Genomic DNA, 72,089 nt, shown 5'->3' on the forward strand with positions numbered 1-72,089 from the left:
CCAGTGAGAAAACAAGTCTTCATCCATTGGAACTGAGGTGGGAGGCAGAAAGCAAGGAATCAGAATCACAGGGTCTGGAGGAGAACAGGAGATTGTGGGATCTTACTGTTTGCATTTATCCAACTCCAAGGAGGGACGACCAGCCTTTTCTCCCTCCCTTCTGGGAAGGATTATGACATTTGAGAGCCCCAAACACTGAAAAGATTATTGTCCTCCTTATCTCACTGTCTGTCTATCTTTGTATCTATCTGTTCTCTGTCCATCATTATCTGTCTACCTACCTACCTATCTTCGGTCTATCTGCAGAATTGTGATTGTCAGGCTGTTCCCCAATAGGCTTGGTATTTTCCTTCCATGCACATGGCAGTACCACCAGTCTTCACCTCCTTAAAGTCATATAAGCCACGAGATTGGCTTGGGCCAATGGAATGTGAGCAGACGTTTTCTGGCAGGAGACTAACTTCAACGGCCAATGAACAATTGCCCATGCTGTCTCCCCTCTGCCACTGAGGCCAGGGCTGTTTGTGACCGTCCTGCTTCCCTGAGCGAAGGCTGAGTAGTACAGAAACACCCCCCCTCCGTCTCGGGATCCACTGTCCCTCCTGGCCGGCCCACAGTGAATGTGTAATACAAATTAAAAATATACCTTTATTGCTTTCAGCCCTGGAGATTTTGACATCATTTTTTTTACTGAAGATGCAAAAATATAAAATCGTAAGAAAGGAGTCTGCAGGATTCCTTTCCCAAGTGACTACTTTGATAGCTTGGCACTTCCATGAAATAATCAAGTTCTTTCAAGAATTTCTCTCCTTCTTTTGATGCTTATGCTACTACAGTGGTATGTTAAGTATGCAACGTACCTGTCTGTTGAGCAATCAAATCCTTCTCACCTTAGAAATTCTTGGGGCGCCTGGGTGGCACAGTCGGTTAAGCGTCCGACTTCAGCCAGGTCACGATCTCGTGGTCCGTGAGTTCGAGCCCCGCGTCAGGCTCTGCGTTGATGGCTCGGAGCCTGGAGCCTGTTTCCGATTCTGTGTCTCCCTCTCTCTCTGCCCCTCCCCCGTTCATGCTCTGTCTCTCTCTGTCCCAAAAATAAATAAACGTTGAAAAAAAAAAACAAAAACAAAAACTACGTACCAAGTAGAGAATTGTTAAAAAAAAAAAAAAAGAAAGAAATTCTATCCTCTGGTAAGCACAGCAGACCTCACTGATATTGTTTTGTTGTCATTAGTTTATTCATTTTTTTGAGAGAGAGAGAGAGAGAGAGCACAGGGGAGGGGCAGAGAGAGAGAGAGAGAGGGAGAGAGAGAATCCCAGGCAGGCTCCACACTGTCAGTGCAGAGCTTGATGCAGGGCTCGAACTCATGAGCCATGAGATCACGACCTGAGGCGAAAGCAAGAGTTGGACATTTAACCGACTGAGCCACTCCGGCTCACCCTCCCTGACTTTTAAACACTACACTGAGATCCCTCCACTGTCATTTGCCAATCACGTGTCCTTGGAAAGTTTACTCACACTCTCTAAATCTCAGCCTCTGTAGCTATAAAATTAATTGTAATTCCTATATCTCTGATTTATCGTGCCATGAGAGGAAAAGTATACAACTAGTGTACTAGTTCCCTTCTATACAATGGGAATGACAATACCTACTTCCCCACCTGGTAAGTAAATTGGCCAACATAGAGAGCTCTTCACGGGTCTATGCACTAAATTCGCAGCCATTGATATAACCATTGTGATCAGCATTACATTAAGAAATTGCATAGGACCTTGTATGTAGTCAAGAAATCTTAGCTGCTTCCCTTGCCCTTGGTGAAAGGGCGCTTCGTGTTTAGGAGTGGGGTCATTCAGGATAGCATTATCCATAGCTAATCGGGAGGGGGGCCAACATCCTAAAAAAAGAACTAAAAAAAAAAAAAGCATCTCTGCTTTAGACCCATTTATGATGAGACATGTCTGGATCCTTAGGATGCCAGGTTTTTTCCATTCTGCAAACACATGGCTTCCATTAGTTGACCGATACTGACACATTGGAGTCTTCCAAAGTCCTCTGGGCCTCTGATGAGTGAAAGGTTTGCATGCCCAACAAGAAAAAGGCAGCCTCTGCAGGCGTGGAAATGCTGCCAGGGGCGGGGCAGCCGAGGTGTTGAGTTTAGGTAGGAGACCAAATCTGGCTCTGTTTTTAATGACCATCCTGTCCGCACCTGAAAATAAACTAGCCACACCTGGTGAGATTCCTAACACTCTGGAGCCCCGATACTGATGTCAGTGTGCATATAGGGCCTCCATTAATCAGAGTGATGCTGTGGGGTGCGTGCTCACCCCGGGGCTGTAGGATAGTGAATGATCTGCAGCGTGAACACGCCGTCTCTTCTGAGCTTTCTCATCCAAAGCAAACCCAAGCTCCTGTGTCATGCTCCTTTTAGTTGGTGTTCTAAGGACAACATGGCTTGGTTGGCTTCTTTGGAACAGTCCTGCATTCTAATTAGCTTGCAGTGGGAGTCTGTGTAATGGGAACTCAGCGCCCGCCTGGCCACATCATCTGTTTCCCCGCCTTCAAAGCTGCAGGGTCCATTTCTGTACTGCACGATAGTGACAGTAGGGACCTCATTTCATGTTCTGTGTCTCGGCAACAAGTGCTACTTAACAGGGGGGAAAGTCGGGGGCATTGTTGATCTGAGAAATTTAGGGCAATTCTCCGCTCTAAATTTCATCCCAAGGAGTGGCTTCCATGGAAATAAGTCTTTGTATCCTTGATCACAGAGGGGACCTTGATTACACTTAGGATAATCTCATTAGCTCTCAAAATGTTTGCATGACTATGAAGCTAGGATGAGCAGATAAGAGTGTAATAGAAGAATAATGAAGGCACATTTGCCTAAAATTTGCAAGCTGACCATGTGTTTTCAAATGTACCAAATCACTTGATTCTTTCTACAACCCTGTGAGCTACATGAGTAGTTCCTCTTAGCCCATTTTACAGGTGAGGAGAGTGAGGCAGAAGGAGGTCAGCCCACCTCGATCTGCATCCCAGCTCCCACCCACTAACTCTTAAACCCAGGGCAAGTTTCTCCATCTTTCTGTGTGTCCTCAGAAAATGGGGGAGAACATCAGTCATAACTTCACGGTTGCTGTTACTTTTAATGAGTTAATGTAGAAGTGTAAAAATGCTTAAAGATGATTTGTGACACACCAAGTGTTTGATGTGTGTTGGCTATTGTGAATACGAGGAAGGGGAAAAAGTTGAAAATTTGGGACCCAAGATACTTAGGGATGAAAATATCCACGGGAAGGAGACTTGAGCTGAGGTGAAATCCATATCATACTTGCACTGAGAAAGCAAACAAGCAAAACGGCATGCCCTTATCTTATAGCTGTTCCATTCCTGTGCCGTCTATACCCCGCACTCTACCTTGGAATATCTGCACAAGGGTAGATGACATGCTGCCTCAAGTCCCTCGTGGTCATGGCAAGGTTCTGACCAAATCTGACAGCTGGTCGTGGGAGGTTATATCTCCTTCTTGTTTGGCAGAAGCACATCCAAAATGTATGAGGGGAAAAAGGGATAAAATTTGACCCCTTCCAATCCATGGCTAAAATAAATTAAACTTTTGTTATGTGCCAGGCATGATGCCATAAAAGTTACACGCATTTTCTCATTTGTTTCTCATAAATAGAGTGACCAATTGTACTGGTCCAGGACCTGTACTTGGTCCAGGACCAAGGAGTTATCTGAAACCTGGGGATTTCAGTGCTAAAACTGGGAAAGGTGTAGGCAGGCCGGGACAATTGGTCAACCCTACACAAGGTTAAGTACTTTCTGCACCCCATTTTGCAGATGACAGATTTGAAGCTTAAGGAGTCCCAAGCTCACACAGCTAGCTGGGCTAGTTGGGATTTTTTTTTAATGTTTATTTATTTATTTTGAGAGAGAAAGAGAGACCATGAGTGGGGGTGGGCAGAGAGAGAGAGGGAAAGCAAGAATCCTAAGAAGGCTCCAAGCTGTCAGCACAAAGCCCAACGTGGGGCTCTATCCCACAGACCGTGAGATCATGACCCGAACTGAGATCAAGAATTGGACGCTTAACCAACTAAACCATCCAGGCACTTTGTTAGTTGGGATTTTTAAACCTATGCTTTTAAACCATTAGAAGATACTAGCTAAGGGGGCGCCTGGGTGGCTCAGTCTGTTAAGCATACGACTCTCGGTTTCAACTCAGGTCACAATCTCATGGTTTTGTGAGTTCAAGCCCCATGTCGGGTTCTGTGCTGGCAGCACGTAGCCTACTTGGGATCTCTTTCCCCCGCCTCTCTCTCTGACGTCTACTTGCACTGTCTCTGTCTCTCTCAAAATAAATAAATAAATTTTAAAAAACTTAAAAAAACATACTAGCCAAGAAAGAGCTTCTTCCTATGGGGGAAGTTGTGGCTCATCAGCAAATGAGTAAATTTAGCTATGGGTTTCCTTGTTAAAGAGGGCTTAATATTCTGTTAGGCAGCATTTCTCTGTTGTTGATACTATTCTTCTTTTTCTGTTCCATTGTACTTCCAAGTGATTTAGGGCATATCTGAAATGCTAATTAATAGACCTTTAGTTTTTAACCAGTGTCATTCCGTCTTTGAGGAAAAAGGACAAGACGTTAGTGTTAGCAACTCCAAGAGAATCAAGACTTGCTTCGTAAGAGATGAGTTCTATTATATTGTCTTTTCTGGTTTCCACTCAAAAGAGATCTTGGCTAGCAGTGACTTTCTGTGAATTATAATTTCAGAGGCCACCAGGGACTCTCAAAAGACATTATCTTAGCTCCTACCCACTTTCCAAATGTATTTCATAGATATCACCTACTATACTGTCTTTATAAAACAGACTCACAGAGTGGGATCCATGGGTTGCGTGACCCAAAGGGGTCATCATCTCAAGTTATAAGAAGGCCCAGGAAGAAAGTTTCCTTGTAGAAAAGGATTTTCCAGTTTCCTGAACAACTTCCAGAAAAGCTTAAGTACTGGTTTCAAAAGAAACCAGTGATCATAGCTGCGAGATGAACACTGCGTAAATTTAAGGGCTACCTGAGGACACTCTAAAATCCCAAGGCAAAATTGACCTTCTTGACTTGATAGAGAAATAGGGCCAATTGGGAGCACTGGAGGATTCTGTTTCTCACGAGTCATTTTGTCTGTGGATATGCCTCACAAATTAAAACATACATAAAAAAAAGAAAATCCCTAGGTGTGAGATGATGACCGTTTCAAATCTGGTCATTTGATAACCGCAAAAGTATTGGATGGAAGCCTGCTGTTCTGAGGATTTTAGTTTTCTTTTTAAAATCCTGCAGGTTGCTGAACTTATGAAGAATCCTTGATTCAAATAAAAAGTGAGGGCTTTTGCAAAGGGTCATTCTCTTTGCTATCAGATGTATTTTAGTGTATAGTTTTCGACTCTGGCTTATGTGGATGTCTAGGCTTGCTTCTACTAACTCATTTAATCTCTGACTTTATAAAAAAGCATGTTTCCTGTTTACCTTTGTCCAAAGGGAGTGCAGTCTGTGCTTCCTAGCTCTTTCAACAATCCCAGTTTTCCAAATTTCATATCAGAATGCTTGTGTGGCACGGTGTTTCCGTGTTTGTCTCCACAGGTTGGAAACTGCAAACTCCCAGAGAGAAAATTAAGTTACTATTCGCAAAGACATCCACTTACCAAACTATGATTTCAAAAAGAAAAGATCAACACTTTAATCTACTGCAAGTGAGTGAAGGAGGGAAAGAAAATTTAATACAAATAAGTGCTGAGCTACAAGTTTAAAAATGAAGAGAAGAAATTTCCCCCCAAACGTTTAATTTTCATATATAAGCTAGTTGCTGAATTGAAGAAGGGTTAGCATTCAATACAAGCACATTTGAAATCAACCAAAACCAGACAATCGAACCGAATTCACTTGTTACACCCCTCTATTTCTCGAAGCTGAGAAAATTGTGCTTCAGGGAAACTTTGATAAACAACCATATGACCACAGACGTCAAATATTTTATCATTAAAACTTTTTTTAAATGTTTATTTAACTTTGAGAGAGAGAGACAGAGAGAGAGAGCACAAGTCGGGGAGAGGCAGAGAGAGAGGGAGACACAGAATCCAAAGCAGGCTCCAGGCTCTGAGTTGTCAGCACGGAGCCCAATGTGGGGCTCGAACTCATGAACTGCAAGATCATGACCTCAGCCAAAGTTGGACGCTCAACCAACTGAGCCACCCAGACACCTTGAGGGCAAACATTTTAATATTACATACCCACCAACCCAACATACAGATGAGAACATTGAGGACCATCATTTGTTACTAGTAATAGTAACTTGCTTTTAGTAATAGTCCTTGTTTTTAATAATTTGTTCTAGAATTTATAAATATATCATCCACTTCATCTGTATTCATCATTGCGCCGAAGGGATGCCCAACATCCAACATATAAATACACAAATAAATGATTTTTATGACCACAGACATTTGTTTCCCAAAACCATTTCAAAACTTTGTCACTTTCTCCATATATATTTAGAATCTGTGCTATCTGAAATCCTTAACTCTCAGAAAATCAAGGTTTGAAAGAAATAGCAATTCTCTACCCCCACCACATACACACACACACACACACACACACGCATGTGCACACACACACACACAGCAATAATTTTTGCAAATGAGTACACTGGTGAAGAAAAGAATGTACAGTCACCACATATCATGAAATAGACTCACCACATATCATGAAATAGACTCACTGTTCATGGGGAACAAAGTCTTAAAAAATAGCCCAAAAAGTTCATATTAAAGGCAATATTTTGGGTTATTCATGTGTTTTCATTTCCAATTCCTCATCATTTGGGTAACTTCAATCTTTTAAAAAAGAATATATTTAGGGGCGCCTGGGTGGCTCAGTCGGTTAAGCATCCAACTTCAGCTCAGGTCATAATCTCACAGTTTGTGAGTTCAAGCCCTGCATCAGGCTCTGTGCTGACAGCTCGGAGCCTGGAGCCTGCTTCAGATTCTGTGTCTCCCCCTGTCTCTGCCCCTCCAGTGCTCATGCTCTGTCTTTCTCTGTCTCTCAATAATAAATAAAAACATTAAAAATTAAATTAAATTAAATTAAATTAAATTAAATTAAATTAAATTAAAAAAAGGAATATATTTGTAAATAGAAGTCATGAGTTGGCAGTTGAATTCAGGTCTGACCATTTCACCTGAGCAACGAAAAAATAAATGCCACGGAGCCCTGCAAAACTGTCTGCCTCCCCCTGGCAACTCTCTTGTTTCCTCCTGAGATTGTCTAATTATACAATAATGCTGGAGTATTCTTCATTTGTAGATTAATTAGCTTGTGCCTAAGCAGTTCTTTGAACATAAGAGGCAACATGTAAATCTAAGTATAATTATTCATCCTCAAGCTAATGATCATTTAATTAGTGTTTTCGGCTCCTTTAATGGTCCATAAAAAAGAGGGTAATTTGGGGAAGGGTCTTCTACTGTAGCTATTAAGAGAAGTTTAGGATTGTAGCTCTAACTAGAATGGAAAACAATGTTCGACGTTCAAATAAAGCTCTTAAAATTGCAAGTAAATTGGAAATCGACTCCCTCCTCTGCTGGTAACTAAGAGCCATGAAAGAACTGAAAATGAAGCATATTATTTGGTTCATTTACATATTTCCAGAATTCAGAATCATAGTTTGAATTGCGCTCATCTGATGCTTTGTGGAGGTGACGTTTATAGTTTTGTTTTCATGTTTATTTATTTTTGAGACAGAGAGAGACAGAGAGACAGAGTGTGGGCAGAGGAGGGGCAGTTTTGTGAGGTTGAGCCCCCCATGTGACTGTGTGCTGGCATCGCAGAGCCTGCTTGGGATTCTCTCTCTCCCTCTCCCCCCCGCAACCCCAACACTTGTACTGTTTCTGTCTCTCTCAAAATAAATAAATAAACTTTAAAAAATCAAGTAAATAAAAAAACTTGACGAACATATGTCTAGTCTTATTCTTCCTAGACAAGAATTTCCTTTGCCAACCCGTAAGTCAAGTCGCACAAATGCAATATTGGGAGGTCACGGTCCTGCTATTTCGTCATGGTCACGGGCACACCTTCCAGCCAAGCTTTGGGGGATGCTGTAAAATTAAATACTGAAAAGAGTTTAAAACTGCAAAAGCAGTTATAAAGATACACAAGTTATATTACCTTTTTCTCAAAAGAAGAAAAATCAAAAGAACACAAAAAATTTAACAATGCAATAAACTATAGCATAGTTGGAGGGACTATAATGATAAGATGCTATTTGAAATTTTACTGAAGAAAGAGACACTTTCACAATAAGAGAGAGATGAATACCTTAAGGTACCCAAAAGTCTACTCTGCTTTTCAGAAGGATGTTTTTCACGTTCCTTTTGGAACTTCTGGAAGAATTTCTAAATCTGATTTCCTCAAAAATATCGACATCCATGTCAGACAACACGGGCAACACAGGATAAGGCACTCCTTACCCACGAGGCTGGAAGGACGGCATCACGCATTTGATCAGGTACAAAACGTGTGTCTCAAGAGGTTCTACTCGAAAGGTCCTTGCAAGGGATGAGTGCACAGAATCTATATCGGCATTGGAGCCAACGGGTAAGGCATGGCATTCCCCAAACGCATTCTGCCTGTACTCTTGCGACCAGGGATTTGCCTGGCTCCCTCTCTATCCTCTCTTCTTTCTTTTTTTTTTTAATGTTTTTTTTTTTCAACGTTTATTTATTTTGGGGACAGAGAGAGACAGAGCATGAACGGGGGAGGGGCAGAGAGAGAGGGAGACACAGAATCAGAAACAGGCTCCAGGCTCTGAGCCATCAGCCCAGAGCCTGACGCGGGGCTCGAACTCCCGGACCGTGAGATCGTGACCTGGCTGAAGTCGGACGCTTAACCGACTGCGCCACCCAGGCGCCCCTATCCTCCCTTATTTCTTGACCAGCTCCAATAGCACCAACTCCTACAGCACACGCGCGATCTTGTCTCTGCACCTGAAATCACGTAAGAGAACTGAAGAAAATATATCTTGATGGGAATAAAACACCAGTTTTTAAAAAAATTGTGTAACGTATATTCATTTTTGGGAGTGAGAGAGACAGAGCATGAGCAGAGGAGGGGCAGAGAGGGAGGGAGACGCAGAATCCGAAGCAGGTTCCAGGCTCCGAGCTGTCAGCACAGGACTCGACGCGGGGCCCGAACCTGAGCTGAAGTCGGACGCTTAACTGACTGAGCCACACAGGCACCCTGTAAAACATCAGTTTTTAGAGGGCCTGAATCTTTTTAAAATGAGGCAGGAGAAAAACAGATATCGCTGATACCCAGAAAAAAAAAAGCCTCCGTATAATAATATATTTGATACATCTGAAGAGAAGTGCGGTCTAACACTTTTCCTCGGCTTCTTTTCTGAATAGGAATGCTTTCTGTATTTCCTTGAAACTATGAGGATTAAAAAAAAATCCAGGGGTGCTTGGGTGGCTCAGTCAGTTGAGTGTCTGGCTTTTGGTTTTGGCTCAGGTCATGATCTCATGGTTTGTGAGTTCAAGCACTGCATCCGGTTCTGTGCTGACAGCATAGAGCCTGCTTGGGATTCTCTCCCTTTCTCTCTCTCTCTCTGCCCCTCCCCTACTTGCATACCCGCTTACTTTCTCTCTCTCTCTCTTTCAAAGTAAATAAGCAAACGTAAAAAAATTCCAAAAACGGAACAAAATTTTTATCACGGATGATTTCTTTTAGTCTCAAGTTTCCCCCCTATTTTTAGAAAAACAGAAAAATAACAACAATACGCCACAAACAAACAAACGTGTACCAGGGATGCTAGGCTCGGCAGCCTTTACCGCTTTCTGTTGGTAAAACAGGATAAAATACGAGAGTGCCTGTTTAGGGAAGTGACAAGCGTGGCGAAACGTACCATTCACTTTCACCATGGAAAGCCAAGTGAAAGAGGGTGAAAACCCAAGCAGATCCTACTGGAATAATTAAAATACAAATATCTTTCACGAAGACTCTGATTCCAGACTGCTGCCCCCACGGGCCTTCCCCCCCTTTCATGAGAGGCTCTGAAACCATTTCGCTTGGGGGTGAAAGTAAATTTTAGCAGAGCGAGGAAAAATGCCAAACATCCACGGCAACTTAGAATTTTTCCACTTTCTTTACATGTTCAATTGAGACGTTCATAAAATTATAAATGAAAGGACACATTATGAGCACTTTCTTTGAAGGGGAAAAAAAAGGGTCTTGCCTGGAAGTAAAATCTTGGAGTCTGTATCCTTCTCTGGAGAACACTCGAGAGCTTTCTCTGCCAACAGCGGGACCCCTGAAAGAGCTTGCCTTTGCCCTCAGGATTCAAAAAGGTAGGCCCAGTTGTTCCCCCAGATTGTGGGGGAGGCATGAAACACCAGGAGGGGGCTTGTGAAGCACGGGGGGCCCCGGGCTGGTGTCCCTCAGGGACTGAGGTCCGTGTGTCTGGGCGCCTTCCTTCCACCTCCCTCTACCCTCCCCCCCTTCCCCTCCCACCACCGGGGATTCACTAGTGTTTACACTGGGGAGACGGTAACTTCTGCTTCTTAACGTTTAAAAGAAGTTTAAAAGCTTATAAAAAGGCTCTTAAGATTTCTTGGACACCAAATGCCTCTTGCAGAACAATATTTTGATGGGTTAAGTGTAAATGAATCAGAAACCTACATATTAAATTTCCCTTGACATACACATCAGTTTAAAATATTAATGGAAAAAGTGCCCAGGGCTCAAAATGTTTGGGATTTCCTCAAACCCAAAATGCTTGAACATGAAGAGTGGAAATCCATTTGAACCAGTCAGGTTTGCTGATTCTCCACACCCCGCCCCCCCCCCCCCCCCCAGAGCTTTAGAAATAATGGCAGGAGCAGCATGTCCCGGCCGGCCGGCTGGGGACAGGTCACATGCCTGGTCATCATGGGTTGGTCGAGGCAGAAGCCCGGGGCTGGGCTGACACTGTAGAGATGTTGAGCCACTGTTTGTGAAGGCTGACCCTAAAAGCTGCCTTTAAAAAAAAGCAAAAAAAAAACAAAAAACAAAAAACAAAGACAAAACTAAATAAACAATCACAGACGATCATATATCACTGGCGAAGATATTTAGATTTGAAAAAGCCCCAGAAAACAGAATGTGCTGCAATCTGTCCCTCACAGATAAACTCCGTTCTGGGTCCTGTAATTGTGGCTCTCATGACCTCTGATGGTAAATGGCACAAAGGTCAAAACTTGAGAACCATTATAGTTTTGCTGTTTGGGCTTTGTTTTTTTTATTTGTTTTAATGCTGATTCTCGGTCCAAGGAAATACCCACAAGAACAGAAATAACCCCAAATCCTGAAACCAGGCTCGATCCCTAAAATCATCATTCTTGTGATTTTCTTAATTTGTTTTTTCATTCTGTTGGTTTTGTTTTGTGAGTGAACGGCCACGCTAGGTGAGTAGCTAACAGGAAGACGGAGCCAGGTAGAGAGGATTTCGGTGCTGTCCTCATGTGTCATGGAGGTAGTCTGACCGTTGGGGGCTGTGTGTCACACAGATCGCAAATATGAGTGATTGCTAAGTTCTGAGTAGGACATACCAGGTACCCAGGGCCTGACAAGCACCGTGGGGCTGCCGAGTCACCAGGAGGCCTGCTTTGAGCAACTTTAGCCCCAGCACTCATCACAGGGCCCAGCGAGAGGGGAATCGTGGCTTTGAGCTCATGCCTGGCTGTGTAACAGGTTAAAAGCACGTGAAAGCTCTGTGTGAACTGCAAAGAGCTATCTGCACATAAGCTGTCTTTATTATTAGTTTCAAAATTCACATCCCCTATCCCGTGAGGTACCCTCCCAGTCCCAGAGTGGTTCCACGGAAGCCAGTAATGACCTCCGAATGGAAATGCCAGAGGGAGTTTCTTCTGATGGGTGTGAGCCTTGTTCACCCTTTCTCAAAGAAGTTCTCTTGGCAGGGTCTTGGGGGCCGGGGAGATGATATTTAGGGAAACGTACCTCTGAAAGACAGCGTTAGGCCTTATTCCACTCGATGTATGTCCTGGGTGGTGTTTGTTGAATGACTGAGCAATGGAGCAAAGGATAATTCTTTCCCAGGAAAGTTGCATCTACAATGGAAAGTTGGAAGAGTTACAGTGGTAAGAGCTTCAGGGGACCTGGCAGACATAGAAAGGCTTAGAAAAATACCCAGGCTCCAGGATGCCCCATCACAAGTCTCATTTCTTCTCAGTGAGATCTGGGGTCTGGAGAAAATGTTCTCAGTGGCGAACAGGACAGCCGTGAGAAATGGCCAATTCCAAAATGTCCTCTCCCCCTCCTTTCCCAGCTGTCCTCAAGAACGTGCAAAAATAAAGAAGTACTCCCACCACAAAGCGATTCCTTTTCATCCTAAGTAATCGATAGCAACCCTGGTGGGGCTTCTCTTATGCCATCTGATAATTCAGGATCAAGATGTGTGATCCCTCTAACGTTTGCTCAGGGAGATGACAGAGCTGGAAATAAAAAGTACACGGTCGGGGCGCCTGGGTGGCGCAGTCGGTTAAGCGTCCGACTTCAGCCAGGTCACGATCTTGCGGTCTGTGAGTTCGAGCCCCGCGTCGGGCTCTGGGCTGATGGCTCAGAGCCTGGAGCCTGTTTCTGATTCTGTGTTTCCCTCTCTCTCTGCCCTTCCCCCGTTCATGCTCTGTCTCTCTCTGTCCCCAAAATAAATAAACGTTAAAAAACAAAAACAAAAACTTAAAAAAAAAAAAAAGTACACGGTCACCTATGTTACCAGGTGTCCCTTGATTGTGGGCAAGTTTGGGGACCCGTAGTTATCCCCCACAAAGGATCTGATGTTGGCTCTGGGCACTTTCTCCCGTGCCTTCATCCTGTGTTCTGGGGAAACCCATTTTTAAAAATTTATTTCATTTTTTATTTGTATGTGAGCGAGAGAGAGCGAGAGTCTGCAAGTAGGGGAGGGGACAGAGGGAGAGAGAGAGAGAGAGAGAGAGAGAAAATCTTAAGCAGGATCCACACTCAGCACAGAGCCTCATGTGGGGCTGGACCCCTCCACCCTGGCATCATCACTTGAGCCATAATCAAGAGTCAGATGCCAGCTAGACTGAGCCACCCAGGCGAGCCAGCGGAAACCCATTATAATGCTAGCTGGGACCCTCCTACTCTGTCCCCCAGGGAGAAATTCCACAAAGGGGGAAAGCAAGCAGAATAAAACAAAAGTTACACTTGCAGGCCTGAAGTGCCCCTCCCAGCTGCTCAGCACGCCCACCCCCTCCCCCGCCCCAAACTAATTGTAGCAGATGGACTGTAAGTTTCCTTGCACATTCAAAGGGTCACAGAGATGAGGTCTAGAAATCCAGCCCGTGTTTGACTGACATCTTCTGGGACTTGGTCCCACCCCCACCCCTAGTCCAGGACCTGATGCGAGATTGCACAGACTCGCTCCCCTCTCCCTTTGATATGGAGCCTGTGCCTACACTGGCGCTAACGAAAACAGTCAGCCCGACTTGCCTCCTGCCCCTGCTGCTGTTAATCTGCAACGTGCCGCTGCCACGGTGTTGCTGCAGTTCAGAGTTGGTGTCGTGGGGGGCAACATGGTAGGGGTTCTTTCTTCTTCGGGTTTGATACATCCTTCCTTCCGCGGCTCCTTGCAATCAACCACCAGGAAAAGGAGGGAAGCGGGCAGGAGGGACAGCGGGAGACTTCCAGAAATCTCTTTCCTCCCTTGCCTTCCCAAGTTGCCCTGTACTGACCCTGGAGATTTGCACCTGCCCCCAGTGAAGGAGTTGGTTACTTGCCCGGAGCCCTCCCAGGCACCACCCCCTGCTCACTTCCCCCTCTTCCTGCTTGCAGCCTCTACACCCCCAGCCTCCCGTGGCTTCGCAGCCACATTCCTCGTCTCAGGAAGAGCAAGATGAGCTGACTTTTAGTGAGCTTTCAACGCGCTTCAGTCTACATCCCTAGTTGCCTCTAAACGCACAGACTCAACCAGTGGCTTTCCTTGGTATCATTTGTGAATCTAGAAGCGTGAAGGTGGGTTCACAGATAGCACGTGGCATACACTTCTTTCTGTTAATAAATAATACTCGGGGAGAAATTGCTTTTTAATTTAGATTTTAGAACTGGTGTAAAAAAAATTTTTTTTTAACGTGCAGGCTCTCTACCTTCCTCTGGAGTCAAATTGTGTAAACCCCAAACTTAGAGCTCCTGCAGTTTCTTAGTACAAGGAGAGGGGAGACACCAACCCCCGCCCTCCCACTCACCCACTCACCACCTCTGCCAGCATTAAATTATGCGAGCGTTTCCTCTTTGCCAACCTTGCAGACTGAAAGCAAGGGTTGTGTGTTTGTATGTTTGTTCCTTTTTGCTGCTTTTATTGGAGGAATCGTTAGGGCTGAAAGGCAGGTGTGCACCTGTGTTAGTTGGGCTCTTTTATGAGAGTACTTACGGGTGCTCAGGCTTTTTCATGGAATCAGCCCCCTCATTGCCAATTAATTTCACTCTGTTTCAGGGTCACAGATCATACCCCTAATCCTGGCGGTTGTCTCACCGATGGGGCAAAAACGTATGGAGGGCCAGCATAACCGTTGCTTCTGTTGGGGAAAAACGACTCCAAGGGCATGTCCCACAAAAAGCAGACCACGGTTAGAGGCAGGCATAATTGCAGTCACTAAATTAGCAGGGATCTCTCAGCCAGGGGCTAATCTAAGCCAGACTTCATGTAACGTCAGGCCACGAGTACATCACAATTGCAATTAAAAAGAAAAGAGAAAAATCACCCTTGCTTCCCAAATGTTTATTTTGAACATAGCAGGTACTTAGTAATAATGTGAGATACTAAGGCATCTGGAAGAACCAAGAAAAGTAATTTGGGTTAACAGTCTTTGAAGGGCTAAAGGATTTTAAATGCATCTCCAGGACCAAGCCCGTTGCGTGCTTCCTTTCTTTCTCCGACATCAGCCACATATCTTTTGCTACCTCTCGGTTCTTTTTTTTTTTTTTAAGTTTATTTATTTATTTTGAGAGAAACCAAGACTGCACGAGCTGGGGAGGGGGGACAGGAGAGAGAGGGAGAGAGAGAGAGAGAGAGAAAGAATCCCAAGCAGGCTCCGTGCTGCCAGTGCAGAGCCTGACACAGGGCTTGAACTCATGAAACTGTGAGATCATGACCTGAGCCAAAACCAAGAGTCGGACGCTTAACCAGCTGAGCCACCCAGGCCCCCCACTACCTCTTGGTTCTACCCAAGATCTTGCACCCTGCATTGTCTCACCTCGTGTACTGCTTCATCTGGACCTCCTGTCACCTTCCATTACTTGGTTAACCTACCCCTCCAAATCCCCTTGACAGGCCATAGGCCTTGGACCCTCCAAGTTGGATCTCTTCTTCTCTTTTTAGGTTCTTCTAATGTCCATCAGGCCCCGTGCTTCTAGACTATGCCCTAACACAGAATCTTTAATGCTCACTTCCACATAAAGGCAGGAATCAAGTCTAGAAATCCAAAACAAATGTACTTTCTCAGTGGGAGGGTCAGGAGTGAATTTTTTCTCCTGTGGTCAACATGTACTAATTTTGCATTTAGTTCAATTTCAAAATCCAATATACCAAACTTTGCTTCTCTTGACTTTTTAAACTCTTTTCACAATCCCACAGCCCCGGATTCACTAGTGCAATTGGTCTTTGAATGTGACCCTTGGGTTTTTTAAATCAAAGTGGATATCAGAGACTCGTGTTTCTACAGGTCAAATCATATTGCAATGTTGCCAAGAGTTCATGTCTATGGGTGAATGGGAAGCCTATTTTTCACAGTTTTCTTTTTTTTTTTAGGGACTACTGCCTTGATAAAAATTTAGGCCTTTTCTTGGCTGGGGCCTAGTAACCCTTCCGGCCATATTACAATGAAATTTTAAAAACTTGGCCAAGCGTTGGGCTCTCCTGGGATTTCACCTTTTTAAATTTTGGAATAAGTAGGCTATCAGCAAGGCCATGGACAACTTTTGATCATACACAGAAACTCATTGTAATAGGATTTTTTTTCTGTGTTAATTTAATGATTTAATAAAGACATTTGGCACATAAATAAGACTCTCGTAGACCAAGCATTTTTAACAATGAGAGGATTAAGATCAGCCTATCGGGGATATTAGTAAAAGTGTCTTTTCTAGCTTTAGTAAAACTCTTCCATCTGTTTAGAGGTAAATTCATTATTCTTAACTAAAAACCCTCCTGAAATAGATGTGGTGAAAAATGCTCTGCCCCTGTTATGAGACTTTCCAAACAAGCCTAAAATTGCTTAAAAACAAAAGGCAAGAGGAAAAAGAAAGGACCATGTCTCCAGATAATGAGGTCCTGCCTTTGTGTTTTATCTGCAGAACAGCACAGTTTGAAAAGTCTGGATCCCATTTCATTTGAACTGAACATAAATGTAGTGCCTGGAATTCTCCCAAATGAATAAATTCTTTGCCGATAATTTTTAAGTGAAGAAAGATCAACAGGATAGGGGCATGAGGGAGGATTATAGGCTGCAGGGTGTGTGTGTGTGTGTGTGTGTGTGTGTGTGTGTGTGCATTGAGCAAGACAATTGGGATAATTCTGGACATGATTATTTCTTTTTTCTTTCCTTCTTTCTTTCCTTCTTTCTTTCTATTATTTATTATTACTTTTTTGATGTGCTATGCTGCATTCTGTCTTTCTTTGTTGGAAAACTCCAGTAGATTTATTTCCCCTAAAAGACCCCTGCTGACTATTTGCTCCTGTTAATTCCTTCTCAGTTTTCCTCTCCCATCCTGAGGAAAGCAACTCGACAAACCTCCCTTCCTTAAAGCAGCTTCTGATCTTTTTTCTCTGTTTCAGGAGGCTGGTTTCTCTCCCCTGGATGGTGGCCAAAATGACGCCAATTTATGGTGGGTAAGAATACGCCATGGACCATTTCTCTCTTTAATTTTCCTGCATTTGGTGAGGTCTTGCTGAGCACAGACTGCAGCTTCTGTACTGATGAAGGGCCAAAAAGCTGTAGGACCATCGCATTCACTCTCAGGACCAAGGTCACCAAAGGAAGAACTGAATGATTTGTTTATATAAATCTCTCTACCGATCCTTGACAAGTCTTGCAATGAACACAATTCTCTTTGGGGCTTAATGTTCTCATGAAGCTTCTTTGTTTGAAAAATGAAGGAAAAAGAAACAGCCGTTGAGTCTCCAACTTCTTTGACCACTGGAAGAAAGGTAGAGAAAAAGGAAAAAAAATTAACAAAGAGAGGACACACGTCCCTCCTCCTTCCTTCCCCTCTCCCCATCCACAGGCAAAATCTAATAAAGATGATTAAATTACATGTCTTTCCTCCCATTGAAATCCACTGCACACTATTCAAATATTAGAACTCAGGAAATAAGGCAGGACAAGGTCCCTCATGAAACCTTAGAAGGCAGCACAGGGGTCTGAGCTGGAGGTCTGCCTGGCTGGGCGGCTCTAATTAAGAAATCACCCCGCTGAGCAGAACTTAATCTAAATAAAATATAAAAAGGAATTCAGTGAAAACCATTACCTCCTCCCCACACACCTCACGTCCAGAGCCTGCAGACTCTCTCTGCCAGTACTGGAGAGTTCTCTGTTGTTCTGTGTGCCCCCAGCACCATCAAATACAAAGACCCGCCCCCCTCCTCTTGAAGAGGAAGCTGGTTCTTGTGCCTGCCTTTTGCTGTTTGGCCAGACTTTCGCAGGGCCACAGCAGGTTTAGTCCATGTTGTTTTGGTTTGGAGGGGAATAGGAGATGGGGTTTGATCAAGGATTGACTCCAGAGCTGGATATCTGGCCAACTTCCCCAGTGTTACTACAGTGAACTGCCAACCCACAGCCTCTCCATAGGTGACTGAGTTCTTCTAGCCTATCCATCAGCTGCTTTCGATGGAGTGGCCACTTGAGAGCAGAGACCAAGTCTGTTTAACTTGATTTTGGTCAATATCCTTGTGTTAGTGAGTCCTTTAAACTATATTGAGTCAGCCTCAGACCTCTGCCCCATTCAGGTCCGGGCTCTCCCTCCAATGGCGAGTAGCTTTATTTAGCCTTATTTCCATCTACACCCCATAGAAACCTATTTTGTATTCTCACTGTTGATCCCTAAAAGCGTATTATTGTGTCTTACACATCTGTGGCTTTGCACAGGCTGCCATGTCTGCCCGCAAGAGTGATTCTTAAACAGTTAAAAAAAAAAACAACCTGTTGTGAGAACCGGACCCTCTCCCTAGCGGGGAAGAAACACACATATGCATATAAACACAGGTTTGGCAAACAATTTCAGGGGTACCTTAAACCCTCTAGGGATCCCGTAGTCACCAATTTAAGGGTATTGAAAGAGATTGTCCTTTCTCTCTTTTCTCTACCGACAGACACTCAAAGACTCTCTCTTCTGACCAAACTTGAGTCAGACTGTTCTGAATCCTCTTTCTGACCCGGCCCCAACCTTGGGCTCTGTCCTTGGATCGTTCAGTCTAGTTTCAGCAGGAATCCTGCTGGATCAGTTTTGCAAAAATCCCCCACCCTGGATATCTGATCAAATTCCTCATCCTGCACCCTGGATATCTTATCACCCTGGCCAGTCTTCAGCAAAAATCTTGTTGGGTTGGTTTAGCCAGAATCCCCCCAGTCTTGATATTTCCTCCTAGTACTTTTCCACCAAGGGACCCCACCCTGCTCCTTGGCTATGCATCTCTGCCAGCCCTTGTTGTATTCAGGGTTGAGTCCCCTCTATCTCCCTTTCTACAAAATCCACATTGCAGCAGTCTCTTTTGGGTAAAGTCTTCCTGAACCATCTTTAACAAGCGCCATGAATAATTTTCTCTCTAACACCTCCCATTTCAGGAAAACCCTTACTTATTCTCAAGGAGACCTCCACGAAGCCTTTCATCACCAACCCAGAAGCAGTTATGAACAGAATTCATGCCTGTGTGCTCCTGACGACCCTGGTATGTGTGTCTAGAATATCACATATCATAAGGCGGTTAATCATTTGTTTGTATGTCCATCCTTCTCCGGACCAGGGGTAGGCAAACGTCCTCTTAAAGAGCCAGACTGTAAATATTTTAGACTTTATACGTCATATGTTCTCAACTCTGCAAAAGCAGCCATAGACAATATGTAAATAAATGGGCATGATTGTGTCCAAATAAAGCTTTACGGGTACTGCAATTTGAGTTTCATACAATTTTCATGTGCCACAAAATATTATTCTTCTGTTGTTTGTTCTTTCAAACATTAAGAAACGTATAAACCATTTTTATCTCATGAGCTATACATAAACAGATGAGGGCAGGGGCAGATTTGATCCACAGGATGTAGTTTGTTGAACCCTTGTCTGGACTGAGGAGAGACCCTCAAAAGTAAATCTTACTCACTTCTGAGTCCCATGATCTAGTCTTGATTACCTCATTTCTGAGTCCTGTGATCTAGATCTTGATTACCTCAAAGGTAATTCATCTTTTTTTTAAGGTTTTTTTAAGTTATTTATTTATTTTGAGATTGGGGAGAAGGAGAAGAGAGAGGGAGAGAGAGAATCCCAAGCTCTGCAGTGATAGTGCAGAGGCTGACATGTGGCTGCATCTCATAAACTGTGAGATCATGACCTGAGCCAAAACCAAGAGTCAGACACTTAACTGACTGAGCCACCCAGGTGCCTCAAAGGTAATTCATCTTTGAGTTTCACTGTCTAGCATTAAGCGATACATAAATAAGTGAATAAATAAACAACTAAATGACCAAGGGACTACGAAACATTCCTTGAGACAGATGTTGAATAGAACAACTATAAATATGGCTTTCGGGACCCTGTGGAGGCACCCTGTTTCTCCATGATTAGGGACATAACACCTTAAGTGGTTAGCTATCAAGGCTCCAGTCACAAATTCTGCAAGTCAAGGATCATTCCACAAATCACTGGGTAGATGCCAAAACCTGGAGAAGCCCAGTGTAGTCAGAAAACACCTCCTTTTGTAGAGAGAAGATTTCTTCCACCACTCCCTGCTTTGACAGAATCATGGCTTCTTTGAGCCTCACTTTAATAATCTCTTAACCTTTATGTGTAATAGGCCGCTTCTTACATAGCTCCCAGTGGTCATCCCTGCTGGTCTAAAGACCCTCATGTAATCCTCTCTTTCTGAGTGTGGGCTAGACCTGATGACCCACTTCTAAACAATGGAATACACAAAAGTGATGGGCTGTCATTGCTAAAATTAGTTTATATAAGATGGTAACTTTGGTTTGTCAGCAGAATCTCTATTGCCTTCTCAGCTTGCAGACTTTGATGGGAAACTGCCATGGTGGAGAGGGCCACGTGGCAAGGAACTAAGGGTGGCCTTCAGCCCGCAGCTGGTGAGAAATTGAGAAATTGAGCTTAAGAAACCATCAAGGAACTGAACCCTTCCAACAACCCCATTGGTGAACTAAGAAATGAAAATTCCTATAGTTGAGTCTTCAGAAAGAACCGCAGACCCTAAACCAACACTTTTTACTCTTATAAGAAAACTTGAGGCAAAGGATCCAGCTAAGCCATGCCCATATTCCTGACTTACACAAACTGTGCAGTGACAAATGTGGATTATCTCAAGCCACTAAATTTTGGGGTAATTTGTTACACAGTGATAGATGACTAATACATTTATCTATCTAAATGGATATATATTTATTTATTCTCCCCACCAAAGTGTGAAGTTCCTCCAGGGCAGGACTTAAGTTACATCATACTCATCTTGCCCAATAAAACAAGTTTACAAACGTTTGCCAAATTGACCTATAGTTTGGGTTTCATTGAATTCAGTCGATTTAAACAACAACAGTAATATTGAAATATGTATCAGTGATAGGACAGAGTAGGCAGCTGGTTAGGGCAGAAAGTTTTTGAAGATCATGAGGGAAAAAAATATTTGAATTTGTACCTCAGTGTTACCCATTTACAGCTTAGACTTTCAAAGGGTTTAGTTCATTTTCGAAAAAAGTCTTCAAAGTGGGTACCTCCTAACTATGTGAGAGAGATCATGGCCCTCATTGACCCGACCATCACAACCTGTCCACTGGACAGTCTACTTATTTAGGTAATTATTCCCCATTCCCTTGTTCTGCATTGTACATGAGCCGTGAGAAATACTATAAAGAGAGAGGAAAAGATGGAAATAGCGGGAACTGAGGAAACCTTGGAAAAGTGGAAAGGAGGAAAGAGGAATGAGCAGTGGGAAGAGAAGTGGCCAGAACACCCAACCAGAGGCAGAGAACCAAGTCAAAAGAAAACATCCGATTTTCCTGGCTCTGATCCTAAATATTTTGACTCGGAGCTTAGCACTTATCAAAAGGGAAAAAAGGAAAAGCGGAAGTTGTCTTTCAAGACGTGTTGAAAGTGTTGGGACCCAACACTCTTGAAATTCCATGACCTAATTCTGTGCAAGGTTGCAGAAGGGAGATGGCCTCCCTTGTCTGAGTGTCATGGCGCTGGGGCCTCTGCTTTCTCAAAAGAGATGCCACTATCAGAGATTAGGAGTAGAATGCAGGGGATGTGGGGTGCTAGGCTGGATGCCATGCTTGAAAATGTATTTTATTTTATTTTAATTTTAATTTTATGTTTATTTATTTATTTTGAGAGAGAGAGAGAGAGAGAGAGAGAGAGAGCATGGGAGGGGAGGGGCAGAGAGAGGGAGGGAGAGAGAATCCCAACCAGGTTTGATCTCATGACTTGAGATCGTGACCTGAGCTAAAACGAAATCGGATGCTTAAGCAACTGAGCCACTAAGGCGCCCCAAAAACGTATTTTTAAATCACTGTGGATTCTCATTCTCTCTCTTACTGGTTGCTTATCTTTGCAGTTAAGTCGGCTTTTCATGACTTTTGTAGACATTATATAATATATTATTCCCCCTGCCCCCATCACCAACTGTTAGGCAGTCTCCTCCCAGAACGGGATGGGAGTTGAGTCAGCTTGAGCTGGAAAACTTTCATGCTGACATGTGAGGGAGCCAATTCTCAGCCACGGAACAAACCTAAGTTTTCTGCAGTTATCAAAGGACCAAATAGATCTCAAAAAGAAACCTAAAAATGTATGTTCAAAGGTCAAAACAATTTGAGCTACTTTAAGCCCATGTTCTCCTCTGTAGTGTGGGGACAATGTGTCTAACGGGGTTATTCTGAAAGTCAAATATGTGGAAAAACCTCAGTCTGCTGCAAGGTTACTGAACTCTTGGCATTTCGGGTGGGATTCTTCTTTGTTGTGGGGGCCTTTCCTCTGCATCACAGAATGTCTAGCAGCATCCTAGCTTCTACCAGAGAGGTGCCAGTGGCACCCCACCACTTGCCACCACTCCTCCCTCACGACAGTCAAAAATGTCCCCAGACATTTCCAGATGGAAATGCAGGGAGCACGCCAATCACTCCTGATTGAGAACTGTTCTGCTAGCGTTTGGCATATTGTGATTGTTCCATAAATATTAGATGGCATTTTTACTATCATTAAAATCGTCACCAACATCAGCATCAACTGGCCACGATAACAGCTCCTCTGGCTCACTGCATTCTTGAAATAGTGGCTGTCTGTCTTCTCCCTTCAAAAGAAGGGGCCGAGAAGAGGCAAAGCTCTGACGTTGGTAACAATCCAGAAGTAAAACCTACCATCTCCTATGAAGTCTCTCTTCCTGGAAGGAAAAAGGGCCGCCATTTTCCCAGGCGCCAACCAGGTACCTTCCTTAGCCTCACAGTTTGCCAGACGCTACAGATTCTTCCGCTGGCGTCAATATTCCAGCTGTGGGCATGACCGGTACAATTGGTGCTTAAAGCAGATCTTGGAGGTTTTCCAAAAGAACCATAAGGAAGGAAGGAAAGAGATGTTCGCGAAGAGCTGCCCAACAGAAGTGACTCCCTTTGCTGTTTTTGTGGTTTTGTGCTTATTTGGGTTCACAGGTGTGTTTTTTTGCCCAAATTGTTCTTGCAAATTCTAACAGTTTGCTTTAGGTGTTTTGATATCACGCTGTTTTGAAGGTACAAATGTTTTTCATGGCATGTCTTGTGTTAAGTGTACAAACTGAGAGGTGAATGTTGGTGACGGGATGGAGGGCAGTATTCCTCAAAGTTTTAACCAAATAGATGCTAATAGCACAGGGAAGTGCAAAAAGATTTCTGGGAGTCTGGTTGCGGCCGGCTGAAAATACATTTTTTTTTTCCACCTTCTATTTTTATGTTTAGAATCCAGGCACACTTTACTCTCGATGCTATTTTTGTTTTCATTTGTTTCAAGGTAAATTTTGTAAACTGACTCTCAGCATTGGGCCCTTTTTATCTGGTGACTTTTACTACTTCCCCTTTTATTTTTTTATTTTTAAAAAATGTTTATTTATTTATTTTGAGAGACCGCATGCAAGAGACAGAGCACACAGGGGAGGAGCAGAGAGAGAGGGAGACAGAGAGAGAGAGAGAGAGAGAGAGAGAGAGAATCCCAAGCAGGCTCCGTGCTGTCAGCACAGAACCTGACCCAGGGCTAGATCTCATGACCTGAACCAAAATCAAGAGTAGGACGCTTAACCGACTGAGCCACCCAGGCACCCCTTTACTGCCCTTTTCAAGCACGCATGATGCACTATGAAGGAAAGATCATGGCCTTGGGATCGGAGGAGCCTACCGCAAAATTTGTTTCAATAATAATAATTAAAAACTCCTCAGCCTCACAAGGATCTGAGTAGATCCTACATGGATTCCTTCCTCATTATTCTTCCCCTTCCTTACCACACAGCTTTGCTCTTCCTGCCTCATTAAGTGAATCTTTTTGCCCCCATGCCCACCACCCACCACCATTCTGATTTCCTCACTTCCCTCTACATTCTGTCCAGACGTCTTCCCTTCCTGGAGCCCTGTCTCTCTGTGCCCTGCGAGTTCTTCAAATACCGTCTTGGATCCACGCCACCTGCGAGGATTTCTCGGATGAATTAGACTCATGCCGGCCACCCTTCTTGCATGCTCAACACGCCTCGTCAGCTCATGTTGACGACCTCAACACAGAGAAATCCTTTTTGAAAATATTCATTTCAGTGTCAACCTTTCTTCCCTCTGATTTTAAGTTGTTATAATATTTTAAAATCTAAGAATGACTAGGAAAGAGCGGTGTCTGTCTGAATCTAACGAATGTCCTTGCGTGTCCCAAATAATATACTTCCTAGTACGTGTTAGATTCCATATTTATGTTTTACAATAAAAATATAAACCAGAGCTGCTTACAGCCTCCCCTAAGACCCCAGTTATAAGCAACGTGAGGACAGGAAGCTTATTCATTTTCCACTACGGTTGAACTTAGAAGTTTAGACATTTAAGACCTTCCAAAAATGTATGTTGCACGAAACTAAGAATGAATGCGTGATTGTATTTTTCTAGTTCATTTCTATGAGGTTTAGCTGATCTTCATATTTTGGCAAGAGCACGTTTTTATGATGTCTCGTCGGTGCTGTGCTAGTACAGCCTGTGTGTCGTCTGCAGTTGTCGGCTCATCCAAGGCCCGGTCACTGAGTCTCCCTTATTCACCCTTGACCTCATCCACGTTCTTCAGGGAACCAAGCATCGGACTTGGCCCATAGTGGGCAATTTGGAAATGCGATGGAATGAATGTCTTTGCTGCATAATACAAAGAACACAGGCCAAGGAATTTGGGGAAAAGGTGATCAGTAATAGTATATAAGAGCCAGCTCTTATATACTATGTACCAAAATACACACAAGGTTAGATGAAATGTTCATAGAGGGGGTGAAAATCATCTGATGAAGAGTGGTGGGCAAGTCTGGGGGTTAGGGAAGGACCTAGACCAGCCGAACAAATATTGCCGCCTCATTTTACTTTCCAGGGTGCTGGGTCGATGTCTTCTGGAGGAAGATGGGAGCACAATGTTTTTTTCTAGGTATCTGTGCTTCACCAACTCCTGTCTCCAGGCAGAGAGAAGGTCTGCCTGTTAGGAGGAGAGTGTGCTTGCCGGGTGGTCAAGCACTGAATGAAAAATCATAACTTGTGTTAATAATGGGGTGGCCACAGGCCAAGGCTGCTGGGCTTTTTCACTTGTAGTTGCCATCAAAATGAAGACAAGCCAGGAGTCACCGAAATTGGAAGTGATACCATCGACTGAAGGCAAAGTGGGCTGGCTGATAGAAGTAATAGTGGGAACTGGGATCAGAGTGGGGACCTGGGTAGGACTCGATAGAACGTGGTCGTATGGTGTTGCCTAGACTTAGTCAAATACCAGGGGCTTTGAGCACTTTCCCACAGCTCACTTCCAACTGGGAAGTTAGAAAGTAACACGGGGAGAGCTTGTATGCTGGGCGCTGCTTTACAGGAGCAACAGGTCGCATGGAGCATTATTTCATGGACCCTTTGGGCTCACTCTTCACAGCCCCAAGTGATCGTCCTATGAGGCAGCTGGAGACCATGTTTAATGGTCTCCATCTTTTGACCAGTTAAATGCATGAACTCCCCACTTGACAAAACCCATCCAGGTATGACAAGAAGACAATAGTTTTTGGGAGAGGCATTGGTTACACACTTTGATCGAAGAGTTGTAAGACCACATTACCGGCATCTAAATAAAACTCAGTTACAAATACATGATAAACGACTGGAAAATCTTCAAGTGGATCTCTCAATCCAGGCATGACCAATTTTTCCAGGAAGAGTGAAGCTGCAATTAGACGGAAAAAAACTCAAGAGAAAAATCCTCCCGTTAGTGAGACTTAGCGTAATGGGAGATACAGCACAGGAGGTGTTCTAGGCTGACCTTGTCCGGGGCCAAGGTCAAGATACTCAACCTGGCATCCATAAAGCGGGTCTAATGGCATCTACCACATGGTGTTGTTGTGAAGGTCAAATGACATAATGTACGCAGAATGATTCATCAAGGGCCTGGTACACAGTCAGCATATAACAAATGCTTGATCCACGGGTAAAGCCAATAGCCAACCCCACTCCCAACTTCAGACCCACATTTGGACTCAATTTCCACCATCGGCTCTGATAGAAAACCACTAACCAAGATGGCCAGACCTGCAGAAAGCCAATGGAACTTTCCTGCAAAGCCAAGCTACTGTTCATGGAAGATAATGAACTATGTCTTCACCACACGAGTCTACGCGATGCGGGGAACGCTCCCCATAGGACTCTTAACCAACTGTGATTTACCTGCTGCGTATTTCCACCACCGAAATTTCTCCCTTCACTTATAATAACTGTCCTCTCGGTAGCTGGGGGCCAGCGGGCTAAGAAACAGGAGGCGGTTGGTGTCAGCCTCCTGAGCTGCCAACTGGAGATATTTTTCTCAGGTTTCTGGGTGGGTTTTTAAGCCAACAACCTTGAAAAGGAAGCAGAGCCAGCATGCCACAGGCATCTGGGACACAAGGCCTACACAGTATTTTTGAAAAGTCAGTATCGCTCACTGACGATAAAGGGGCATTCACTGTGGGCAAAGCCACTCCACATGAGTGGGTGGAGTTGGGGCCACCAGGCAGGCCTCGGACTGAGTTAGCAGCCAATTTTCTTTTTCCACCATCTCTAGAGTTGAGTAGGTGCCAATACAGCTAAAAGCTTTTGGAGACACCCATAGACACAGATAGCGAGCCCCCCGTTCCCCCCCAACTCCCGTCTTTTCCATGGAACTTAGCAGCAGCTACCAGGGGCGTCATCACAGAGCATTAATTTTTTCCTTTGCCTGGTTTCCCACATTCTGTGACCACCTCAGAGTGTGCCAGGGAAAATACTGAGAGCCTAGGTAAATGAAGGGGAACCCAGCATTCACCAGTCTGGCCTTAAAATAGCCGGCGGAACGCCCCCATCCCAGAGAGTACACAGGCGGCAACTGTTACCTAGTGTGCTCAGAGCACCCGCCCACCCCACCCCAACAGCTCACCCCAATTCCCGTGAAAGCCTATCTCAGAGAGAGGATGAAGGAGTAGCCAGATGACTTGGCCGTCTCTTTCCCTTTGGGCCCCGTGACTTGGGCGAATACTAATGAGCACACAGTGACCTGATGCAAACCAGCGCACCCACTGGGCAGGGTGGAGACCTTGGTGGAACGGACGTCTGGGCTGGTGGAGGCTTGGGCAGAGCAAGTGGGGAGAGCCAAGAGGAAGAGTGCTCCTGGAGGAGAGTGGAGGCCTCGGGAGCCACAGGACACACCCCAGGGTTGGGCACACGGGCAGAAAGAAAAACGTCTCCATGCCGGACAGCCTGGGACACAGCCGTACAACTTGCTGTGTGTGGCAAGGTTGCCCATTCTGGAAGGTGCTCCTGCAGCGGAGAGGGGCCCGCCACGGAGAGAAGAAAGCAAGGAAGGAGGGGAGAAGATACTGCGTGCGGTGAGAATAGGGAAGTACGTAGAGCCTACACGGCAGGAGCCTCGGTTCGTCAACGTTCTCTAGGCACTCTCCGTGCAGTTGCCAGATTTAGCAGCATGTCTGGTTAAATTTGAGTTTCAGATACACAACAAATAATGCTTAGTATAAATACGTTCCAGGTAATATTTGAGGCATAATTATACTAAAAGAATATGTGGTGCTTATTTGGAATTCAGGTGTAACTGAGTGTTCCGTATTTTACTGGCCACCCTAGCACCCCCTCAACTAGAACAAAGACGGTCAAGGGCAGAGATTGTTTCTTCCATAGCCTCTTTGTAAAACCTAATGCGGTCCATTCTACATGCTACTTTGCTATGTAATGTCGTGCAGAAGGCACTCCCTGCAATCTGACTGTCCTAACTTCCCCTATTATTAGCCATGTGATCTTGGGCAAGTAACTTGCTCACGATTTCCTCAATTTTCTCATCTGCCAAATGGGTAAAATGGTAGGTGCCTGCCTTAGAGGATTGTGATAAAACCCTTGCACAACATTTTACTGTGTGTGCTAAGCTCATAGAAAGTCCTCACTAAGTGTTAGCTATTATTAGTGGGTAATGAGGGCATGTGATAGAAAAAAAAAAATCTCATGGGTGTCAGAGACCCACCTGAGCTGACCATTGGGCTTCTTCAACCAGCTTTGTGAGTTTGAGAAAGACTCTACCTTTCTGGGTTCCTTTTCCTTAGGGTTCCAAGATTCCTTCAGATTCTAAAATCCCACAATTTAAATAGATTGAATGGATGGGAGCCAAATGGAATAACAACCATGTCAATAGAAATGTATAAGGTGGTTAGAAAGTAGAAGTGTGATAGGGGATGTTTCATTGGTCACAGAGAAGAGTCTGTCCCCAAGTGCAACACTGGCCTGCTCAGGGCTCTGATTGTAGGAAGGCTGGGTTTCAGAGACTGAGGCAAAAGACAACCTGTGTGAGAGAAGAGTATTCCTGCCTCAGCTAGGACTTAGACCAAAAGGATCCTAGCATAAGGCCAAGTGGGGGAGCCTTCCCAGTAGGCAGCCAATCCAGCTGCAGTAAATAAATTCATGTCAGCCCAGTGCCAACACATCACAGAAACCATGGTCCCCACTACCCACAATAGTGGGGCCTCTTTTGGGGCCCAGAGTTAGTTTTCAGTGATTTGCAACATTTTGACATAATTTCAAATCTCACTAGTGACCTTTATAGCTATGTCTCACCACCTCTGGGAAATTATCACTTAGTCACAAAGCAAATATTTGTCCCTCTCATGTAATTCTGAGGAGAGGATGGTTACCGAGAGACCAGTGATAGGCAGACATCCTCACAGAGGTGGTTTCCTTCCACAGGGCTCTTTCCTGTTCCAGGGGATAGAGAAGAAGAGGGTCCATTGGTGGCACTACTGACAACATGGATTCACAGAACAGTGGGTTCAAGAGTTCTTGGAGAACGATACAATAAAGAGAACAAATAGCCCCCTGCCCCAGAATATTCACAGTGCACCTGAGAGGCAAAATCTTTGTTTGATGTAGCAATGACTTCAAAGAGTCTGAACATCATACACAGGTGCCAAAAAATATAAGGCAGATGGAGTGCATCTGGGTTAAATTGACAAAGAAGGAGCCAAATGGGCCCAACCAAGATGTGAGCTTTCAATGGGTATGTGGATAGCTGGGGAAAAGGTGAGAGTCTTGAAAGAATAAAGAATGTTCTAGGCACAGATGAAAAGTTTTCAGAGCATGCCAGGAAATGGGCATGAATGGGAGCCTAGTTAAGGAGTCAGACTGGAGACAGGTGAAGTCTTCAGGATGGGGGTGGGCCGGGCTCTAGCCTCATTAAATTAGCTCACAGGCCATATTGCTCCCAGATAATTGGATTATCTATTGTTTTTCCTACTGTGCTGTGATTTAAGGAGATCTGTGGAAGCATTGAATGGACCACCAGTTTCAAAACATTTCCTCCATCAACTTGAAATTTCATCCACCAAATCATGTTGATTAGATATCACTGGGGGCATCTAAATTCATCCACTGTCTGTGGAAGGCAGTATGGCAATAGCTCGAGAAACTACCAATCACAATCTCTTCAAGCAGCAATTCAACTTTTGGAAATTTATCCTGAAGATACACTTGAATGTGTACCGGATTTTTATTTCAGCATCGTGTACAAAACCAAAACGTTTGAAGCAGCCTAAAGGCCCATCACAAGGGGACTAGTTAAATCATGTATGGTGTCAATACATTCACAGAATCAGTGAAAATTAACAACAGATGTAGAAGTTCCCAACTAATAATGGAGCCATCTCTAAAATAAATTGTTTTAAAAAAGTCAAGGCACAGTAAAGGTTGTGAAGTAGGCTGTCATAAGAATGCCATAAGCCTTAAGAAGGAAAGGGGCTTCCAGGAGGCAGAACATAACTCTCCCCATTGAGTATGGGATGCATTTGGTGACTTTCACCAAATGATTTCCAAGAATACAGTATGGAGGCAGAGGAAGCAACTTTACAGTGGAGAAACCTGGCAAACACGACCTTGCTCAGGAGATCAAGGGTCACATCCCCTGTGATCAGTCATGTGGATGCCATGTATGCATGATACAATGATGAAAACGCATGTCACCACTTAGGTCATCCTCCCCCAAACCCATACCCCCTGGGTTAACATGAGAAAAACACCAGTCTGACTCAAATTGAGGAGCATTCAATGACCCCCCCCCCAAAAAAAAAAAACTGTCAAGATCATCAAAACAAGGGAAGTCTAAGAAATCATCACAGACTAGAAGGGGCTCAGATGAGATGACAACTGAATTTAAGGTAGTGTCCCAGATGAGATCCTGGAGCAGAGAAGGGACTTTGGAATGAAACTAGTAAAATCTGGTAAACTCTGAAATGTAGTTAATTGTAATGTCCTTACCTGTAACAAATGTACATAATAACATAAGGGGCTCCTGGGTGGCTCAGTCGGTTAAATGTCCGACTTCCGCTCAGGTCACGATCTTGTGGTTTGTGGTTCGAGCCCCCTGATTCGGATTCTGTGTCTCCCTCTCTATCTGCCCTTACCTCATTCGAGCTCTGTCTCTCTCTCCCTCTCTCTCTGAAAAATTGAAAAAAAAAATATGTTAAGGAGAGGGGGACTGGGTGATGGCACACATAGGAACTCAGTAATATCTCTGCAACTTGTCTTTAAACTTAAAACTTTTCTAAAATGAAACATTTATTACAAATTTTTAAAAAGGTAGAGATAACATATTTTGCTCACATATGCACAAAACGTCTGTGGACAAAAATAGGCCGTAAACTAGCAATTTCAGTTGCCTGCAGAGAAGGAGCTGAGTTACTGGAGGAGAAGATTTCACTATATGCACATGTGTCCTTTGACTCAGAGGTCATGCGAATTTGCTACCTCTTTTAAGATAATGACATTTATGTTTTATAAAAACAAAACAGAATTTTTAATCCATGTTAAGTTGTTTCTAAAAGATGCCTTCATTTTGAAATTCATTTTTTAAAAAATGCATTAAATCAGTAGGCCCCAAGCGATTTATTAATTTGAACTATTCCCCATAGTAATACGTGGCGTGGCCCAAAAGTTCAAAGCTCCAAGGAGAATGGTCCTGGGGACATGGGAGTTTTGAGGGAAAAGGGAACGCTGGGTAACGTTCTGAATATGTGGTATTGCCTAAGAAAATCCTGAGTGCCCAACTGACTCCTTCTCACAAAGACTAAATTTGCTGCATTAAAATCTATGAGATGAGCTCTCCCTCCACTTCCCAATAGACTGTGTCCCACATCTTCACAGTTCTGGAATGAGCCTTTCTCTGCCTTTTGGCCCTTAAGCAAGAAAAACGTACTAGACACTTGGATGTCTAAGGGGCACTCTGGACCCTTTGAGAGCTGACTCTGAAGTCATTCTTTTGCCCTACCCATCGCCCTCCTGTTTCAGCCACCACTTGGCTGAAAAGGCAACGGGAGCGAAGTGAATTCAAATTTGACTTCATGAGAGAAACCGAGCTGTTCAGGTCATGCCTGAAGCCTGAGAGAAAGGACACAGGATTAGCAGGTCACTGAGCCAGCCGGAGGCAAGGCACCAGAAGGACACCCACCAAGAGAGGCAGGGAAATGGTTAATAACTCACGGTGACACATTAAGCCAGCTACTCAGGGGCTGGAGCTTGGCTGATTGTGAAGTCAAAACAGAGCTGTCGGAAACTGGGAAGGCACTGTCACTTTTACTGTATTTTCCACACGTATTTTTATTTTATTTTATTTTTTTTAATTTGGAAATGTTCGTGGGGAGCTGGAACACTCAGGCTGAAGAACTCCTGGGGTCTGAGAAGGAAGAAACTGTGTCTCTGCTTGGATCTTAATCCAGTTCAGACCAGCAGTTCCAGGGGCATCAGCCACTAGTGGCAGTTAGGTGGCCTCCCGCTGCCAGCCCCCATCGTCTGCCCCCCCCAAACACACCCTGTCCTGTGAAAACACGCTCACCTCCTCTCCTTTTCACTGCCCTCTGGTGCCAGCATGCAACCTCCTGCCAAATTACACGAACAGCGTGCTCCATCCACCACCACACCAGCCTCCTTGTACTAAACCCAGCAGTTGCTTAACGGGGAGCAGATGGAGAGGCGGGAAACACCCCCCAAGTGGGCACTAGGGAAACCTGGGGCTGAGAGGCGGAGTGGAATTAAAATGCTCTGCGCTTACCCCAATTGATATGTTGGCAAGGACCCTGCTTTCACAACGCCTCACATGTGAACGACCAGCCCGTGGAAATTCACTAAAAGGAAATAGTAGGGCTCAGGATGTTTAACGTGATTATGTGCTCCGTTTGGGGGAGAGTGTAGGAAATTGGCACGCACAGTGACAGAGGCACTGTGGGGTTTACCTGCTCTTTGGATCTTATAACCCTTGAGATTCTTGTTCTGACCTTCTAGGCAAAGGTATTTACCAAGTACTTGCTTTATAAATTGCAGGGAGAATTCTCATCACAAGTGAACATTTAAATAACATTTTCTCCATGAGAGGACATGTCTGCATCATAGACCAGTCTTGCAGATTAATTTCACTCCTGACAACTGGACTTTGACCTTATATACGAATATGTTCACCACCCCCCGCTGCCCTACAGGTGCGCACACACACAGTTCATTCTGTAGGGACATCCCCACTTAGCATCTCTGCTCCGAGTGTGAGTTAAATACCATCCATTCCGGGGCACCTGGGTGGCTCAGTTGGTTGAGTGTCTGACTTTGGCTCTGGTCGTGATCTCATAGTTCGTGAGTTTGAGTCCCGCATTGGGCTCTCTGCTGTCAGTGCAGAGCCTACTTCGAGTCCTCTGTCCCCCTCTCTTTCTGCCCCTTTCCTGCTCACATTCTCTCTCTCTCTCTCTCTCTCTCAAAAATAAACATTTTAAATAAATAAATATCATTCATTCTAAAAAAGAGAGAGAGAGAAAGAGAATGGTTTTACTGAGCGAATTTTAGACGAGAGAAAAATGGATAGTCTGCAGTGTATGCATGAGCAGGAGTAAGCACGCACACAGCCCTCCCTGCTTCTCTTCCCTCTCGGCAAGAATTTCATTTGCTTCTGAGGTCCCCCAAAGGGCACTGGATCTGATAACCCCCAAACAGCTGCTGTTCAATTGGCTCAGCCAGGGAAAAGTTTCCCTGTAATTTGGCCAGAGCAGTTGTGCTCTGCTCACCGGTTCCTTCGTGATGGCTTGGGGCTAATGTCGTGGGTCATCCATCGCAGACCTTATCCACCCGGTGGAAGTTCCCTGACCTATCTCATGGAATAATGCAGAAATACAAGTCCCCCATTGTTCTCTGACTTGGGTATTGAGGGGAGGGGGAACATGCGAGCGCACAAAACCTCCCTCCAAAAGATTAGTGCAATTATTAGCCAACAGTAATGGCTATAAGCCAATCTGCTCTCAACTCCTCCCAAGCACCAAGTCACCTCAGAGCCTCTTAAAGCCCCAAACACAAGACTGTGTGTTCTCCTGCGTTTTGCTGTGTTGTTCTCGAAGGCTGCGGGGCCATTGCTTAATGCTGCCCTTACCCACAAGACTAATAAGCAGAGAAAGAAACAGTGAATAATGCACATGTCTGAGCCCCGGGTCCCCATGCCCCCATAAGTCTGTGAAAGGCAGATGTCCGGGGCCAGACATCACTGGCAACCGCTTCATCCAACGTTGTGCCGGCAAAAAGCTTATAGAACACAGCAGTAGATTGTGACTTGTGGTTAATGTTAATGGTAGAACTCTCCAGAATGATGTACTCTCTCCCCCTTTCACCTCATATGAATAACAATCTCTGACCCCCGTACTACTACATCCTGCTGGCCATTCTGGAATAATGAGTATATATTGGGAAAGGAAATTAAAGTCTATTCCAGGGCTCTGTGTACACTGCAAACATATTTTAAGTGGTGGTCTCAGAGAACACGAACTCTTGTGTTAGCCTACACTGACACATATATGATATATGTCAATAAAGTCCATAATACATCTTGTGGATTAAATGCAGATAATAGTGAGAGATACACAAAGAAGAAAATTTGAAGGACAGAAAGGTTGGTGATCCATTTACATAATACCAAAGCAATCAAGTGATTGCATTTAAGTTACGGATAACTAAGAAAAGAATAGGTCGGCTGAGTTCAAAGACAGCTGGCCCAGTAACTCTGTGAATATTCTACTCAAGAGAATACCTATATGTATAAACACATGTAGAGGTGAACATCGCCTGCACAGGTGAACTACTCAATCATTCCTTTCTTCTTCAAAAGGTTACTGAACCCCTACTATGTTCCCAGCACAGGTGAAGGCCATTTACTAGCTTTCTCTTAGAGCAGCCATATTAAAAGCCCCATTACTTCCAGAGAAATCAGTGCCATTTGGAAAACACAGAAACAAACAAAAAAAAAAGGCTCAACGCTGAGCAAATAAAAAGGAAATCTTCTATGAGACAACAAATCAGGAAAGCTTTCAACCATCTATTGTTCATTATCGAGCAGATCAACATACGTTAAACTTTGTGCATGTCTAGGAAATGCGTAGATGAGGTATTCCATAGAACCCCGTTCCTACGAATTAATACTACGTGTTCGCAGTAGGATGCTCTCCGAAAAAGCTCTGTTGAAAAATCTGGAGCCTCAGCCTAAATGACCAAGCCACAATGACTCAATGTTCTCCCATAAGATTACTTCACAGTCCTGTACGCACACCTAAATAGAACCAGCACTATACCACTGTGTTGTATACAGCTCCCACAGCGCATGTTTTTATATGCACACGCACACACACAGTCTTTCTCATCTAGGAAGTTTCGGGTTTTAGTTAAACTCCAGAAGGGCTCCCCTTTGTAATAACTGGAGGATGACTCCTGATGAATCATTTTCAAAGCTGACTCCCAAAACGGAGGTTAAAAATAAATAATAATCTGTAATAATAAAGAAATCATAATAAAATAAAATAGAAAGCAAAATAAAAATTACTACTACTACTACTAATAATAAATGGGCCATTTGGGAAATGCCTAAAATCCCAAGGCTAAACATATTGTATCAACTTACGAGTGTCTAATCCTATAGACTGCATATACTGAACCACTGTTTGGCATTACTCACTAATGGAAAGATCGAAATGAATACATAGATGCTACGACAGTTTGCCCTTTAGGACGTGCAGATCTAAGCCCCTGCTGTAATCACACTGTGTATATTTGGTACGGGCATTTTTGAGGCTCAGTAAAAGCAGGTCTTTGAAGGATGCATGTCACATCCTCGGATGTGTTCCTCCGCGCACACGCGCGCGCGCGTGCGTACACACACACACACACACACACACACACACCAGCCTTCCATTCCCCTCTGCAAAATTGAGATAATTTCATTCAGGTCTGTTATGAGGTTATATTCCCAGCAATGGTGCTTGTGATCCAGGAAAAGAAGGACAAATAGCAATGTGAAGAAGAGCTAGGCTCTGATGACGCACAGAGCCCCCAAACCCTGGGGTCCCCGCTTTCATCCTTACTCTTCCACTCAGGGGCCGAGCCTATAGGAGCCCAGCTCACCAGCACCTGTGTGCGGATGAACTTTCTAGGCCAGGGCACCGGGCACCAATTCACGAGAGAAACCAGATCCACAGCCGGCGCCCACCATTCACTCATCTAAGCTCCTTGTCTTTGAAACCGGACAGTTCTCTTGTGCGCTTTTGGCGAGTCTTGCAACTGGAAAGCACGGGGCAAGTTATAGAGAAAGTGAAGGCAGAAGGCAGAGGCCTGGCCAGGAGCAAGAGGCTCATGGTGAGAAAGCTTGCCTGTCAGGAGAAGACTCATGCGTGCTCCCCTTCACCCACCACTGCTGACTATCCTCCCAAATCACATGAGCCCACCCAGCTCATTCCTGCCCGAGGATACGATCCCCGCACAGCCGGACGTGCCTCTCATGCAGCAGGTGGCCAGAAAGGACTCCGCTGAGAGATTGTCCCACTAGTGCCTAAACCGTGGCAAAGGGCAGAAAAAATAAGAGTCCCAACTGAATCAACGTCAAAGGGGGGCGGCGGTAGTCAGATTCAACTCAACGACGGCTTTTTAACCCTGGAGGCTACTCACCTGGGTCTGGCATGAGGACTGACAAAGGAACTCAGGTCAAAATCCAAAATCCAAAGGAGCAAATCCAAGGGTCTCTACTCTGCCATCTTTTCCTGTGTCCCTTAGCCGTCAGGTGTGGGTTAGCTGACCAGGGACACGGCCCTGATGGATTCGGCAAGGTTCCAGAAAGGGAGAAGGGGGTCTAGCCTCATCCCACCACCGTCTGTCCGTCCTGGCCCAGCTTTTGGAGCCGAAAGCACCAGCGATGGTGTGCAGAAGCCTCGCTCCCGACATTGAATGAGCCCACGGAATACGTCAATCTGATCTTTTATAGTGCTTTGTTTATTACCAGTGTGCCCTTATTTCATAAGGGAACCGAGAAAGAGAGAGAGAGAGAGAGAGAGAGAGCAGGCATGTTGAAGATGACTATTAGTAGCAATCCAAAGACAGCTTTTCTTAAGCTTCATTCATACCAGCAAATGTGACCAAACAACCTAGCAATTGTTCTCTCCAATGTCACCTCTCTGTATGGGCCGCTGTGCCGATAAAACCCGGCTCTCTAGTTTTTGCTCCCCGGTGCCCCTCCTAAAAAAAAAATTGCCGTGTTATCCTCCAGATATCTCCAGAGAAATCGAACCAACAAGGAAACCTTTTCTTCTTCTCCCAACCACCCCCCCAACTCGTTTTTTCTTTCTTCTTCACGCAGCTTGAACAATTTGGCTCTGTTCTGGGTGCATTCCTGTGGCCCATTCTCTTTCAGTCCCCTGTGCAGGCCTGAGGACGGTGGACCGGGAGAACACAGGCCCACATTCAGACCCAGGACGGCACTCGGTTTGGGGGGGCGGGGGGGAGTGAACCAAATGTACCTATGATTGTTACACCACCAACTTAATACCTGGGCAGAGAGACAAAGGCTCTTTAGAAAAAGTCCGCGCTGCTGGTTAACCCATCCCCCAACCCGCTGGAGTTCAAAAGATAACAGAAGCTGAAAATAAAGCAGTAACTTGATTAAAGTTTTCCAACTCATTTCAGGAGCTATTACAAATGATGACCAGAGGACTCACTGCTAGCCCTTTTTGATGAAGAGCCTGTGCTCGTACATGGAGAGAGTCTTTTCCTCCTTGCGTGTGTGTGTGTGTGTGGACAGGTGCGTGTACACACACGGGCATCCAGTCCTGGACAAAATGATCGATATTCTCAGAGCCCTGCCACCATTTCACATAAGCAGAGGCGTAACCACTGCTTGGAAAGTCCCTGATTTGAGGGGAAATCTACAAAATGAGGAAGCCCTCTCGACATGAACCCTATTTTGTTCTTAACAAAGGGTAAGTGGGTACTTTAAAGTTTTTGTTCCTGTGTTGATTTCTGTTCGGGATCCCAGAATTCGCACTTGCCCAAGGAAGAGGATGGAGGCCTTAGAATTAAGTTCTGATGATACAGGAAGGGGGGGTGGTGGTCACTGTGATCTAAACAAATCGCAGATGTTTATAAAAGGATCTCTCTTCTAAATGGGGTGAGTGCCAGGTCAGTTATATGCAGACTTCAGACTTGGAGACAGCACCTCGTAGCGTAGCCCTCAGCTCCACGGTCCCGAGCCAAGGTTCTTCATTAAGAGGAAGACTTTTTAGCCAGCAGTGACAGAAACTGCCAGGCCTAGAAGGTAACCAGGAAATAAAGACGGAAGAAATATGCACCTGAACCAAACAGGATTTGTCTAGCTTGTCCTTAAAAATCAAAAACACACTTAGAAAACTCTCTAAATCACTGCTTTACTTATTTGTTTTCCAAAGAGACTGTAAGCTCCATGAGAACCAGGACTGTGTCACTAAATCCCAACATCTAACCCGTATTAGTACTGAATACTCTTTCCGAATGTTGAAAAGTTCCAGGTTCTCAAGGAAGAAAAAAAAGCAAATACACAGTCGTGTGCTGGGGCCAGCTCATGCCCAGTCCCAGGGGCTGATTGTTAGATTTACAAGAGTTTTGTGAGCCAGTTATTAAGCACAGCCTCTATTAGAAGTGAAATTCTATAAACTTGCAGCTAAATAAATTATATTAAAAACCAAGGTAAATGAGATATCACTTCTTTTTTTTTTAATTTTTTTTTACATTTATTTACTTTTTGAGAAACAGAGTGAGACAAAGTGTGAGCAGGGGAGGGGCAGAGAGAGAAGGAGACACAGAATCTGAAGCAGGCTCCAGGCTCTGAGCCATCAGCACACAGCACGTGGGCTCAAACCCACGAACTGTGAGATCATGACCTGAGCCGAAGTTGGACGCTCAACTGAGCCACCCAGGCGCCCCAATGAGCTATCACTTCTTTACTATTTCACAAAGTTTTACCACGATCAATGGACTTGAGGTTATTTACATATATTGTGTGTTTATGGTGGAACTATCATCTAATGCTGACCACTGCCCGTCTTTTCCCTATTCTGTGCTCTGTGATGTCACATTTGTAGCTTAAAATTGGTCATGGTGGGAACATCAATACCATGGAAATCTAAAAATGCTATACATCAGGATTTGATTTATGATTTTATAATTGTTTAGACTTGAGAATGACAAAGAAAATACTATGGATGTAGATTACACATAAAATTCTATCACATCTATAGTGCTTACCATATATATATGTATGTGTGTATATATATATATATATATATATATATATAACATGAAATACTCTTTCAGTATTCAAAACTATTCTCTGACTCAGTGAAGAAATCGCTTACATCATCGACTAAGAAGTGAGGCTCCAACAAATGTCTTCATTCTTTGATTCTTTAAAGAAAATGCAAATATCATATCAACCAGCATTCATGTTGGAAAGAGTACAGACTCTTTCATCAACTACAAAAGAGAAGTCGGTGGAATGTTTCTCAAGTATCAATTAACTATATGGAATTTACAGTAAAGAGTTTTGCATATTTTATAATTATTCACAAATTATAGGCTCCATATCCTTTATGTGAATGAGATTCATAATCTACTTGTGTGTGTATAAACCCAAATATGCTTTCTTCGGAGAGTTGCTTGGGTTTTTTTTTAAGTTTATTTACTTATTTTGAGAGAAAAAGGAGAGAGAAAGAGAGAGACAGCATGAGCGGGGGAGGGGCAGAGAGAAAGGGAGAGAGAAGGAAACCCAGGTGGACTCTCAGTGCAGATCCTGATTGTGCAGGGCTCATGTGGGGCTCATGAACTGTGAGATGATGACCTGAGTTGAAGTCAAGAGTCAGAAGCTTAACCGACTGAGCCACCCAGGTGCCCCCAGAGAGCTGGTTGTTAAATAATTACCAACACACCATTGTCCCATAGCATAACTACATGTAAGGAAAGGGGATAATTTTAACGATTTATAGGATGACAATTACATAGACATATGTATATGTGCACGTGTGCGTGTGTGTGTGTTTGGTTCGTCATCTGGCTTTGGCTTAACAGAGGCAGATCACAAAACATGGAGATGAGGCTATTGGTAGACAAACGACACAGTATGAGCTCTTCTCATTGGCCCTGCTTCATCAGGCCTGCCAAGAACTAGGCTCATCAAAGGACAGGCAAAGGAAGCAAGATGTATAACATTTTCATACATCTGGATAGTATTTTGCAGTTTCCCAAGGGACTTTTGCACAGACTATATCATGAGAACCTCATGAGTGTTTTGTGATAAAGGTAAGACAGAGCATTCCCACTTTACAGATGAGCATATCGAGGCCCAACAAAGCTTATGTCCTTTGCCAAAGTACCCATGCAATCGAGGGTGACTAAGATCCAAGTAGAACACAGATCTTCTGACTCCCAGCCCGGTGTTTCTCAAGATCCGATTAAAATCCCCAAGTTGGAGTAGTGCTTCTAGAAAGTTCCATACCTCTTTGACCTGTGTGTAAGCAAGGAGGCAATGCGGTGGGAAGAGAAGGCACTTGGAAATCTGACGGTTCTGTTGTCAAACCCCATCATGCTTACCAGCTGTATCTCCTTGGGCAAGAAACCTATAACACCAGAGCCCCCGTTTCGATCTGTCTGCCAGCCCATGGACAGCCATCTCCCCAAGTCAGCACCCAAGTGGCCAGAGAATCAAACTTGGTGGATTAAACCCACTGATTCATGTGCTGGTTTTCATACTATTTTTTTTTTTAGAATAGCAGAACTCTTAAGTTTTTCAAACAAAATCCTATACAAAACAGCAAAATATAATTCAGACCAAAGAGCAAGTTTCTGTGGTTGCATGGGGATAGGGAGAACAGGATAGCCAGGGCTCGTTGGCCACAACTCCTATCTGCTCATGGGGACCCTCACAGCACCAGCGAAGAAACTTAGTCTCCTTGAAGTGCCTAAAAAAATCCACATTAGCGTTTAATGTTAATGAAGGTAATGTGTGTACATGTGTGTCTGTGTATGTGTGTGGATCTGTGCGTGCGTGTGTGTTTTTGTGTGTGAGTGCTGTGCGTGTGGTGTGTATATATATTGAAGGGCAGAGGGCCCCATGTTCTTTCTCCCTATGTTTGGCTAAATATCTTGGAATCTTCTGCCGCTGGCCACAAAAAGACAAAAGGAAAGAGTGGAGCCCCTCAGTGAATTAGGTGGAGAAAAATAAAGCTTCACTCATACATCACACCATAGAAAAGCAAGCAGGTAGGTCCATAAGTATTTTTATAACATCCCTTATAGATAGGTATCTTCATCATCATGACTTCGTACATGGAGAACTTCAGGCTTACAGAGGGTAAGGGACATTCTCAAGCTTTTAGTGCTTCTAAGTGGGGAAGCTGGGACCGGGACCGGCTTCCTAGGTGGGCAACCATTGCAATCCCCCAGGGAGATTCTAAGGGCCCATGCTTGGGGTATAATGCTCTTCAGGTGCTATCTTCAAATTCTTAATAATTTTATCTTTGAATTTGTGTTTTGTAAATAAAGTCAAATGGGGTATGTGTGGGGTCCTGGGGCCTCTGCTCACATATGGTCCTGCCTCCCACTGCCTACCAGCCTTCCTGGGATGGGTCCTCATCCACCTGCTTCCCCTCCCTGATGATCTGGGCCTGCCTGTCCTCCCCTCTGCCACCCCCGCCCCTACCACCGGGGCAGCAGGTAGACAAGGAAAATTCATGTTCCGTCATCAACTTTCGCACCCGTGGCACAGGTACACATAGGGACAGGGTCAAGTGCCTGTCCTGTATTTCTCCAGAGAGGAAGACTCAGCCATTCCCACCTGGGGGGAGGAAACGAGGGGGGCTCTCACTCACCCCTAATCCAGATTCTGAGCATGTTCTGGAATGGAGGTTGTGATCTCATTGATGCCCCCCCCCCCCATTATGTAGCTGAATCTGGCTCAGATTCAAACCCAGATAACTCAAGAGATGGAGTTCTTGATCCCTGTGTGGGATGCCTCTTCTTTGCTACCCATGAGGGTATTATTATTATTATTCCCCAAGCCATTCAACCAGCTTCTTGCTCCAGCGCTGACAGACTCTTCCCTTGCCAGCACCCATGTCACAAGAAGAGGGAATGTGTGCACCTGGTAACCACAAGCCCTGGGTTTGTCCTACATTCATCCCTTCTCCCACAGGTACATATGCCTACACGTATTCTCCGCAGGTTCCATTGACCATAATTCTAGCAGCAGTAATGAGCAACACGTTTCCCCCAGAGGATAGAAGCCAAGGTTCCCCGGGCTCATGAAATAGCCTACCAAGGATGCAAGGTGCTCCGGTGAAAGACAATATGCACAGGCAAGGAGCCAACAGCAGTCCCTAGGTCTGGCTTCCTAGAATCATGCCAGTCAGTTTCACCGTTTCGTGGGATGACCAGTATATGAATTCCCCAACGGGCAGAAATTCTGCCTGTCTTGGCTGCGAGCACAGGCCAGTGCCTTGCAGACAGCAATGCTTACTACGTCTTTAGGGAATTGATATTGTTGGAGGGTCTACTCCAGATGCAAATGGCATAGTTTTTAACTCCATCACTGGCATTTGTAATCATCTTTACACTGGATTTTCTGAGTTAGGAGTAAGGAGGAAAACCCTCATCCTCTCTTTGGTCCCTTCGTTTCTTCCCCTTCCGTCCATTCCTACAGTAACCAATAGCGAATAGGCCGGGACCCCTTGGCTCCTTAACAAAGCCAAACAGGTGTGAGAGATTAGTTCCCTGGACAAAGCCTCTGTCCAACAAAACATTGTCAAATTCCCCCCTAATAAAGTCCAGAGCTGTAAGCAATTCCCCTCGTTATGAAGAGGGAAAGAAAACACAGCCCGACTCCTTCCCAATTAGCTCAGAGGACCCTCCGATGAGCCGAATTTAAACCAGAGACCTGCCATGATCTGGCTTCCAGTGCAGACGGGGCCTGCCTTCCCCAACGAATGGAAACTCACTGGCCCAGGTTCCCAGCCATCTTGGCACGAGGGCGCAGACGGCCCCCAAGCCCCCACCCCAGTATCCATGGGCTGTCTCTGCCTCTGATTCAAACCATCTTTGCAACTCCCTGCCAGATCCCTTACTTTGATTTTCCATATGGAGGCTTGGTCTCCTTTGCCAGGTTAGTGTTTATAGGGATGGGCTTTTTGACAGTTTCACTGTCAGTGAAAGAGGGGAAGGGATCCCCCCCACCCCCCGAACATGAATCACTTTCTTGTCATCCAAGAAGGGGAGAAAGACCAACATCCCGAAGCAATAACAACACCATTGAAACCCCAAAGGGATATGCAGTGAGGATGTCTTGTCTTTCCTTTCCTTCTCTCCCCTCCACCCCCTCCTCAAACTGATAGGTCTTGGGGTAGGAAACAGAAAGACTCCAAGGTGCTTCCAAAAATGGCCCCTCGCTCTGTTACTTTGTGTTTACACATGCGGTTATGGCAGCGCAGACCCCTCAAATCATCTGATCCGTGCCCCCACCCTGTCTCAGACCGCACTTGGAAGAAATCTCTTCCAATCTTGAACATCTTACCTGAATAGGGGGTGTTTAAACAGTCTTCGCAATAAGCTCTCAGGAAAGATTACCACTGCCAGGCATTGTCCTAAGGCTTTAAAGCATCACTTCTCAGAACTCTATAAATTTTATAAATGAGGTAACAGCATTTAAAAAGTTACTTGTCCAGGGGTACCTGGGTGGCGCAGTTGGGTAAGCGTCCGACTCTTGGTTTTGGCTCAGGTCATGACCTTTGCACTGACAATACAGAGCCTGCTTGAGATTCTCTCTCTTCCTCTCTCTCTGCCCCTTCCCTGCTTGCTCTCTCTGTCTCTCTCTCAAAATAAATAAACTAAAAAAATTGTACTTGTCCAAAACACACAACTGGCCACCGGTAGAATTAACATTTGAACCCAGAGTCCAAATCCAAATCTGTGGTAGACTTTTGAGTGCTGTTTGCCAAATATTCCTTCCCACCCCCCCTCAGCTCCCCCTTCTGGGGACAGGGTGGGATTACATTTCCTGGGAACCTCACGGGGCCAGCACTGGCCAAGGAGTTGCGACTGAAGGTCATGTTTATCATTTCCAGACGGGGCCAATGTGTGTCTCCCCAGAAGGCACTGTTCCTTCTGCCGTGCTTACTGGCAATGTTCTGGAAAGTTCTGTCAGCCTGCGTCCCAGAATAAAGATACAATGACGAAGGAGCAACACTCAGCTTCTTGTGATAGATAAGTAGTCTGAGCAAACAATGAACTTTAGTTGTTTTAATCCATTAAGATTTGGGGCTTTTTACAAAGAGGGGAGCAAGTGGCTAGTTTTGGAGGGAGAGGAAGGACAGGGCATGTGAAGAGCTTCTGGGGTGCCTATCTGACATCCCTTTCTTAACTTGAATGCCTGTTACAAGAGTGTTAGCTTTTTTTTTTTTTTTTTAATTTTTTTTCAACGTTTATTTATTTTTGGGACAGAGAGAGACAGAGCATGAACGGGGGAGGGGCAGAAGAGAGGGAGACACAGAATTGGAAACAGGCTCCAGGCTCCGAGCCATTAGCCCAGAGCCCGACGCGGGGCTCGAACTCACGGACCGCGAGATCGTGACCTGGCTGAAGTCGGACGCTTAACCGACTGCGCCACCCAGGCGCCCCGAGTGTTAGCTTTTTAATAATATGATAAATATTGTTTCTTGAGGATTGCAGTATCCGTGTTTTATTTTACACAAACAGGTTAAAAAAATATCTGGGGGCTGTTTGTTACCACCCCGTACTGCCCTGACTGATAGTCGGCAGCCAACCCTGATTGATATACCATCGTGGCCCTGTGACAAACTGCTTTCTTGTGTCTCAGCGATCTCCCTTCTGCTCAGATGTCAAGAAATTTCTGTCTTCTGAGTTGAGAACTGAAAGCTTTGTTTTTCTGGTAAGTCTAAGTCTTGTAATGAAAAGGACAAAGTACAAACATGAAATGCATTATCTGGGGCAGGAAGTCTTCAAAGGTTCCTCATCCAAAATTTCCTTAGGGCTTATCACTGCATCCCAAGAGGCGAGACATGACTGAGTCTGAATTCGAGAATGTAAATAGTGGGCATCCCCTGAAACTTCTCTCTGACTGTGTTCCTCTCTACTCCAGCGACCTCAACACAGCCCCTTGTGGTCACTTTAGTCTCTAGAGTGTGATATGCTCATCGACTGTATTAACAGAGGGAGGCGAATGGGGTGACTTCACCGCACATTGAGGCAGGAGGATTCATTGGAGGGAGAGGAAGTTCCTGATGGTTTTCAATTTGTCCCTGTTGGCAAATGTCTAAGAAGTGTTCCGAGGAATCTCATTTAGAGATCAGCCAGTGTACAAAGGGCAGGAGGAAACTGCAACACCTTTTCTCTGCCATGACCCTAGCTCAAGCAATGCAGCCTGGCTCTTGCAACACCTGGGAACTTGGAAATACAGGGGGTTACTAAACAACTCCCCAGCCCCCAACCCGTGTTAGCTGTAGAGAAGCAAGGTGCTTCCCCCTAGAAGGCCTTTGTGTTTTATAATCCATTCTCCTTCTATACACTGCCCGCCCCCCCCCCCAATAAAGCCATCACTGCATGGGGAAACAACAAGGGCTATCAGTTGAAAAAAAAAAGACTCATTTTTATTTGTTTTTGGTTTTGTTTTGCTTTGCTTATTTAGTTACTCATCTACCAATGTGCAAAAGCTCTCTGCAGGCTCAACTGTATTTTAGAACTCTTGCCCTCTTGAAAGGCAATTCCCAAAGCAAACCCCAGATTCTTACCACCCACCTTCAGGCCAACTGCTGAGTATTCACTCCAAATTCAGCCCTTCAAGGGCCCTCTGTCAGCGCTCAGAGGCTGTTGACCAACAACTGTTTCCCAAGCTCGATGCTTGCTGATCTAACCTCATTAAGCCAACGCAAGAAGTCTATGTGATTGATTTATCCCATATAATAAAACCAGGCAATTACTCACTGGGGCAACCTGGCACATGATCTGGTCCCTTCTGTAAGAGGTAGCAAAGCAGCAATATAATAAACCACCCTGCTATTTGGGGAGAGATAAATTGCTAATCTGTGGCTGTCCTACTACAAATGAATTTTCATTACAGTCTGTGGCAACGCTGAACTTCAAGGACCTGTAATTATAAACCATTGATTTTTTTTACTGTCACCTGCTGAAAGCAAAAAGCATAAAACATTATCACTTTAACACCGAAGCCCATCTGGGTGTGAGCTCTCCTGCTATAAATGCAGGCGCAGCAGATAGATGCACAAGGTAGGCAATGATGCCCTCCTCCCCCATACCTGGAAGCTTGCCCGAGAAAAGCCCACACCAGGGATGAATCATTTACAAAGGGATCAAAACGGGCCACTTTTTTCTAGGCACAGGAGTTGGTGCTTTCTCTTTCACGGCATTTCTTTCAATCCTATCTGCAAGAGATTATACAACGTACCAGTAAAGGGTATAGACTCGGGAGGCAAAATTCTTGTGTTTACGTTCTGATTCCTCTCGTTCATAGTTGTGTGACCTTGAGCAACTGTGCCTCCGTTTCCTCCTCTCTAAAATGGGAAGGTTAGAGAGATAATCTACCTGCCTCACAGTGTTTTATGAGAACAACGTGAGTTCACTCCTGTCAACCCCTGGAAGGATACCTGCCCAGAAAAAGCACTCAATGCACACCACGTATTAGTAAAACATGAATCAAAGTATGGGTGGCTGTCCTTCCTTGCCTTCTAGGCTCTAAGTCCCTTATTAGTAGAAAACTTGTTTTACACATCTCTTCAGATATTTAGATGCTTATTTAGACTGAACGCATTAAAGGCACATTCTGGAATTTTCCCAACATTATATCCCATGGGCCCAGTGCTGTGCCTGGTGCATAGTAGGTATTTGATTGCAATGTTTATAATGCTTTGTACACTACAAATACCATAAATTCTTACTGAATGAACAAGTGAATGTAAAAAAGAAATTATCCCCTTTTCCTTTAAGCGATCATGTGCCCTATTGAATAGATCATGCTGATGAACAGAGACTTAGGGAGGGGATGGGTCCTCTCCCAAGCATGAAGGGAGGTAAGGATAGAATATGGAATTGAAGGAGTGTCCTGTTCACTTGAAAAGACACTATCATCTCTCCTGGTGGGGTATCTTTGGGTATATGTGTTTGACTCTGGGGACCACATTCCAGAGGAGCCCCAACAAACCTCTGAGTTTAGAGCAATGACAAGGATGCTGAAGGTTCCAGCAAACATGTGGTGTGTAAACCAATTGAGCGCCAGAGAAGGAAGACTCCTAGGGAAGCGGAACTGTGTTCAGGGTCCTGCAGAATTCAGAACAATGTTCTCCGTCACTCTTCAGATGCAGTGGTCACTAAGTTCTGTGACCCTGCCTCCAAATATTTATTGAATTCGGTGCTGCCTCAGCCCCAAGCTCCTGGCTCTCCTGCTCAGTCAGAAGTTATACCACTGATGCCCATGTATCCTCACTTTAATGTCTCCTCTTCCCAGCAGCAAAAAGCTCGAAACCCTCAGCAGGGCACCCAAGGTCCACTCTAGCCCAGCTTTCCGGGATCATCCATTCCATTGTTCCACCCATAACAGAAAGCGGCAGATACGGATGGATGGAGAGATGATTGCCTTTTCCTCACTACGCAAGGCACTTTTTCTTCCTCTTCCTCGACTTTATGGGTGAGATCCCATCCCTACCTCACGAGCCTCAGTTCTGAGCTCACATCTTCTGCAGAGCCTTCTTCCACCTCCCCTAGCAGAACTAGGTGCTCTTCCACCTTTGGCCCTGGGAAACTTGAGCACCATACTCTTGACCATTTCCATTGTTCCACCCTTAACCCCTTCCAAGGCAAATCCCGGGATTTACCCAGCTTTGTAGTCCATGGGACGAGCAGCTGGCATATAGTAGGTATTGAGCAAATATGGAGTGAATGGAAATTGGAGGTAATTTCCCATTTAATACCAGAAAGAGGTTTTCATTAGGAGAATAAACCCCAAAATGGAGTGTGCTAGACAAGTACAGGGACCTGTGATTCCCATGCAAGGATGTTGTAGGAAACATATCCACACTAAGCAGCAGGTTGAAGCAGAGGACCTTTAGGAACTTTTATCAGACTTGAGACTCAGGGACGCTATGACACTTGAACTTCAGTTCCATATCTTCAGCCACTTCACTTGGAAAAAAGAGACACGTAGAAGTCTTGGTCCTGGGACTTGCAACATCATAGTATCATAGCTCCAAGAAATGGATGGTTTTGACCTGTATGTGAAAGTTTTTGACTCTGGAGCAAAAGAGAATAGTGTAACAGTCTGGAATGTCTAAGAATTTTCTCCAAAAAGATCCAAAGCAATGAACTTGCTTCCTATGTATAAAAAAAAAAGTCTTGATACTCAATGTTCTCATAACTGAAAGGGGGGGGGTGCAAAACATGGCCTTCTAGATGTGTCAGTGTGGTGATAAGTCATGTTTAAACTTTACCCAAAGTGAAATAAAATGTCAACAGAAACTGCTGTCCAAACTCTCTGATCAGGTCAGGCAAACAACCAATCAAAAAAAATCAATCAAATGTGAAAGGTGGCCTAACGGGTGGGAATGCTTAACTCTGTGATTCCCATAGGAGCCAGGTCTATTTAACATGTTTCCAGCCAGCTGCTGCTTCTCCTCATAGCCACGAAATAGCAAGCAGCATATCAGAAGGTGTTGTTTTGTGAGCTGAGTTGGCCACGAGCAGGCTCAGAACTTAGCGGCATTGGCCGAGGATGCAGGGAGGACGCTGGGAACAGTGGGGTCACCTCAGCCCCCAGGCCAGTGTTTTGGGAACAGAGGTGGCCAAAACTCCAAAGAGGAATGGAAAAGACAGTAAATGCTCCAGGAGGTTGGCTCTTGTAGGTGAGACTGAGGAGCGAACATTTATTTCTAAGTTGATGTGACAGAATGACAGCAGTGTGCTTCCGTGTGGCCCGTGCAGTTGGAAACAGACTGCATTTCCCCGGGGGTAAGGGATCTGCAGGAGCCAGAGAGTGGCTCAAGCCCCCAACCAGGTAGGCTAGTGTTTAGGACAGGGTCTCCACTACAAGAAAGAAGTGAAGTGACACCCACAATGAGCCTAATTCTTGACTCTTAGAGGAGATGGAACTCCTAATGTACCTCCAGTCTTGTCAAGATTGGCTCAGGAACCATCTGGGCTGATCCTCTGGTGGTTTCAGCTGGATAAAGCCAGAAGCAAGCAAGGATTTGACATGGCAACGTGCTCACGTGCCTTCCCACTCCGTGATAATTGACTCCAGAGCACACCCTGCTCCCCGCCCTCTTGTATTTTAACATGACCTTAGACTGGAACAGAGGATAATGAAGTTGCACAAACCAGCCGGGAACTGGATTCAAATAGCAACACTCAGTGTGGAAGAAAAATTGGTATAAACTCTCTACTAAGTAACCTAGTGACCCACACTGGGACCTTAAAAAAATATATATTACTTTAACTAAACAGCTACAATTCTAGGGTCTTATTCTTAAGGGGAAAAGAAATGCATGAAAGATAGAGAAAAGGAAAAGTAGATGGGGGGTGGGGTGGGGAGACCGTTGGAAAGAATAACAGTTTGAATGTTTATCACTATTATATTAGACATTTTCAATCTGCTGCCTCTTCTACCCTATGACCCAGCAATAGCACTGCTGGAAATTTACCCAAGGGATACAGGAGTGCTGATGCAAAGGGGCACTTGTACCCCGATCTTTATAGCAGCACTTTCAACAGCCAACTTTCAATAGCCAAATTATGGAAAGAGCCTAAATGTCCATCAACTGATGAATGGATGTAGAAATTGTGGTTTATATACACAATGGAATACTACTTGGCAATGAGAAAGAATGAAATATGGCCTTTGGTAGCAACGGGGATGGAACTGGAGAGTGTTGTGCTAAGTGAAATAAGTCATCCAGAGAAAGACAGATACCATATATTTTCACTCTTATGTGGATCCTGAGAAACTTAACAGAAGACCATGGGGGTGGCGGGGGGAAGGGGGAAAAGAAGTTACAGAGAGGGAAGGAGGCAAACCATAAGAGACTCTTAAAAGCTGAGAATAAACTGAGGGTTGGGGGTGGGAGGGAGGGGAAAGTGGGTGATGGGCATTGAGGAGGGCACCTGTTGGGATCAGCACTGGGTGTTGTATGGAAACCAATTTGACACTAAATTTCAAATTAAAAAAAAAAAGAAATTTTATGTGCATCATCTCATTTCATCCTCACGAAGTCGACAGGATTGAGACAGTGATGCTCGTGGCATTGTTTGTAAGAGTGAAAAACAGAAACCAGCCTTTTTGTGTAACTGCTAAGAATAACATTATGTCGTGCCCACATAATGCTTTAACACCAGACCTTTAAAAATTGTTTATAAAGAATTCTGTACCAGTAGGAGAAATGCTCAGAGTAAAATATTAATCAAAGTATAGAAAATCATATATGCAATAGAATTACCAAAATACGTCTATGTTTTACTTGTTTATAAATGTGCATGTATGTGATACGTTAAATGTTCATGTATCCACATGTTCATCAAAAAGTTCACGGTGTTATAAATGGGTGATGGGATCGTGAATGGTATTGATTTTCTTCTTTACACTTTCTAATGCTTTCCAAAATTTTTACAACAAGCATAATTACTTTAATCATCAGTCAAAACATTTAATGGAAATAGCTTATTTACCATATGCTTGGAAGGCTAATATATGAACACACGTTACTGTTCTGCTAAAATACCAACATCAAAGGAATTGCAGAGGCCATATTTGTCTAATAATGACAAATGATGGACAACTGAAAAATATCTAAGCTATGTCAGTAACTGCTCTGCTGCTATCAGCCTTGAAACGTACTTGATATATTCTTGTGACAAACAACATCGCAAGGGGTGTGACCCCAACATCAGCAAATATATATTCAGTGTTTTTCTAGCCTGAAAATAATAGTGACCTGCTAACATTCTTTGATATGAAAAATACTTTGGGACTGGCTTGAAACCTGATTAAAACCATACATGTATTCCCGCCATATTTTTAAAAATATCTCAGTGGTAATTTATAGTTTGCAGTACGTTTTGTTAATTGATTGCAGTCCTAACATCATAATCCTAAGATAAAGAGTATCATAAACATTTTAATAAGAACATATGGTAGGAAAATTTGGTACAGCCAAGCCTTTGAAGGGCGGTTTTCTTCCTCTAAAACAGTCATAAAAGGTGTGGGGAAGCCTGAGATGAAAACAGACTGTGGTTCATCATCACTGAGAACCCCAGGCTCAGCCTTTTCTTAGGGAATTGGAGGAAAGAGGGGACTAGGTTCCTGAACTTCATTCGGCTTTTCTTTCCCTGATTAGGAAGGTACCCCCTCCTTCCTTCTGTTAAACTCAGGAGCCAGAGGAGCGGGCCACACACGCCATATCTATGGTCTGGGACTCTATGTCAGAGGAGGCTGGAGAAGTGCTAATAAGGCATACTCAAAGGCAAATCATGTTTAATGCCAGGGGACTTAACTGGTTTGTAGTTTAGCAGCTATAAATCATGAATATTCTGAGACAATTCAGACGGGTTACTTTTTCATTATACTCAAGAGCTTAGAGTTGAGCAAATATAGTGATATTATCTGGAGGATTCCAACCCGCTAAAATATCCAGGTGTGGTTCCAAGGAAGCTATATGATATTATAATGTATAATATATATAATGTGTTACTCAGAATATTATCGTCAAGAAGGTAGCAATTGAGTAAATGATTGCCTATACACAACAATTTGAAGATGGATGAAAGAGGTCCATAGTCAAAAATGTTTTCTTCCTGCGTGTAATATCACACTTAGTGCTCCGCCATTGTAAAGGTGGACTAAGCCTTATTCCTTCATCAAGAGTTCCGTTTTAAAAGGTTAGTAGGGTTGCTAATGGTAGCACAATGAGTTGCTGACATTGGCCATGAAATAACCAATTAGATTGTGTTTTCCCCTAGATGCAGGGATCCAAAGTAGCCAGATTATGGCTCAGGGAAGAGGGGAAAGTGTCCAGAAGTAAATCATGCACCAATAGGAGCGTGAATGGGGGAGGCAAGAGTAGATACGGAGAGCAATGTTGAAACTTGCATAATTCATGGTTTCATCTTGGATAACCCTGGTTTTGGAGCTTCAAAGCAGAGGAATGGATGATGTGGTCACTAGGCCTCTTCAGTTCGAGCGTTTCTTCATCCAGTTATCATATCCTTGGGGAGCCTCTCAGGGACCTCCTTCCCTCTTTCCACACTTGTGAGTGGAGATAGGATTCACCAGAAAGGGGAAGCAGACATCTTTTGAAGCCAGTTTTGATAAAGGAGGTGTTTTCTTTGGCTCCACAGCCAGCCATGCTTGTTGGCCGTAAACAAAACCAAACATAAATATTGAATTTGAATCTTCCCACTAAACAACAGGAAAGCTTTAGCCCAACCCCCACCGCCATTCTACTGCTTTGGAACCTGGAGGCACTAAATCAGCATTTCTCAATCACTATTTCTCACAGGATTTCACAGGATTTCTCAAGCCCTATTGACAGGTGAGACCAAATAATTCCTTGTTGTGCAGGGTCTTCCTGGGCATTGTAGGGTGTTTAGTAGCATCCCTGGCCTCTATTCACTAGGTGAATAGTAACACCCATCCCCCTAGTCTGACAATGAGAAATAGCTACAGACACTGCAAAGGTCCACCGGCGGCAAAATCATCTCCAGATGAGAACCACGGCGCTGAATGGACAGAAACGTTCATCGTCACAGAACGGAGGGCACACAGCTACAATCCTATCTTATTTAGTCCTAGACACCAAAGTCCTTCACTGATTTTTAAATCCAGAGATAACAGAAATGGATGCTCCCCCTTGGTCTATGCAGAAGCTGAAATAATAAAAAGACATTTCTCAGGACTTGGAGAGGCCTTTCAGAGAAGACGTGTTCAAGGGCCATTTGGTTTTCTGCACTTGTGATCCTAACTAGGAGATCTCAGTAGCATTTGTAACCAAGGCATCTGGATCTATGTGTAACTGCCTGATAATGTGGGCATGTACCTTCTTCACAGGGGAAGCCTGTGGCCTACCCATGCCGGAATAAGCAAAAATATTGCCATGATTTTCCATGGTGCGTTGCCATTGTGACCCCTGGGTTTGAGAAGATATAAAAGACCGTGTGAGGACTCTCTGTCTCGTGCTGGTACCACCTTGCAGACAGCTCACCGAAAGTTAGAACTTGTCTATATTTATTGTGCAGACTCAGTGAGGCTCCTTGACGTTAAAGACCATAAAAGTCAAACCTGGAAGGAACACAAGTGACCAGCAACGAACCCCTCATTTTATAGCAAGTTGAGGAGGGTCACGAGCTACTTCATGGCAGAGCCCTGGGCAGAGGACAATGGGATATTCACAGCTAGAAATGGACTGAGCAGGTTCACAGAAACAAGAAAAAAAAGTGTCCAGATAAAAAGACTCCCCAAAGGAATGACAGCCAATCCTGCCTGAGTGGTTCTAGCTAGCGGAGGTATAATAATAACACTCTCAAAAATAATTGTAAAGTATTTTAACTTGAAAAAAGAAACATATTCTGTAGATCCTTTTTTGAAACTTGAAGTATTTAGAATGGCAAGCCTTTGGTCTCTTGAAGAGCACTAGATCCTTTCCCCTCCCCATACCATCCCCCCGCTGTCATTTATCAAGACTGGCCTGGTTCTGTAGAATTCCACTCATTCTTTACCAGGGCTTTGACCTCCTCCAACCAAACAAGCAAGGTACATTCTGGGAGAGTGTTAATACCAGGGCATGGGGGGTGAAGAGGAGGAAATAATCAATGCTCTAGGACTTTCCCACACTTAGGGGAATCAATTTTATCGGTGTTTAGACACCGGGTGTCAAGGCTGGTCAGATGGAAGCCAAAGGTTCTGTGGGGGAGGGAGGTGAGAGGAGGCTGCTAGAGCTTAAATCATAGGACAGCTTCCTGGAAGTGATTGACTCCAATGGCCAGCTCATTCAGAGAGACCTGCACATCACATCCTGCGTACCCAGATGCTGTGGATCCATCCTCTCTAACATGTGAAAAAGACCAAAAAGACCACAAGGACTAGTTCTAGAAAAAGGCAGATGCCAAGGGCATTGTGCTCTGACTTCACTAGTACATCAAGACTGTTCACATGGCTGCTTTGTCTCAATTATCCAAAGAGCCGATTAGGCCAATGATGTATTGTCCAAATCTTCTGCATTTCCCCTTCCTTTGGTTGCTCTCCGGGATAGTGATGATTATTGCTCTCATCAGAGGTGAGCAGGAGGTGAAACCCAAACCGGTCAGGTTGCTGCTACCTGGTAGCATGTTTGAGCAAAGGAAGAGGCAGAAGCTCCTCTGTTAATGGGAACCCGAAGCTTCTCATGTTATTTCTCCCACTTTCTCATGTGCGCCAGGCTGTCCTATTTCTCTGGATCTCTGTTCATGTTGCTTCTTCTTGCCTCCTTGTCACCGACTAGGTGTCCATTCTTATATCAAGACCCAGGTCATATCTTCTCTCTGAAGCTGTCCCTGATGTGCCCTCATTACCTTTCCTTCACCTCCGTTCCCACTCTGCCAGAACAAAAGTGACTGTAACACTATTGCACACGTCTGTTAATGTCTGAACTCCCCTGAAGGCCGATTCGTCTTTACCTGATTCATCCAGCATGGTGGACAGAATCTGCTAGATATTCCATAAGTGCTTGACGAGTACATGAATCTGTAGACTTAGATTACCAAGGTTCTCTGTATTCCTTATAATTCCAGAAACCTGAGCCATGAGCAGGTGCAGATGCTTCTCTAGACCAATACACTGATTGCTCATGAAAATGATATTAGCCTGGTCCTTCAGATATTCTGTTAGTTTCCTCCCTGCCAAACCCCAGACTGCAGCTCGGCCCAGTAAGGCTTGTCCTGACTACTGTGGAGTTTCTAGAACCTTCATGGCTGGACAAGGGGCACTGGCACCACCACCCACAGCTCTGTATGCCGCAATCTCGTTCTTTCCACACCAGCCCCACTCTCTCCGCCCCAAGCAACAGGACTATGCAAACAGGAGAGAGGCCCCAGGAACTCTGAAGTCCCAGTGACTCATATGCCGGCTGTAGGCCATACCTACATGACCGGGAGACTTCCCATTAAATCAACCTCTTCCTGATACCAAATGTCCCTACCAGTGACTGATGCGTCCTCTGGTAATCTGAAGGTGTCCTACATACCTGCGTGAGGTAGTAAGCTGTTGTCCCCCTGCTCTAAACCTATACTCTGCTTCTGATGCCAAAGGATACTCCACAAATGACATTTTACCTTTGCTAGCTGCTTTTTAAGAGGTTCTGTCATTAAGGGCACTGGAGAGAGATAGAGAGCAGGAGAGAATGGACAATGCATTTCCCTCACCCTTTTTACCTATGGTGCCTGCCAATGTCACCTCACACCAGGTGTCGATGCAGGCTCCACCTCCCAGAGTCAGCCTCAAAGAGCTTTCTCAGAGTTACAAACCTCGACAGGGCAACATTTCTGCTTCCTCAGAGGTCGGGATTACCACTCCACAGGCCTTTCCTCCAAGCCCCTTGGAGGAAAGCACAGAACCTCATCCTCAGGGGCTCAGGCCCCAGTTCCTCAGGCTTCTCTGTCTGATCTTTTAGGCTCCATAGCCCCATTCTCATTCTGTGTCCCTCCAGCACTAGGGAGGTAGCTTCTTCCATCTGCCACTACCTCTATATTACCTCTTTGTTCCCAATTCACCTTTTCCATCCTCCAAGAGCTATATGACAAATCCCCTATATTAAATTCTGTCTGTTGAATTCCTAATGTGGTTGCCATTTTCCTACCTCTATCCTTAACAAATACAGTATCTAAGGATTCTTTCTGCCTGCTGCCCAGAGAGAAATCTGAGGACCAACCCAAACATAGTCTTAAACACAAAATGGCAGCAAAGTCTCATAGAGAAAATAATTTCATTATGGGTGGGATACTAATTGTCTGAATAACCTTAAACAAGCCTCGAGTCTTCAGACCATAAATGGGAGCTCAGTCCTAGCTGGTGTTTGAAAGACACCATCATCTCTTCAAAACTACTTTTAATATCAACAGGCTGTAAAGACACTAGTTTTGGTCTCAATAGTCCCTGCAGGACAGCTCCTCCCACCTATGTCAACCACACAGGAAACATTCCAGATTTGCTGCTTTGTGAAAAACTCATACCTTGACAGGAAGAGTTTGAGATCTCCAATTTCCTTTATTGATAAGAGCACAATCACCCATTTTCAAAATAAGATTTATTCTGGATGTTGCAACGCCAGGTCAACCATTCTCCCTGCCGAGAGAGGTTAAGTGTTGGGGTGGGAGGAGTGTCATTATTGAAGAAAAAACAGGAAGCAGAGAGGACGGGAGAAATGGAGTAAGGATAGAAAGAATGTGTTTCTTTCATATTTGGAGTCAGGCCAAAGTGTTATATTCCTATGAAGAATGGCTAGATCTGGAAGAAACTTGAGAGATTAGTGGACCGTGGGGGTGGGGGAAAGAGGCGGCACTATCAATTGCCTAAAATTGGCCCCAAACAGGTTTCCTCATTGTTCTGCCAATTGGTTTTGCAATAAATTGGAGGAAATTTGGCGAGATATTCAACCAGGGCATGGACAGTGTATTGGGACCAAAATAAACAACTGTGAAGAACTTGGCAGTTTCTCATTGGATGTTTCAGAAGTGAGTTATGTGACACCGAGTTGTGAGTTACTTCTTAGAGGTTTACATAATGAAAATTAAAATGAGGCCAACGATGATAAGTTTTGCTCTTAACACTGGGAGTCAAACGCTGAATAGGAAATTCATTTACGGAACACAAAGGATTAGAAGAAATATCAGATAGAATGAAATCACATCAAATATTTAGGATGATTTAAATACAGTCAGCACTTTGAACTCTAAGAATTTACTCAAAAACTCCATATACGGAAATTATCCAGGCCTTCTAGTACCTGGGAGTTTTCTTTTTTTCTGGAACGGTATATCCCTGAGACGCAGCCATTGCTATACTTTCTTGAATGAGTAGCTATGAATGAAGAGACGTTCTCAACAATTTGTGTGCCATGAACCCTTTTGGAAATTTGTTGAAGCCCATAGACTTGTAGGTTTAAATGCATAATTTGAAATATATAGAATTATAAAAAAATAAATTATATCAAAATATTGTTATCCAAGTACTTAGAAAACAAAATTGTCGTTTGTGACATATGTGCTTCTTTATTAACACACTCACTAACAAGACCTGACTGGGATGAGAAGAGGCAAAGTGACCTGATCCTTAAGGGACAAGTTGAGTTGGCCAGGCTTAGAGTGCCAATGACCTTCAGTTGGGGGAAGCAGCCAACACCAGATGATATCTCATGGAAGGAGTCAATGGAACAAATACTTTGACCTCACTCTCCTCCCTTCTTCAGATCGCTGCACTGGGGGAATCCAACCAGAAGCTGAATGGCAAGGGAACCCTCTGATGTCCTTCCAAGAACAAAGCTAACAAAAGTGAAGAGTGACCTGGACAGAAAAAACAAAAGAAATCCAGCACAATATTGAAGACATTTCAAACTCTGGTCCAAACTCCTCTTCACTTCTCTCCAGCCCTCACTCACAGATAGCCTCTGTTATGGACATTCTAAAGTCCCAAACATACCAAGCTATTTGAGTTGTCCATACTTCAACATAATCTAAACCAGTGCCATTAGCTTCTTCTTCTAGTTGAGTTCCTGATTGACTTCTTACTAAGTCTTCAGGATCAAGATCAAGTGTCATCTCTTTTGAGAAACCTTCTCCAATATTCCAAGTATTTATTAAAAGTCTGTTTCCCCAGAACATTGCATCACTCCAACATTTCCCAAACTACTTCCCTAAGAACATGAGTCCTGGAGCATGTTATTAGGTGGAACGTGAAATACCAGTTCACAGGGGATCAGTGCTTCTGAAGCACATTTTGGGAGATGATACTTCATTGCATTGCAGCAGTTACCAAATTCCCTTAGACTCTTGGTAGAACATTCCCAGGAGGAAAGAACAGATTTATCTGAAGAATAATCCAGATAGCAGTGGAAGTGAGAAGCAAAAAATAGGAAGAGTTTGTGTCTTTATTGGGCACAAGGCATATTAAGCCTACATGTTGCATAAATATACAAAGAGCAACATTCTTCCTCTAAATCATAGTCCTGTCCTCAGATGATACACACTGAGGACCACATATATTTGAACAACAACAACAAATGCCAGTTAATATGCAACTTTAATCAGAGCATGAAGCTTAGGCCAACCTGTTTCTAAGGAGTATAAAAAGTCCCAGACCAAATGGGACAGAAACAGGAACCAGAGAAATGAGGACAAAACCTGTTGGTCCTAGTAGTTATTCTAGGGTGATATTTTAGTTTTCTAAGAATTACTTTTGGAAGCACACCCACTTCATGTTCATATGCTTTTCTGTTTTCTTGTGATAAAAATCTATTTTACAAAACAGTGGTATTTTTGAACAACGTAGACTGTCTTTGTCTAAAGAAAGATATTTAAAAAAATCTCTCCTCACACTCCCCAACTCCCATGAAGAAGAGGGAACAGCATCACTTTTGGCTGTGACCACCTCAGAGTGTCACCAAGAGAGAGACGGAGTGTAAGTGGCAGAAAGTTGGAGGTCCTTGACTTTGTGTCTCTTCCCTACTAGACTTTACTAGACTTCTATCTATCAAAACCCTTTTATTTCTTGCTTCTAGCCAATTGAGAAGAGTTTATGATGACTCCTCACCCCATGGTATTCTCACACTACAGAAAAGCCCGACCCCAAAGGAGCAGTGGTGTCTGAACCATCTTGGTCCCTCTTAACACTATTTTTCATACCCTTCTTTGCCCTTGAGGAATTGCTTGATGGCAATTGAACTAGAAATGTTCATGATAACCTGTGGATGTTTTCTTTAGCTCCTTTGGTGGATATTGTGGACACTGTGCCTTCGTGTCAGGGGAAAGTTTTAAATCAGAGGTGATTTTCAGGAAGTGTGTCCCTAAAGCAACCTGGAAGCATGACTTTCAGACCTGTCACACCCAGTTAGGATCTCCATCAGTGGCTGGTCTGGTGTTGGCAAGACCCTGAGAGTGACCTGTGTGACCCTCTTGCTAAACTACAAAAGTAAATTAATCTCTTCCAAATGTCATGCCTTATATTTGGCTATTAGGACATGAGCAGCCCAGATGGCTGGGTTGATTGAAATGAAAACCATTTTTCTTGTGACCGACTCATAGTTTCAAGTCAAGCAGACTCAGCCATAGCTTAATCTCCTTTCTGCTCAAGCTCATAATGAGGCAATGGATCTTCAGTGGGCTGAGCAGGCATGCACAACCTTGTTCATATGAGGGGATAAACCAGACATAATGTGCAGTAAGGAAAATTCTCTGGGAGCACTGAGAACTTAGATCATTCAGTTCCTGTGAGCAGGTCCTGACTTCTCTGCATCTTGAATTTTCTACCTGTAACGCACACTTAGCAAAGGTGACTTCTGAGCTCGGAAAAGATGTGGCTAGAAGAACCCCAACAAGGCTGAACATTGCTCTCCCCTTGGAGATTACCCACCCTATTTGTCCTGGGACCCCTTGCTTCCCTTCCCTACCCATTTATGCATCATCAACTTATCACATTTGCATGTAATAAAAGTTCTACAGCTGGATCTCTTGGACCCTTCATCATTTTTTTTATCTATAGAAATGGTGAAACAACCGATACCTGGAAACTCCGATATATCAGCATCAAGAATGGAATGTGTGTGTTTGCACGCGCACATGTGCACACGCCGCATGCACACAAGCCCGCATGCACACATCTTCACACGCACACACACGCACGTGTGCCTGCCTTCCAAACTGCCTTATTCTCACGTGATGGCTACTAGAGTTACAAAGAGTCCAGTTGACTTTTTGTCCACTACATTACCTTTCTTTCACCCAGGACCAAAAAAGGATATCAAGACTAAGCTTCACTCGCATTTATTTTTCTTCTTAATTAATACTGCAAAATGTATCAATGGAATGTTTTTGGAATCATGTAACAAAAGTGCTTTAAAAGGCAGGGACACATCAAGATGCCGTGAGGCTCCAGGAAGGGTTAATTCAAGAGCTTCTCTCAGAGTCTCCTGGCTTTCTCTAATGGTTATAATTTGCCTGTAGCAGCTCCAAACGTCACTTCCTATAAGGCGACATTCAAGACAGAAAGGAAAAGCCTATTTTGATGAATCCTTTTGTGCAGTATTTCCTCAAAGCCTCTAGCATATTCCCATCATCCTTCATATGCCAATATTAGATTGCCCACCTCCAAGCCTGTCACTGGAAAGAGTAAGCTCAAGAGTCACATGACTGACTTTGATCAACCAAAGACCCTCACTTAACATCCTCCTAGTTCACCTCCCTTGGCACATGGCTTCCCTAAACCTCCACCAGGGTTCTGTTAGGAAGACATGGCAACAATTTCGGCGTTCATTCATCTGAATACAAATTGTATGAACCTTCTTAACTGAATGACAGATTACAGTTACCTATAATTGGAACAGAAATCTAATGTCTATATGGCAGATGTGTGGAAGCTTTTTTATTATAACTTATATATGAGTTTACAGCAAAGTCTTCACTTATTTCTAACTTCTTTTTTTGTCTGTTTGTTTGACTGTATCTTGGGTATTAAAACCTTAACATTCTTACCAAGCTTATTTTTACCCCAAGCATCACTGTTTTTTTTTTTCAACGTTTATTTATTTTTTGGGGACAGAAAGAGGCAGAGCATGAACGGGGGAGGGGCAGAGAGAGAGGGAGACACAGAATCGGAAACAGGCTCCAGGCTCTGAGCCATCAGCCCAGAGCCCGACGCGGGGCTCGAACTCACGTGAGATCGTGACCTGGCTGAAGTCGGACGCTTAACCGACTGCGCCACCCAGGCGCCCCACACTTTTTTGATAACCATGAGACTAAATTGCCAACCAAAGGTTTTTTTTTTTTAAGTTTATTTATTTATTTATTTGGAGAGAGAGAGAGGGTGTGTATGTGTGTGTGCAAATGGAGGGGGGGAAGACAGAGAGAGAAGGAGAGAGAGAATCCCAAGCAGGTTCTGCACTGTCCGCACAGAGCCCAAGGTGGGGCTCAAACCCATGAACCATGAGATCATGACCTGAGCCAAAGTTGGACACTCAACCGACTGAGCCACCCAGGCGCCCCACCAACCAAAGATTTAAATAGGTACCATCAAGTGTCTAAAGGCCCAATTACCATTGATATCTGGCAAAGAAATCAAGAAGTGCTGAAATGAAGTGAGTATAACTAAGCTCAGGCTATAATGTAGCAGAATGTCTTGTGTGTGTGCGTGTGCACGTGTTTGAGCAAGTGTGCATATAATGGTGTGTGTTACTAGCTGACAACACATGCCTGCAAAATGACTCGTTGATATGGTTTTTGACTTAAAATTTTTTTTTAACGTTTTATTTATTTTTGAGACAGAGAGAGACAGAGCATGAATGGGGGAGGGGCAGAGAGAGAGGGAGACACAGAATCGGAAGCAGGCTCCAGGCTCTGAGCCATCAGCCCAGAGCCCGACGCGGGGCTCGAACTCACGGACCGCGAGATCGTGACCTGGCTGAAGTCGGATGCTTAACCGACTGCGCCACCCAGGCGCCCCGGTTTTTGACTTAAATATTACTGCACAGTGTGAGTGCACTAAGGGCAGCCCTCAGCAGTGCCCCTGAACTCCAGAGTAGTTAGGTATTTTCACAGGGACCAGCTGATATGTGTACTCAGCCATGTGTAGCCTTACTCTGATACTGGAATCAAAACCAACTTTACAGACGGGGGAAAACAAATATATTTAGAGAAAACCAGACTGGCGTCAAAGGAGGTTTCATGCCAGCTGAAAACACACTGGAGAAGTGGACGGATGCCAGTTTTTGTTTTGGTTTTGTTGGGTTTTTATTTTAGAGAGACAGAGAGAGAGGGGGAGTGGGGGAGAGGAGCCGAGGGAGTGAGAGAGAGAATCTTAAGCTGTCTGCATGCTCAGAGCAGAGCCCCACGCAGGGCTCGATCCCATGATCCTGGGATCATGACCTGAGCCAAATTCAAGAGTCAGACGCTCAACCGACTGAGCCACCCAGGCGCCCCTGGATGGCAGTTCTGATGCTCCTTTGCCCCTTTATTGAGGGCCCTCGATCAGTGTATGTCACTCCCTAGCCCCCAGTGATGGTGCGTTGACTCCCAGAAAGCCGGATTTCTTTTCCAAAGTTCCAAAGTAGTGACACTCGATCTGTATCTCAACCTTCCTGCCACCACCCCGCCCCCCTCCATCCAAACTAGCCTTCCCGTGTTTTGTTGCAGTGTCTCTGCTTCAGGAGATGCCACCTAGCCCTTAAGCTGAAATTAAGTGGCAGCTTGTGGGCAGTGGTGACTTTGAGATGACACTTTTGCAATGGGGCAGCTGCCTACAGGTCATTCCTGAAAGGGACAATTCTCTGGGACGTTTGGGGACATCTCAGCATGGGAGACAGGGGGCTCTATTTAGAACAGGGGAGATCCTTCCCAGATTCGACCAAGGTGACGGCCTCTGGCTCCATGCCAGCTTCGAGCCAGTTCTGACCATGAGGGCCGAGATTCAGTCACGTGGTAGTCCTGGCCTCATGTCTGTCCACTTTTAAAATAGCCAAGTGATCCAGCCTCAGAACCGAAAATTCAGAAGTCTCAGAGTAAATCCCAGACTCTGCAATTCACTCTTCCCCCACAGGCCAAACAAGAACTAATTTTAAACAAACCACCATGACCGAGCCTGGGGGAAAGGCCCAGAATGCTAATCAACGGATCCGGCAAAACTGGACACCCCACCGAATTGTTTACTCTTCCCCGGGCCTTTCAGAGACGGAACGCTGGGCTGGGGTTTGGGATGGTGTTCAGTCCACCCTGAAATTCTCTTTTCAGGTTAGGATTAGGAAATCCTTCCCCAGGCCGGTCCCCACCGAGCCAGAAGCTCCTGCCTTCATCCTTTTTTTCTGTTTGTTTTCATTAAGGACTCAAGTCTAGATTCCTATAATAGATGAGCTGAAAAAAGTCTCCAGCTAAAAATTATCCACATACGTGTGTAAGTCATGAGTTTCTATGTCAGTCCGGGTTAGCCAGAGACACGGGATGGATAGGACATGAATCTATACTTGTATATATATGATATTTATTTTATATAGTTTAATATAGTTTATAGATGCATATAAACACATATTTATAACGGCTGAATACATGAGCCAGTTCCTGAAAATTATACACACATGCACAGACATGCACAGACATGTACGTATCATATATTTTTAATGATTATTATACATATATAATACATAGTTTTACAATACATAGTATACATGTGTATGTATAATAATCACAAAATATATGATACATACATGTGTATGGTCATGTGTGTGTGTGTGTGTGTGTGTGTATAATTGTCAGGAATTGGCTCCTGTCCCCTATGGCTCTAGTCCCCCTATGGGGACTAGAAAGTCCAAAATCCATAAGGCAGGCCAACTAAGCTAACAACTCAGGTGTGAATTGATTCTGCAATCTAGAAGCAAATTTCTTCTTTTCTGGGAAACCTTAGCTCCTGCTCCTACATCTTTCAACTGATTGAACGAGGCCCACCCGCATTATTGAGGTACTGCCCTTTCCTTGCAGGACCACAGGTTGTAAATGTTAACCACACCTACAAAATACCTTGTCAGCATATTTAGACCACCGTTTGATGAAATAGCTCAGTGCTATTATAGCTTTATAATAGCTATTATAGCTTTGCCGAGTGGACACAAAAGGAGCCATCACTGCTTTCGATGGTTTCCTTGGCATCTGGACCTCTCCGTGAAGTTCGTGTAGCGTCAGAAGCTGTCAGATTGTTCAAAACTCTTAGCTATGCAAAGCTGCAGACTTTGTGGGCCTGGGATGTGTGGGTGCCATGCCAGGCAGCGCCACCCCATGACGTGGGGCTCTCGGTGTCTAAATAATAATGAAACAAGTCTCAAGTTACACGCCTGCATGACGTGTTAAGCAATTTGCTGACAATGTAACAGCATCCCTTGGCGGATGTGTTTTCGCTGAAATGAATCCTTTGCAGAGGAGGAAAACCCAAGGCTCAGAAAGGTATCTGAGGTCACGCGGTGCTTTCAGCGAAGGATCCGATCTGAACCCGACCGTTCTCACTCCTGTTGCCCGCACTGTGTCCTGGGGAGCGGTACCTCTAAGACTGGCAGTAGATGGATTAGAAATTTCTTCTTCTGTCTTTCCCCTTCTGCCTTTTCTTTCTTGCCTGCATCCTTCCCATCCACCGTCCTGGAGGGTGATGCACAGCTCCTCTGGGCACGGCTGTGAGCTGGGAAGTTTGCAGTGGTGGGAGGAAGGGGGGGTGGGAGGGAGGGGCGGGTAGAGCCGAGGTGCTGAGCTTTCTCAGCGAACGCTAACGGGGTCAGGCAGGGAAGTTTTGAGCTGCAGAGCGCCTTCATGCCAAAACATCAAATTTGGCCCCGAACAGGGTTAAAACGTTACCTCTGGCCAAAGACGTCCCGGGGCATCCTCCACCACTGCCAGTCACACGTACCCGGGCCACATTTTGACATCAACTCCCTGTGAGCGCCAGTCTGGAAGAGATGCAAGACGCTGCCAGAAGCAGCCCCCGTCTTCAAGCCCAGGTGCTCGCCACACGCCAGAGCTTTCCCGAGGCGCAGTCGGGCCGCCCCTGGTGTAGTCACCGGCCCAATCAGTTGCACATAACAATGTCTCCGGGGTTTTTGTCCTCATCCAGCCTCAGGTACGACTCACAGATCCGCCGCACGAGCCCTCCCGGGTCATGCCACGTGCACGCTCATTGAGAACACTGACAATGTCACCCCACGGACAGGCTAACAGACACGGCGCCTGCAGCCACCCCCCAGAAACGGTTGTAGTTCACGCGTGTTGGGCAGCTCCTGTCCCAGCCCTTCCCTCCAAGTGAATCAACACAAATGAAAACTGGCTGATGCCCTGGTCCGCCAGAGACTGAAGAACCAAACCGCGAACGGGAGACCGGCCGATTCTAATTTAATTCAGAAGGACAAACAGAATCACTCAGCAGACCTCAAATCCCCAGTCAGAAGATCGTGCCCAGGGAGCCAACAGTTTTATGGACCATCTACCCCACCTACTCCCTCTGGCCGCAGCAAGGAGATTAAAATAGCTCCCAGAGCCTTACTCGATGAGTGACGGTCTCGTTATTACATTGCTGTCCACGTTGACCTCATGCTTTCTTACCGAAAAGTCAAATGCACAGTAGAAAGCTTTTATTTCACAAAATAACTACAGCACTTCTATGTAATGCTTGCATTCTGCGTCTCCCCTTCATGTCGCTCAAGATGCTACTGAAACGCTGCTGTCTCAAAGAGATCGTTCCTGGCCACCTGCTCTAAAATAGCACCTTGTACCACCTAACACACCCTCTCCCTCTAGATTTGCTTCATCTTTCTTTCTGCCATCATGTCATATATTTGTTCGTTTACTTATGATCTGTCTCCCCTGCTACCAGGTAAGCTCTATGAGGACAGAGACATTAACTAATTTTAATCATGGCTATGTTTCCAGCCTCTAGAACAGTATGCCACATATAGGAAGGGCTCGATAAATAAATATTTGTTTAATGAATGAATCAACGGACTGGTCCAAGGATTGGTCACTTAAAAGACCCTCTGGAGAACAAGCAGTCCTGGGGTTTGATAGATGAAATTTCTCTTTATTAGAGAGCTACTCTGAAAATCCTTGACCTGTAGCAATTCACAGCTTCAAATCCCATGTGATATGAGTAATCTGGTGTTAGGGAACATCTGACTTGGCTGGTCAGAAAGCCAGCCTTGGAAGTTTTCTACATGACCCATGGACAGAAGTACTCTTGAAGAGGTATAAGGTAGAAATTTTGAGATCAAGAGTTCAAAATCGGGGGCGCCTGGGTGACTCAGTCGGTTAAGCGTCTGACATCAGCTCAGGTCATGATCTCACGGTTGGTGAGTTCGAGCCCCACGTTGGGCTCTGTGCTGACAGCTCAGAGGCTAGATCCTGCTTCGGATTCTGTGTGTGTGTGTGTGTGTGTGTGTCTTCCCTTCCCCCATTCACGTTCTGTCTCTCTGTATCTCTCAAAAATGAATAAACGGTAAAAAAATAAAATAAAAATTAAACAAAAAAAAAGAGCTCAAAATCAGATTACCAGATCCAATGCCTGGGTCTGGCACTTTGTAGATGAATGGTCTTGGGATATTTATTGTTAACATCTGCACGTTCAAGTTCTTTTGTCTGTAAAATACGGATGATATGACTCGGACTTATTTCAAAGGGTTTTATGGGAGGAGAAATAAGCAAATACATGGAGGTCCATATTAGAATAGGTACCGGTTATTGTTAATGCTATTATTTTGAAAAATTAATGAAAACATTATTTCATTCAGTGCGTGGCTAAAGTAACAAAGCAACGAGGGTGCGAAATGTCAGGACGCACTCACTTTCACGTGCCAACCATGCACCTGTGCGTCCCTGAGAGTGAGTGTTCCCTCACATTTTGCCCTCCAGGTATGTTGCTTACCTCACTATAGTCCTGGCTCTGCAAGAAAGGACAAGCAGGGAAAAAGAAGTGTAAAAACCTTTTTCAGTGCAGTTTGTCTCATGGTGTAATGATGTCTACTGAAAACACATCACTCTCGGGGCGCCTGGGTGGCTCAGTCGGTTAAGCTTCCGACTTCAGCTCAGGTCATGATCTCACAGTTTGTGGGTTCGAGCCCCACGTCGGGCTCTGTGCTGACAGCTCAGAGCCTGGAGCCTGTTTCAGATTCCGTGTCTCCCTCTCTCTCTGCCCCTCCCCTGTTCACGCTCTGTCTCTGTCTCAAGAATAAATAAACATTAAAAAAAATTAAAAAGGAAAAGAAAGAAAACACATCACTCTCAAGGGAAATGTGGCACAAGAGAAGAGCACAGCAGGACCAGCGTTCCATTTTTAGCTCAGGTTGGGATTCCCAGAGGTCTCTGGACGAAACTCACATTGACAAGAAGACCTGCGGTTCTCAGCGCTAATCTTGAGTCTTAACTTGAGGTTCCTTGGGCTTCCGCCTGGTATGTCTATAGGCTTATTCAAATACAAGTTCTGCAAAGAGAGTTCTCTTAGATATACCTATAAAGACCAAATTTTATCACTGGAATCAAATGCATTGTTCCAGTGGCACACGAGTGACCTTATACTCCGAGACTTTGGGCAAGGTGAGAATGGCGTGAGCCAGGGGCTGCGGGAGATGTGCCAAATCATCAGGTGTCTAATGTTCACACACATTTAAGGACAAATGGCTAAAGTGGTTCACTCCTACATATGATGGTATAGCTCCTGCCATGTTGTGGGGCTAAACCAGCCCTGCTTTCTCACCACACCTGATGGCCCCAGGGAATGCTTGATAAGACAGAGACAGCCGCATATACACCCACTATGAAGAAGGCTAAATGCCTCTGGGCATGTCCTTCCTTAATTTCTGCCCCCCAAATTTGTTCATGTGAAACGGCAGCATCTAAGCCTGATAAAATCCTTTCTTTCAGAAACTATGACTCTTAGGCAAAGAGAAGGCTGGTGTCTGAAGCCCAGTTCTCCATGAGTGTTGATATACCTCACAGTCGGGGGTCTACTAAGATCTAGGGAGTCACTGTGATGGAGGACAGAGTGTTCCTTTCTTCCCTGAACCTACACCAATCCTTGAAACACATCCCCGTTGCATTTCGTAGAAGGCAGCCTATGTGTGGGTCTTTGGAGAGCCTGACACAAAGTCTTACACACCACCTTCAAACGTTTTAATGCATTTAAATAATGACACAACCACCAGGGGTGCCTGGGTGGCTCGGTCAATTATGTGTCTGACTCTTGATTTCGGCTCAGGTCACGATCTGTCCGTTTGTGAGTTCGAGCCCTGGCTGGGCTCTGGGCTGGTGGTGTGGAGCCTGCTTGGGATTCTCTTTCCCTCTCTTTCTGCCCCTCCCCTGCTTACGCTCCCTCTCTCTCTCAAGATAAAAATAAACTTGAAAAAGTTTTTTAAAAATAATGATATAACTACCAAACTAAAGGTGGAAAAAGGCTAAAATGCCAAGAACACATGTGTCTGTCCGTCATCACGTTTGTCCAACACAGGTGGCTGATTTTTAAGGCGTTAATGAAGACACCCACAGTGGTAGTCGTGACACCTCCACCTGTTTAATTATTTCTCGCTGTGTTTGTTAGAGAATGGAAGCTCTGAGCTAAATATTAAATGTGCTCCTGTACAAAAGTGCACGTCCATAGGCTTGTTTGATCACAGTATATTGCTCTCATTCTAAGTTAACCACGGCTTCTAACACAGATAAGATTTAGAACTTGAAGCAAATTCAAACTGAGAAAATAACATGGACGAGAAATATGTAATTATGACCAATCTTTTAGCGGCCAACTTTGAAATATCAAACCATTTAATGGCATGTTCTTCCATCTTTATTCCCTCTCCTTCTTCCTTTGGTCAGGGACCGGTGGAGTATTGACAGTGGACCGTCCCTTCAAAAATAGATGTCAGAATGTTCACATCCAGGGCCCAGATGTACTGGTTAAACAGCTGGCAGTGGAATTTGACTCTCATGGAAAGGGTTGAAGACATGATTTAGTCATTGACCTCCACTGTTTGCTCTGACTTCTTACAGGGGAGTTCGAAGTGGAGCTGTGAAGTTTCCCAAGCTCCATTCAGGTGACAAAGGTCCACCCTGCAAACAACAGCCCTTCACCTTCCGAAGACCGGACACCTATGAAGTAACAGGGAAGGAATTTTCTGGCTCTGCTTCCTGGCACAGTCATTACCCAGATTCATCTATTCCAATTAGTTGGCCATCACAACCGAGCCTCAAGAAAATTGTATCTAGTGATCTGAATAAACTGGACAATTGGAATCAGAGAAAGCACCAAGCACTCCCCATGTTAAAACAAATCCAGATCTATACACCTCTGCTCCTGCCTCCTACATTGGCCCGCAAGTCTCGGGATTAGACCAAATAAAGCTGGTACCATTGACTTCAGGGAAACGGAAACTCAAGGACAGAGATCAGCAGACTTGGGACATTTTAAGCCCAACGTGCCACTTTTTAAGATCTTTGTTCACCTGTCCCTCAACTGTGTATCCTGCTGTGGTGGTAGCAGAGACAACATTTAGAGATCTGAGTGCCAGCGGGAGATGAAGAAGCATGTTCTATTTGTCATTAAGTACAGAGATGCCATGAATCTTTTCAACCTTTTCCCTCCTGATGTGTGGGATGACCAGAGTGAAAAACCACTCATGACCTCACATCAGCGTCTGTGCCCAAGTGGCTTCAGCTAAACACTCTTCGAAACTCACTATAAAGGCTAATAGTGAATAGGCTGAAAGCCTTGGAACCCGGCACCTGTCTTTGTAGCATCCCATGAAGAATAACGGTGGGGGGCACACCCCTGGGGTGAAAGCCAGGAAGGTAGCCCATGTTCTCAGTAGGTTAGGGCAGGGCTGCCCCAGTGGCAGTGGTTAGCTCAACTTTCTGACACCAAAGAGGAAAATGGCATAACTTTTCAGAGGAACCGGTGGAGTATTAAATCCGATCATGAAAACAATTCAACTGCTCTCAGAATCTGAGTGTGGGTGGGGGACGGAATGGATCTAGGTCTGCAGCACGAGAAGTGGTCTACCGCAGCCAGCATTGTGTTCTAAAATGCAAATCGGATCTTGTCCGTCTCCAGCTTCATAGCCTTCATTTAGTTTTGGATAAATTTCAAAGTCCCAAACATTGTATAAAAAGCCTTTTCTGATATGGCACCAGACTATTTTCCCAGCTTCATTTCGCATTCCACCCCACAACCCGCACCCCGCCCCCCACCCCGCCCCGCCAAGCCCTCTACAGTCGAACCATCTCACTGACTTGTAGTTCCAGAACCTGCCGTGTGTTCTCAGGACACCTGAGTTTTGCCTATGCTGCTCCGTCTGTCTGGAACTTATCCTCCACACCTTTCCTTTCGCTGGCTAACTTTTACGGGACTAGAAAGAAACTGATGGAAAACAAGTAGTATGAGCCCAGAGCTGAATTTTTGCATTATATCAATATTTTGCTTCTCTGAAGCCTCTAAGGAATAAAGAAGGTGCAAAGCAACAAATCATGCAATCCCATATGGTAAATGGTTTTTAACCAATAAATGTTAAATATAGTTCATATGTGCTCATACAAGTTGGTTAACAAGATGGATACCAATTACTCAAATTTCAAAGTTCATGTCTCAAAAAATGATCCATATATAATTGGCAGGTCATCCTTTTTGAAGTCAGATATACATGGCTTTGAGAGTCAGCTCGGCCACTTGCTACAGCAAAGTATCTGCCCCTTTCTGGTTCAGTCTCCTCCTCTGCAAAGTGGAGGGCTACCCTAGCACATGCCCAATAGAGCTGTTGTTAGGATCAAATTAGATAACAGAATGAAGGGCTGAGTATTAGTTACTAGGCTCAATGGACTGCTCATCTCTCCCCAAAGTTCATATGTTGGAACCCTATCCCCCAACGGGATGGTATTAAGAGGTGGGGCCTTTGGGAGGTGGTTGGGTTATGATGGCAGAGCCCTCGGGAATGGGCGAATGCCCCGACACAAGACACCCCAGGGAGATCCCCTTCTACGATATGAGTTACCCACGAGAAGAAAGTTGTCTAGGAGGAAGTGGGCTCTCTCCAGACACTGAATCTGCCATTACTTTGGCCTTGAACTTCCCAGCTTCCAGAGCTGTAAGAAATAAATTCCTGTTCTTTACAAGCCACATCTGTGATATTTTTATTTTTTGCGATATTTTGAGCTAAGATGCCTGGAGTGCAGTAGTATTCCATCCACTCAATAAAGGGCAACCGTCACCATTGTCATTTTCTTTATCACCATCATCCACGCTGTCATCAAAATGTCAAAACAGCCCGTTGCACCTCTCCGTGCTGGCTCCTGCTGCTTGAAAACTTGATGAGTTGGTGCGATTTGGCAGCTCAGAAAGCCATTTGGGGGTTAACCTAGTCTAGATCGCCCTGGAGAATGGGAAGCGGGAAACTACAGCACTCCCATCACATGGTTATACCCAGGAGGGTGAAAGTCACTAGGACACCCTGGGGTGGGGGAGGGAGAGAGTCTAGCCAACAGCATACTTCAAGAGGGAGGCAGCCCCCTTTTGGAACTCCTGACATTTAAAGAGTCTGCTGGCCGCCCCCCCCCCCACTATCTTCATTCCTGCATCCAACCCAAGGGAGACAGGGCACCTATCACTCGTCTCATGATTTTAAATATGGGGAAACTGACTCCCCTTAAAGACAAGTTGCCCAAGCTCACACGGGTAAACTGTTGAGCCTTGTCTTCAGATTCCCCATCCCCATCCCCACCGTTCATGCAGCCCTGAGCAGCCCTCAGCGGCAGCCCCTAACCTCAATATCCTCTCCCTGCCCAGAGGCGCCACTGGGCTCCTTTACACCGTTTAGCTTTCCCTTCTCCCGACAATGGCCGTCTGTAAGAGGCCCTCAGCGCCTGGAATTTGAAATTGTTTTTCTTCCCTCCCTTCCTGAGGACCGGATTGTTCCTAAGTTCTGGGCTGCCCGGCCAGTGCAGGCCTGACTGGCTGGCACCTAGGGTTGCGTGGAGAATATGGATTTGTTTTTGCAGGATTGCTCATGAGCGATGGAGTGCTGGCATTGGCTTCCTTGTAGAAGGCGCATGGCAGTTTAGGCATGTATTTGCAGGGAAGTAAACTTCAAGAATAAACAGAAAGTACACACACTCCACATCCTGCCAGCCAAGCCCCAGCCTCCTCAGTCCTGACAGGTGATCCATTTTGACTTCCTTACGGAGACGCACACGCCCCAGCAGACTGCAAGTTCTTGAAGCATGGCGGGCGGGAAAAAGCACAAACTTGGATTCTCCACTTTCTAGCAGGGTGGGCTTGAGAATTTGCTTAGCCTCTGTGCACAGGCTGCGCAGTTGAAAACTTGCCAACATTCTTTTTGTTCCTCCAACATACCAAAGTCTTCTCCACCTCAGGGCCTTTGAATGTGCTCTTGTCTCTGCCTGGGATGCTGTCCCCCACCTCCCGTCTTTCATTCTCTCCTGCCCTGATGGCGATCTCCTCCAGGTGTCAGTTTCAAGGTCATCTTCTCAAAGAGCACCCCCCCCCCACACCCCCGCCAAGCCTCCCTCCACCTACCCCACCCCAGTTATTGTCTGTTTGGGGCATTCATTGGCTTTCTTCAGATATTTATCAAATTTCCAATAATTTTTATTTGCTTTGTCTTTCCGTTCCAACTTGAAGCTCCTTGAGGGTTGCCCTCTGCTATGTCAGCACAGTGCCTGGAATCTGATGGGGACTCAATAAATACCTGTTTAAATATTGAATAAGTGTTCTTGCTTTGTCCAGGTTTAATTAGTGCAAGGGAGAGTTAACAACCACAGAGCCCAGAACTCCTGATCCTCTGGACAATTTTATCTTGGTTTTTTTTTTTTTTTTTTAAGTTCAGTTATTTATTTTGAGAGAGGGAGTGTGTGTGGGAGGAGCAGAGTGAGAGGGAGAGAGAGAGAGAATCCCAAAAAGGC

At 44.7% G+C, this 72,089-nt stretch overlaps 1 long non-coding RNA gene across 1 annotated transcript; it reads right to left on the bottom strand.

The window, feature by feature from the left end:
- Nucleotides 1-10,914: 10,914 nt before the first annotated feature.
- LOC122485834 lies at nt 10,915-36,448 on the bottom strand. Its single transcript, XR_006297963.1, has 4 exons — nt 36,009-36,448; nt 16,845-17,249; nt 12,037-12,146; nt 10,915-11,056 (listed from the first exon to the last, which is right to left on the bottom strand). It is a non-coding gene; the product is annotated as an uncharacterized LOC122485834 (long non-coding RNA).
- Between the last annotated feature and the right edge of the window lie 35,641 nt (nt 36,449-72,089).

Source organism: Prionailurus bengalensis, chromosome E1 (assembly GCF_016509475.1).
Source record: "Prionailurus bengalensis isolate Pbe53 chromosome E1, Fcat_Pben_1.1_paternal_pri, whole genome shotgun sequence".
Classification (NCBI taxonomy): domain Eukaryota; kingdom Metazoa; phylum Chordata; class Mammalia; order Carnivora; family Felidae; genus Prionailurus; species Prionailurus bengalensis.